This window comes from Lepus europaeus, chromosome 14, assembly GCF_033115175.1.
Source record: "Lepus europaeus isolate LE1 chromosome 14, mLepTim1.pri, whole genome shotgun sequence".
Classification (NCBI taxonomy): Eukaryota; Metazoa; Chordata; class Mammalia; order Lagomorpha; family Leporidae; genus Lepus; species Lepus europaeus.
Window position 1 is genome coordinate 75909833 of NC_084840.1, and position 70981 is coordinate 75980813.

Here is a 70981-nt window from a genome sequence, read left to right on the forward strand (position 1 = left end):
CAGATGATATGGACTAAGAATTCAGGCTCCAAAGTGAGATAGACATGCATTTAAATCTGCCCCATGTCTCTCTGATTTTCTGTTTCTGTCCCATTCTGACAATATCCTCTCTTCTGCCCATATTCTGGCTCTCCTAAATTGAACTCTCTCTGCTTCCAGAGTCATCTTCCCCACACACCAACTTACATCCCTCCCTTGCAAGCCTACCCAGTGCCTTAGGGGGAATCTTGCTTCCCATTAGAACGTGTAACAGACCATCATAGCCATCCACCACAAGAAAGGTGGAACTGCGGATTCAAGGAACTCCAGACAGAGTGAGGGGCCTTCCTAGGTGAAGGGAGTTGGGCATTGCTCTCTGGAGGCCTGGCTGAATCAGGACAGGTGTGGATGACTGGATCTTCATTGACAAAGAGAGACAGGTCCTCTTGAAATTAGATGAGATAAATATATAAATCCAATCAATGATTTCTTCCTATCGTATCCCTGCCTTCTGAACATCCAAGGTCTATTTGCATTGATTTCAACTTATGAAACCTTAATGGTAGATATTTTAGGTTATTCTAGTTTAGTGATTCTCAACCTAGGTTTTGTATTAGAACAACCTAGAGAACTTCTAAAAATAGCAATGGGGGGTGGGGGTGGATACAAATGGGGCATCTAGACCAATTGGAACAGAATCTCTGTGGTGAGGCCCTGAACATAGCACTTTAGAAAGGTCCCAAGGACTCTTTTCCCTGGCGCCTCCGAGGCGGTCAGCTGCTTCAAAATGAAGCTGAATATCTCCTTCCCAGCCACTGGCTGCCAGAAACTCATCGAAGTGGACGATGAATGTAAACTTCGTACTTTCTATGAGAAGCGTATGGCCACAGAAGTTGCTGCCTACGCTCTGGGTGAAGAATGGAAGGGTTATGTGATCCGGATCAGTGGTGGGAATGATAAACAAGGTTTTCCTATGAAGCAAGGTGTCCTGACCCATGGCCGGGTCCGCCTGCTGCTGAGTAAGGGGCATTCCTGTTACAGACCAAGGAGAACTGGAGAAAGCAAGCGCAAATCAGTTCGGGGCTGCATTGTCGATGCCAATTTGAGTGTTCTCAACTTGGTTATTGTAAAAAAAGGAGAGAAAGATATTCCCGGATTGACTGATACCACGGTGCCTCGTCGCCTGGGTCCTAAAAGAGCCAGCAGAATTCGTAAACTTTTCAACCTCTCTAAAGAAGGTGATGTACGCCAGTATGTTGTAAGAAAGCCCTTAAACAAAGAAGGTAAGAAACCTAGGACCAAAGCACCCAAGATTCAGCGTCTGGTGACTCCACGTGTCCTGCAACACAAACGCCGGCGAACTGCTCTGAAGAAACAGCGCATAAGAAGAACAAGGAGGAGGCTGCAGAATATGCTAAACTCTTGGCCAAGAGAATGAAGGAGGCCAAAGAAAAACGCCAGGAACAGATTGCCAAGAGACGTAGGCTGTCTTCTCTGAGAGCATCTACTTCTAAATCTGAGTCCAGTCAAAAATAAGGTTTAATAATAACAAATAAATAAGATTGTGTTTCTGATCTCAAAAAAAAAAAAAAAAAAAAAGAAGGTCCCAAGGAGAGTCTGATGTGCAGCGAAAGTCAAGAACCTCCTTGTGCCATCTCCTATACTTTATGTGTTAAACTACTTTTTCCAGGTCCTTTCTGTTCCTTAGGGCTCAGGCTACTTCTAGGTCAGACTGGTCTCTTCCAGAGCATCCAACACGTTGGTGAGGTGCTTGCTTAAATGCCCTTCGTGAGAGTAAGCCTTCGGGAACTCAAAGTCAAGCACAAAATGAATTTTTTTTTAATCATGAGTTTTAACACTTCAAAAAAAAGTAGAGAGAACGACAAACCAGAAAAATTAACACCTTACACTACTATATAGGCCCAGGAAAACCGGAAGTGAATACAGTGCCAGGGAAAACATATCAATAAAAATGGAAGGAAAGATCAGTTTCCAGTCTCAAAAACTCTTGGCTCCCATGGGATGGCAAAAATGGTAACTTCTTGATTTTTCTTTCTTTTTTTTCTTTAAACTGTGGTTTTATTTTTTGAATTTTAAGATTTAACAACTTTTAACATTTTGCCATATTCACTTCATATGTAGATATTATAGACATAAGATAATATTTTTCTTGAAAACAGGGATATTAACAACACTAAATATGGGATCCATGAAAATAACCATAAGGTAGAAAAAGAAGGGAGTGTATTGTCATGTACCTGGTATGATTAATTGAAGCAATATTTATAACTACATAACAAACAATACCTGACTTTCCTCTAAATTAAATCAAGCAAAACAACAAAGACATTGGTTTTGTGGTCACCTGGCAACCATAATTAACTAGTTTATTTCCTGCTCTGCCCTATGTGATCTGGGAAACTTTTTTTTTTTTTTTTAAGATTTATATATTTATTTGAAGGTCAGAGTTACAGAGAGAGAGGGAGAGACAGATCTTCCGTCCACTGGTGTATTCCCCAAATGGTCACAATGGCCAGTGCTGGGCCAAGCCGCAGCCAGGAGCCAGGAGCTTCTAGGTGCAGGGGCCCAAACACCTGGGCCATCTTCTGCTGTTTTTCCCAGTCCTTTAGCAGGGAGATGGACCAGAAGTGGAGCAGCCAGGACCCAAACCGGTACTCATATGGGAGGCTGGCATCCCAGGCAGCAGCTCTACACACCACGCCACAGGGGGTGTATTTTTTAAATGGCTAAATTCTCTAGCTTCTGAGACTGAGTTTTCCTATATATAAAATGGGGAGAAAAGACACCTGGCTCATAAAGTTGTAGGGAGCATTCCAGGCACTGCTGTAAGATCAAAACCCCTAGGAAGTGTTCACGTATTTCTCTTGCTTATTCTCTGGGATCTTTTCTTCAAACATTCTCTGGTGACAAAATCAAACCATGTCTGTGTGAGATGCACCTGTCAAGATTGGGAAGGGCTCTTTAGGAAGGATCTGGAAGACAAAACATCCCAGAAGTGGAATGGGAACAGAAGTCTGGACTGGCTGGGAAACGGAAGTGGGGATTTTCTCTTATAGAAGAAAGAGCTGAACTCTTGAACCAACTAGATGTGTTTTCCTTTGTTTTACCCTGGCCTGGACTAGCCAAAAAGCAGTGGGCAGATGGGTGTCACTGCCTATTTCCTCCCAATTGTTTTCACAGACCCACATTTTAGAGGGCTAATTGTTGGAGTCTTGTCTTTCTTCCCCACAAGAAGAGAGCTTTGTTCAGCAATTAAACCAGGCTGTCTGAGATGCAAAGCCTTTCCATTTCAGATCAAAGTTTGGCTCCAAAAACACAAAAAATATTCCCTCTTTTTCATTTCGCTGACGATGTTAACTCCCCTGGAGCCTGAACAAGTTTTCCACCCAACAAAAATACTGGTCCTATCAAGGCATCTACTAATGCCTAAATACCAGAAAATAAGATCCTGGCAACCAAAGCAGAGAATTAAGACAGTTGTTTAGACACTTTGTTTCAACCTCCGGGGACTGAATAAGGCCAAGGTCACCATAGGTGTCTTCCCACAATGGCATCAGCCCTCCCTCTTACTACGTATGGGGCTTGCTGCATTCCAGGACTTTGCAGCCAGACTCACAGGAAAAAGAAAACCACTCTAGCCTCTGGGTAGCATGTGCGTGCTGTTGATATCTCTAGTTGATGCTGTGGCACTGACTTATCAACCTGACATTTTTCTCTGATGTTCTAGAGCACTAGGATAAAGGATCGTGTTTTGTGGTCTCAATCAGAGTGCCAACTGCTGCAGTCCATTCTTTAGAAAAGAGCCAAGTGTCCTCATGCAGGCGACACTGCAACTTCACTACTTTCTTTTTTAAAGATTTTTTTTTATTTGAAGGCTGGCACCATGGCTCAACAGGCGCCGGCACACCGGGTTCTAGTCCCGGTAGGGGTGCCGGATTCTGTCCCGGTTGCCCTTCTTCCAGGCCAGCTCTCTGCTATGGCCCGGGAGTGCAGTGGAGGATGGCCCAGATGCTTGGGCCCTGCACCCCATGGGAGACCAGGATAAGCACCTGGCTCCTACCTTCGGATCAGTGTGGTGCGCCGGCCGCAGCGCACGGGCCGTGGCGGCCATTGGAGGGTGAACCAACGGCAAAAGGAAGACCTTTCTCTCTGTCTCTCTCTCTCACTGTCCACTCTGCCTGTTAAAAATTAAAAAAAATAATAAAAAAATAAATAAAATTAAAAAAATTTTTATTTGAAAGAGAGAGAGAGAGAGAGAGAGAGAGAGAGAAAGAGAATCTTCCATCTGCTAATTCACTTCCCCAGATAGCTGCAATGCCCAGTACTGGGCCAGGCTAAAGTCCAGAGCCAAGAGCTTCCTCCAGGTCTCCTATGTGGGTGCAGGGTTCCCAACACTTGGACCATATTTGGTTGCTTTCCCAGGCACATTAGCAGGGAGCTGGATTAAAAGTGAAGCAGCCAGGACTTGAACCGGTGCCCACACGGATGCCGGTATTGCAGGCACTGATTTCTCCCTCACTCTTGCTGGGGAAGTGATACTCACTGAAGAGAGAACTAAATCACCTGAAATCACTTCCTTCCCTCTGTGAGCCTGTTTCCTCACCAGCAATGGAGTACAGCAACCCAGCCTTCTAAGCCTGAGAAGCTCATGTTATGATGAATGTATGTCTCTCCTTGCTAAGAACTAAGGACTTTCCCCTCCATCACTTGTAAAAGTCCCCCCTAGTATTTAGCACAATCTTGGAGGAGAACAGGAACCCCTTCAGCTCTTCACACAGAGCCATCATCTCTGAGTGACAAAGGCAAGGCTAGCAGTCCAACATGCCTCTGTCCTTAGCTTCCCCTGCTGCTCCTTATCCACCCCCCACTCCAATCCTTTGCAAGCTGCAGAGTTTAAAGACCAAGAATAACTTGTCCACATGTAATCTGCTTGCAAAAGAATTAATACAACCTTGTGTGAAAAGGCCATGTTAACTAAGGTGAACTTTAGGGTCTGACTTGGCCCAGAGCACCTGCCGAACACAACTTTCCCTGGGCCTGTGCCCATGCTCTCGGACCTAGTCCTAACTGAAATATGCTTAGTGTTTAACTAGAGTTAGCAATCAAATTAATCCACAAAGACCACGGTGTCTTCAGAACTTCCTGTCTGCGTTGACCAGACTGGTATATCTAGGGTCTGCCATGGTCACGCAACCTTGGAGAATGGAGACTCTGGTCTTCACCAAACAACCCTCACTTACTGTGCCCTGGGGGAGGGGTGCATTCTCAGTCCTGGCAATTGAGCTCTTCATTCAACTTCTGAGACCTAGGAAGGCACAAACCACAGAGTCCTCTTGATGGAACTCTAAGGGAAGAAATAGCTAACATGTTTTTAACTTGCAAGCGCTGGAAATTATGGCAGAATAATTATTTTTCTCATACCTTCTTCTCTCCTCCATGTGAGATCTGCCAAGTGAATTAGAAAAACAGAACAGGCTTCAGGAGGAGATCATCTCGGCCTGTAGGGGACATCACAGGAAATGGTGGCCTCCAGTTGATGGGGCAGGGGCACAGCACCAGGGACACGATAGCGATGATTCTGCTGCACTCCAGAGGGAAAACAGAGCATGTCACAAAGGTTTACTTCTTTCTTCCTCCTCTCTCTCTATTTTCATTCCAGACTAATTTCATCTAATGATGCATTCTGGGATTCAATAAGAAAAAGAAAGCCTTGGGTTGAGTTTCCTTTGAAATTTTGGAGATATACAGAGGAGTCTACGTTTGTTGTCCCAGGATGAGCTGCCAGGAACCAGCAGCACCTCCATTTCCAGCCATTACAGTGATATTTTTAACTGGAACTCCTTGTACACCTTGCCTCCCACTATCCGGAACTTGGTATTTAATATTTCTGCCTGGAACAGAGTGACAGAGAGATGATAGAGATGAGATAGATAGAGATAGAGATAGAGATAGAGATAGAGATAGAGATAGAGATAGAGATAGAGATAGAGATGAGAGAGAGAGAGAGAGAGATCTCCCATCCATTGGTTCACTCCCCAAATAGCTGCAATGGCCAGGGTTGGGCCAGTCTAAAGTCAGGAGCCTGGAACTCTATCCTGGTATCCCATATGGGTAGCAAGGATCCAAGTGCCCAAGCCATCATCTGCCACCTTCCCAGGTGCACTAGTGGAGAGCTAAATCAGAAGCAGAGTAGCCAGCACTCAACCAAACACTCCAATGGGGGATGCCAGTGTTGTAACTGGTGGCTTCCTCATTGCACCACAACACCAGCCCCAACTTTTGCCCTTTGAAAGACACTGTTAAGAGAATTAAAACGCAAGCCACTGATAAGCAGAAAATGTTTGCCTAATATTCCAGACTGATAAGAAACTTCAGGGGCAAGCACTGTGGCATAGTGAGTAGGGCCACCGCCTGCACTGCTGGCATCCCATATAGGTACCAGTTCAAGTCCCGGCTGTTCCACTTCCAATCTAGCTCTCTGCTATGGCCTAGGAAAGCAGCAGAAGATGGACCAAGTCCTTGGGCCCCTGCACCTGCTTGGGAGGCCTGGAAGAAGCTCCTGGCTCCTGGCTTCGGATCAGCACAGCTCCTGCTGTTGCAGCCATTTGGGGAGTGAACCAGCGGATAGAAGACCTCTGTCTCTCTGTCTCTCTCTCTCTTTCTCTTTCTCTCTGTCTCTGCCTCTCTGTGACTCTGGCTTCCAAAATAATGAATAAGTAAATCTTTAAAAAAATTGTTGTAAAGAGCAAAAGCTTTTAATAGACTTTTTATCAAAATTAAAAAGATGGTTGACAGCCAGCGCCGCGGCTCACTAGGCTAATCCTCCGCCTAGTGGCGCCGGCACACCGGGTTCTAGTCCTGGTCGGGGCACCGATCCTGTCCCGGTTGCCCCTATTCCAGGCCAGCTCTCTGCTGTGGCCAGGGAGTGCAGTGGAGGATGGCCCAAGTGCTTGGGCCCTGTACCCCATGGGAGACCAGGATAAGTACCTGGCTCCTGCCACCGGATCAGCGTGGTGCGCCGGCCGCAGCACGCTACCGCGGCGGCCATTGGAGGGTGAACCAATGGCAAAAGGAAGACCTTTCTCTCTGTCTCTCTCTCACTGTCCACTCTGCCTGTCAAAAATTAAAAAAAAAAAAAAAAAGATGGTTGACAAATAAGCACATGCAAAGATACTTAGCACCATGACTCATCAGTGAAGTCCCAACTAAAACCACAAAGAGATGCCAACAGACACCTGCTAGAATGGACGGGGGGGGGGGGGGGGTTGCCGGCACTGTGGCAGAGCAGGTTAGCACCCTGGCCTGAAGGGCGGGCATCCCATATGGGCACCAGTTCTAGTCCCGGCTGCTCCTCTTCCGATCCAGCTCTCTGCTGTGGCCTGGGAAAGCAGTGGAAGATGGCCCAAGTCCTTGGGCCCTTGCACCCATGTGGGAGACCTGGAAGAAGCTCCTGGCTCCTGGCTTCGGATCGGTGCAGCTCCGGCCGTTGCGGTCATCTGGGGACTGAACCATCGGATGGAAGACCTCTCTCTCTCTCTCTCTGCCTCTCTTCTCTCTATGTAACTCTGCCTTTCAAATAAAATAAATAAATCTTTAAAAAGAAAAAAAAGAGTGGACTGGAGGAATTGGCAGTAGGAACTACACATTGTGAAGCATGTTAAAATATACCACATGAGACATATTATGGACTACATCATTTAAGACTACTAAAAGTGATCAATTTAAAAGAAAAATACCAACTTAATATAAATAATGTATCCAACTTGAAGTTATAAAACTAAGAGCAGACATTGTGATGCAGCAAGTTATGCGGCTGCTTGGGTTACCTGTATCCCATATGGCAGTGCCAGTTCTAGTCCCAGCTGTTCCACACTTTCGATCCAGCCCCTACTAATGTGTCTGGAAAGCAGCAAACGATCACCTGAGTACTTGGGCTCTTGCCACCCATGTGGGAGACCCAGATGGAGCTTTTGGCTCCTGGCTTCAGCCTGGACCAGACCTGGGTATTGTGAGCATTTGGGGAGTGAACCAGTGGATAGAAGATCTTTCTCCATCTCTCCTTTCTCATGCTTTCAAATAAATTTTAAAAAATATGGTAAGCTACTGTGTTGTTATTCGATATTTAATTTTGTAATCATTCAATGTAAAGTATATAAATCTCTAAGTTACTTATGGAGGGAAACATCTTATCAGAGACATTACATTCCCTCAGTGAATGTGAATTTGAATGAGCCAAGCTTGATTTTTAGCTTTAGGAAATGATTACATGAGCATAAAAATGAGAAGCAGCTTTATTCCTTTCTTTAAATGTCAAACGTGGATTTTCTGCCAGGCATATAAAAAAGAAAGGTTTGCACAGTTAAAATCTTATCTGGCTGCTAGCACAGCATTTTAATTTTTGTTCATAGTAAGTAGACATCACTACACATTTAAAAGATAAAATAAAAAGATGCAGCTTCCTCCTAATGCACCTGGGAGGCAGTGGGCAGCAGACGGCAGTTCAAGTCCTGGGATCCTGCCACCCCTGTGGGAGAACCAGACTGAGTTCCAGGATCCTGGCTCTTGGCCTGGGCCTGGCCCGGCCCTGGCTTAGTGGGAATTTGAGGAGTGAAACAGTGGATGAAATATTTCTCTGTGTGTGTGTGTGTCCCTGTCTGCCACTCTGCCTTTCAAATAATTTAAAAAAAAAAAAAAAAGAATTTTCTAGTGGGGTTGGAAGGATATTCAACAACATGTCTTTTTAAAGATTTATTTATTTATATGAAAGGCAGTTACAGAAAAAGAGAGAGAGAGAATTAATCCTTTATCCACTGGTTCACTCCTCAAATGGCCACAAACGGGTCTAGGCCAGGACAAAGCTAGGAGCCTGGAAATCTTTCTGGGTCTCCCATATAGGTGACAGGGACCCAAGTACTTGGGCCATGTTCCACTACCTTTCCTGGGGCATTAGCAGGGAGCTGGACCAGAAGCAGAGTAGCCAGGAACATCTCAAGTGACAGCTTTAACCACTGCACCACAACTCCAGTTCCCAACATGTTTTATAGTACGTTATGAATTATGTCAATATTTGGATGCTCTCCATAACTCAGTGATCCAATATTTTCCAAATGACCTATGCCAGGGGTTCAAAGAACAAGGTAAACCAACTGGATTTCAATGTAACAAGGCTCAAAAAGTTCATTAATATGCTCTTATAATTAACACCACAGGTAACCTTTAAGAAAGTAGAATTTGTGGGGCCGGCGCCATGGCGCACTAGGTTAATCTTCCACCTGCGGCGCCAGCATCCCATATGGGCACCAGGTTCTAGTCCCAGTTGCTCCTCTTCCACTCCAGCTCTCTGCTGTGGCCTGGGATGGCAATGGAGGATGGTCCAAGTGCTTGGGCCCCTGCACCTGCATTGGAGACCAGGAAGAAGCACCTGGCTCCTAGCTTCAGACTGACATAGCTCTGGCCGTTGCGGCCATTTATGGAGTGAACCAACGGAAGGAAGACCTTTCTCTCTGTCTCTCTCTTTCACTGCCTGTAACTACCTGTCAAATGAATCAATAAAAATCTTAAAAAAAAAAAAAAAAGTAGAATCTGTTCAGTTTGGGTCAAAGAAGAATATTTACAATTATTTGAAAAAGATATAAACATACTCCTTCCTTTTTTTCAACCACCAACCTGCATGAAGCTGGGTTTTCTTTTATTCTCCAATCCAAACAATGATAAATCACAATAGAGTAAATACAAAATTAAAGGCTAGACTGATAAAAATGTAAATGCATTCTCTTAGCATTTCCTGCTTTGAGAGTTAGTTATTTTGCATGAAGTACAAGTTATTGATAGCATATAATGAAGCTACTGCTATTTCAAAATAAATATTAGTTTTTAAATTTTACAATTTTAATTTCAAATATAATAAACAGAGCCCATATGAGCAAGAGCTCTTCGGCACTGTAAATAATTTTTGAGAAAGTACAGAAATCCTCAGGCCAAAAAGCCTGCGAGCTGCTGTACTGCCTTACACTGCCGGAGTTGTCCTAAATCCAAACCACTCCAATACCATCGAGTTTCATCCTAACCAAAGGTTAGGGTAGGACAGAAATCCCTGGGCGTCTAGAGCCTGGGTCTCCTTTGGGGCCTGGAGGGTTTCCCACTCTGGAGCTGTACTGGGTAGGTAAACGGAATACCTTTTGTTTGCCTAGCTGAGAAACAGAATGGGCTGTTTTAGAAAAGTGCGGATATGCAAGTTGAGGATCTGAAATCCTGTTCCCTGAAAACCATCTGTGCAGATGGAATCTTTGGAAAAATCTTCGTTTTCCCCAGAAGAGTAAGCTTGTCTGGAGGCCCTGTTTGAAAAGGCAGGAAGAAGAAAACACATCACCTTAGAGAAGGCACACATGCAGCCTGAGTTAAGACCCCTTCCAGAAAACCTGTTCTCCACAGCCCCAGGGACAGAGAAGCAGGCTTGCTAATTAATATGCATCTCCATTCCCATGCCTGTGGTCTGGTGAGTCATCCCACAGAGCGCCTGACTGGCTGTGCAGTCTTAGGCTGTGATTTGGCTAAAGGCATGGGTGGGCAGTCTAACAGACCTGGAATTCATTCCCAGCTGTGGCTGAGCAAAATGAAGCAGGCTTGGAGGCTGGAGCTGGAGGTGTATCTTAGCACTGGCTCAAGCCTAGACTGCTTCACTTCCAGTGCACCTGGGAAAGCAGCAGAAGATGGCCCAAGTGCTTGGGTCCCTGCTATCCATATGGAAGACCCAGGTGTAGTTTCCAGGATACTGGTTTTGTTACCGGAGAAATTGCAGGGTTCTTGTCTTCCCGCTAGAAGGAATTCAGCCGTGAGACAGAGAGTAGTGGGAGGTAAAAGTAGCAAAGTTTATTAGGGTAGGGACATCCGTAAGAACGGACGGGCACCTCTCCAGACAGGACCTGAGAGAGAGTGCCCAGTCTACATTTAGGCTGGGGTTTTTAAAGAAGTGGGTCTTTGTCTTCACATGCTTCCTCCTGGAAAGAAAGACTTAATGGATGTAAATGTTAAGAAGCTTCTTCCTGTGGAAGGTCTGAAACAAAGGACTTTATGGATGCAAATATTATCAGACAGGAGGAAGGCAGCAGGGTGTTTGAGATGCAGATACTGGGATGCACCTGGGAGATTGTGGAAGATTGTCAGGCAGGAGGCAGGAGGGGTGGGGGCCTCCACCTGGCAGGTTATCAGGTATGCTGGACATAGACATCTCTTTAGGCCTATCACACACACATAAGCTCATAACTGACTTCCTACCTAACAGTTTCAGCCTGGTTCAGTAATGATCATTGCAGCCCTTTGTGGAGTGAACCAGCCGATGGGAGATTCTCTCTCTCTCTCTCTCTCTCTTTCTCTCTCTCTCTCTCTGTGTCTGTTGCTCTGCCTTTACAATAAATAAGTCTTTCAAGATTAAAAATTCAAGCATGCTCCTTAAGTTCCTCAGCCTCAATTCTGTAAACTGGGGATAACAACATCTACCTGTGACAATTGGGTCAGTAAGTACCCTGGGGGATTCAGGGCTCATTCTGTGCCGGGAATCTTCCAGAGCCTTTTATTTATAAGACTTAGTCCTCACAACAAGCCTATGGACTTACTTCTAAGGGTACAGCTTGAAAACTTGCTATGAGATCTCAAATCCCCTTGAGCTATATGGTAAAAATAATATTTTAAGTGTTAAAGTGATCATATAGATCAGATTGTTTAGTAATAATAATAGATAGAATTACATGAGAAGCAGTCCATACAGCAGACTCATAGAATGGCAATCACTTTAAATAGCACTCTGATCTCAGAATCAGCTGTTAAGACATTCTGGTCTGACTGAGAAGCCCACGAGAGCATGTCAGGCATGGAAAGCCAGGACACTGGTGCAAAAAGTGTCCCTACATGAAGGACCTCTGTGGGTGAGACTTTGCTCATGGCCTTGTCTAAACACTGATGGAGTTTGTGGATTCAAAAGGCTTCCACAGCCTAGACAGTTCATGTCAAGAGCCTTGGGTGATCACTGATGTCACACCTAAGAGTGTTAATCATTAAATTAGCAACAGGAGTCACTGTGTACTGACTTCTTATGCAAGACCTCTGTCCTCAAAAAGCTGTATTATGAGAATTAATGGTAAAACTTGTCCTCAAAGAAGTAGAGGATATTCTTATGTCTCATAAGTTATAGTTATGTCTAAAGTACTCATAGAAGATTTATCATTCTTAAGTGCTTCTTTAAAGTTAAGTAAGTTTCTCAAACATGGACTCTTGTATGTTTTAAAGTCATAAAAAGAATACAAAATGGTTAAAGGCCTCAGGGCTATCAATGAGACAGTTGCTTCAATGCTTCTTATTGTGTGCTAAACCTTTGTCTAAGGGATAATTTCTTCTGCATCCCATTAAACCCAGAATCTGGGAAAGTAAGGATACAGAATTTCCCAAACAAAAGCTCAGGTTTCTAAACAAGAGAGAGATTACTTGGGATTCCACTGAGATTCTAACCCCCAAAAAAGTGTGCTCTTTCAGTCAAGAGAAAGGAAGCTATTCTCTGTAGAGGAACACCACAGACTAAAAGGCAACTAAAGACATTTCTGGGAATGGCAGGATTCTGTGAAAAATGGGTTAAAGAGCTTTTAACAGAAGCCCCAACATTAGGAATACCCGAGTGGGCCATTCACCTTGTTTATAAAAGGATCCCCTTCAAATCAATTGTAGCCTAAATGGAAGGGGCTTTACCAGGGCTACTGAGCATGCCTACCTCAGTGAAATTAGAATTAAATTTCTACCTCTTGAGTCTTCATAAGTACTCAAGACATGTCTGCTTATTCTTGTGATGTCTTCAAAAAACAAAAAGCAAAGCTTTTGCTTTCATCACATAAAGACTACTGCACCTTAAGGCAGACATGTTGATCCTCAGACATGTTTTGATTCTCTCTGGGAGCTGTTATTGACAAGAAAACTCCTTAATGGATTCTTCTATTAGAATCCTCTATGCTCAGGCTCAATGGTTTTATAATCTGTGTAAGGGTAGCCTATTGCAGGGAGCCTATAAGATATGTTATTCCACTTGCAATTGGTTTTGTTCCAGTTTTGCTTATGCTGGCTGATAAACTTACATATTTCAGAACTCAATAACTTATGAGAATAGCTGATCATGCAGAGGATATAGTCATTGAGGGTGACTAAGAGTACTCCAGCTCATGAAACGAATTCGTTAGATGAGACAGAAAGAGACTTCCAGACCGAGGACAGACAGGGCCTAGGCCCAGGTCAGCAGGAAGTCCCTACAGAAGATACGATTCTATGCCCTTCAGCATCCCTTAAGATTAAGGTCTGGAATCTCTGATGGGGGAATGATATAGGTAGGCAGATAGGATTAAATTAATTAGATTCATGAGCTGGAAAAACACAGCTCCCCACCCCCTATGTAATCTCATGCTCTCACCTGATCTTACCTGTGTACGCCCATTACACAACCACTCCCCTTTTGGAAGTGGATAAAAGATGTAGAGTGTGCTGGGCCCCTCCCTTGTCCCATGCCTCTGGGTGTGCAGCCCTCTGGCCACCCCTCACTCTGCCTTCCTGCCTATGCACTGCACTACCTGTGCTTACTCCCAACCTCATGCTTTGCTCCATGTGGTTCTGGCCTGTGGACCTCTCACACGTGGCTCCCGGTCTGCTCTCTGCCCAGTATGGACTCCTCAGCTCACACTTCTGGACTCTTTCTCCTTTAAATAAAGCCCTTACTTTCCTGTGCATTTCTCTCACTAAATAAATGCTAAACCTTACCATGTCACCTGTTTTATTAGAGCCGATACTCAGAATTCTTATCTGAATAGATGGCAAGGACCCTCAAGATACTAAAATTTAGGAGCCGGCACTATGGCATAGTGGGTAAAGCCGCTGCCTGCAGTGCCAGCATCCCTTATGGGTGCCAGTTCGAGTCCCAGCTGCTCCACTTCTGATTCAGCTCTCTACTATGGCCTGGGAAAGCAGTGGAACATGGGCCAAGTCCTTGGGCCCCTGCACCCACGTGGAAGACCTGGAGGAGGCTCCTGGTTCCTGGCTTCGGATCAGCCTAGCTCTGGCCATTGTGGCCATTTGGGAAGTGAACCAGTGGATGGAAGACCTCTCTCTCTCTCTCTCTGCCTCTACCTCTCTATAACTCTGCCTTTCAAATAAATAAATAAAATATTTAAAATGATTAAAAGTAATGATATTAACATCAAAATAATGAATAAAGGTAACCCATATCAACAAGCCTAAGAAGTTAATTATGGATTTCCTTACATTCTAAGAACTCTTGTCCCTATTTAACACATCTGAAGTTGGACTTTCTTTTGCATCAAATGTGCCTATGATTTATTACACTTTGCACATGAAGGTAATAAATTGATGAGACATCTTACCAATATGATACAAATTTCCTCAATTTATGAATGAGAGAACAAGCTAAAGCCACTGAGGTAACTCGTCCAACTCCACACATCTAGAATGAACCTGGAACACCACCTCCAGAGCATGGGGTGGCCCAGTGCCACTCTGCAGCAGGCTGGCCGCCTTCCCTCCTAGCACCTTTGAATCCCTCAGGTAGCCAGGACTTGAGTGAATGAACCAAGGCTCTATCAGCCAGGTCCAATGTCTCTCTGGCCCTTGTTCAACAAACGCAGCTGCAAAGCAAGATACCTTTACTCAGTGAATCCCAGACGACAACAGAGTCACTCTTGGCTGCTGCTTAAGTTTAGACCTCTGGGAACTCAAAATGGACAAATTACCTGTACCCACCTCCCCACCACCACACCCCAGGTCTAAGCATTGACTGACAATACTACGCCATGAAATTTTTACATATGGGGACCCTTCTCTGCTGTCCTACACCCATTAGATTTCAATTGTCCACTACCCCAACCTGCCCCTAATTTTCATCTTATCATGAAGACATTTAAAACGTGTGTGGAAAATACAATGAAAAGATAAATCTGTTTGGGTGCAAACAGATTTTGAAATATGTGCCAACACAAAGGCTCTTCTAGAAGTTCATGAAAAATGCACCATATGAAAAACTATGCATGGATTTCAAAAACTTTTGCACAAAAATGAGCTTGTCCTTTCATTTCATTTTCCCATGAACTTTTTTGAAGTACCCTCAGCATGGCCCATCTTGTTCAGCTGCTATCTCTCAAACTCAATAGGACACCACAAACTCCTCCCCCAAGTATAGATGCCTTGAATTATAAATCACCACCCCCTCACAGTGAGGCCAGGACACTAGGCATTTTGGAAAATCTCCCCAGGCAATTGTGATGTGCAACTCTGATTAAGAACCATTGAATTCAAACTGATGGGCTCTGACTTCTAACTGCTAATCCCATTTGGCTGGGGCCCCAGCTAGGAGGCCAAAAGGCTGATGGGCCAGGATTGGCATTAAACAGGGCTGCTCCCAAGCGAGGCTGGATCAGCTGTGGGTTCAGCAGAGTGTTCCAGAGGACAAAAGCTCATGAAGTTCAAACACTCTCCCAACACACAGGCAGTGGGCACCTTGTCACCAGCACTTTCAGCTTGGAAAGTTGAAAGAATGAGTTGTGAAGGCTCTGAAGAACCAGGTGGAGGAAGCAGTGAGACAGTAGTGAACAAGTTGGGAAGATTGGGGCAGATCCAAGGCAAAGATTGTGTCGGTCAAGGCCACTGCTCTTTCTCCTGCTCTAAACACAGAATGAGCAGTCACACATGGCTCAGATCCGCCAGGAGCCTGGCCTCATGTTTTATCAAAATGCTCAGCCCTGCCACACTGTTTCCAATTGTAATTCTAGAAATCATCTTCAAGTGGAGGTGCCAAGTCCCCGACACCCATTCGCTTCACTGCTAGGGGTGGAAAGACATGAAGGGATGAAGAAAGAGTAACCTGGGAGTCAGGACTATTTCTTGAGCTCTGGAGGGAAAATCAGGTCAAGTGAGAAGGCCACGGGTCTGTACTTCTTTTGTACTGAGTCTTGACTGATACGTGCAGGGTAACCGATTGGCTCACCTTGAGCAAGCAATGAATGGTGAAGTCGTCATAGAAGCTAGCTAAAGGTTATTTTCTTTGTTTTTTTCTCTGTGAAGCTTTGGAAGAGTCTAGAAAAGGGGTAGGGGAGGGTGAGAAAGGAAAGGAACCTAAAGTGATCCCTGCCTTCTGGTGATGTTTGCTTCCTGGGGCCTCTTATGTGATGCGACACTGATACTGTGGCTCAGCGAGTTAAGCCACTGCCTGCAAGGCTGGCGTCCCATACTTGTCCAGACTCCTGGTTCAGACCCTTGCTCGAGTCCTGGCTGCTGTGCTTCCAATCCAGATGCCTGCTAATGCACTTGGGAAAGCAGAGGAAGATGGTCTGAGTACTCGGATCCATGCCACCCACAGGGGAGACCAGGAGGGAGCTCCTGGCTATAGCATTAAACCTGCCCAGGCCCAGCCACTTGTGGCCATACGGGGAGTGAACCAGCAGATGAAAGATCTCTTTTTCTCTGACTCTGTGTCTCTCTCTCTGTCACTCTGCCCTTCAAATAAGCAAATACTTTTAAAAAATAAAAACTTGCTGTTTGGAAGGGTTGGGGAGGAAGAATGGAACAAAAGGCATAAAAATGGTTGCATCAATCTGCATGACACAGTAGTAGCAGACAAAGCATCACACCCAGAGCCCAGAGAAAAGCATGGGTCCTCATGTGAATAATGGACTCCATCAGGTGCCAACACTGGTTCACTCACTGCAACATTTATGCCACTCTGATGCCAGATGTTAATAATCCTGTGGGACCACAGGAACTCTCCCTACTCATTTCTCTTTTCCACCAACCTAAAACCACTCTAAAAAAAAAGTCTGTTATTAAAAAATGGAACCAGCTTCTTTCCCAAAGGTGGTCACTACACAATCTGCACTTGCCATGCCCTGTTTAAAGGCAGAAAATGTAGTGGCAGGCCAGAGCTGAGAGGTACGGTAACCATAAATGTCAACTAAAGACTTCTTCTAGGGCCAGTGCTGTGGCGTGGTGGGCAAAGCCGCTGCCTGCAGTGCCAGCATCCCATGTGGGTGCCAGTTGAGTCCCGGTTGCGCCTCTTCTGATCCAGCTCTCTGCTGTGGCCTGGGAAAGCAGTGGAAGATGGCCCAAGTCCTTGGGCCCCTGCAACTGCATGGTAGACCTAGAAGAAGCTCCTGGCTCCTGGCTTCAGAACAGCACAGCTCCAGCCATTGCAGCCAACTGGGGAGTGAACCAGTGGATGGAAGACCTCTCTCTCTCTCTCTCTTTCTCTCTCTCTCAACTGGGGAGTGAACCAGTGGATGGAAGACCTCTCTCTCTCTGTCCTCTCTCTGTGTGTAACTATGACTTTCAAGTAAATAAATAAATCTTAAAAAAATAAAGACTCCATTCCCTACCGCCACCAAAAAGAAAAGGATCAAGAGGTACACTTCATCAGTATATTTCAACCAGGTGTTTTATTGGTCTGGCAACTGCAAAATATACAAATTTCTGAAAGGCATTCCCTGTTTGAAAGTGAGCACAGCTTCCTCCCAGGTTATTAATTCAGTCAAATATACAGAGAACAGAGAAGTCATCAGTCACACATAAAAGGGCCCCAAACCCAATGAACAACTAAACCCAATCTATACAGCTTTCTATGTTTAGGCTCCCTTATACATATTAAATAAATAAATAGCACATCTGCTATCAAAATAATAAAAAAATAAATTTCAAGTATTACAAATGAAAGATAATCATTGGTGTGGTTCAAACAGTTTTTCTTCTCCCCAAAAATGAAGAGTTTTTTTTTTTTTTTTTTTGCCCATGGTTTCAGGACAGAATACAGAGAGGGAAACCCACCCAAAAACAAATATGCAAAGTTAAGAAAATTGGTCCCAGGAGATTTTTTGGGGGGGGGGGGTAGTGGGCGGGTAGAGTGAAGATTCAGTAGGAGCAGAGGTACCACAGCTGCGGCTCACGCTCACCCTGTCCACAGCCTCCTCCAAAGCCAGGTCACTGGCTTTCAAATTAAGCAGCATTCTACTTCCTCCAAGATGCCTCCAGCCTGTCCTTTATGTCTCTCTCTCTCCCCATCTAGGCCCTGGCACACCAAAGCCCCATGTTAGTTCAAGCATTCTTCATCTATGTCTTGATTTCGGGAAATAAGGCGAGATGGGAACTGCACCTGCACCACGCCCCAACCTAGGTTCAAAGCGTCAGCTCTGACAACTACAGGATGAGACCCGAAAGTGGCATTCTCAAGAGCAAATGGGCAGGCCCCTCCCTCCTGTCTCAAAGATGACTGGCCGGCGCACACACACACACACACACGTGTGCATGTGCACACAACCCTTCCGTCTGATGAGACCCAAGATGCTGGGAGAGAGGGAAAACTGCCCAAGTGTTAGGTCATCCAGCAAAGAGACTCAAGCAGACGGCCGATTAAACAAGGTAGGATGGGCAGGGGGGACTTGGACCAGTTGGTTTGAAAAACCCAACACTTCATCATATGGGATCTGAAGCCATGTTCTCCCCCACTTCCCACTTAATCTCAACCAGGGAAATGTGCATGCTCGAAACACTCCTCTCAAAACAAACAAGCAGACAAATAAAAAGAGCTCTCCACTTCCAGCTGCAGGGTATCTCATTTCCCCAGATCTCACCCCAGGGATCTGTCCCCTTACACAAGGAGAAGCAGGAGGAGCTCAAAGCTCAGTAGCAGAAGGCAGGAAAGAAAAAGTAACCTTTGCCACTTGGAAACTTTGAGACATCCTTAAAAGGGGTCATTTGGACGAGCTGTACTGCTGAGTTCCCAAAGTGTCACTTTTGGGCACAAGACACCCCTTCCTGCCCCAGCACGAGAGGCAAAACCCACAGGCAGAAACTACAGGTATTCAGAACTACATGTCCCGTGCACCGGCTTTCCACCCTGGCAAAAATCTTCCAGATGCCCTGAAGACGAGGCAAGGACAACATTCTACTCTTCTGAGTTCTCCAATGTCCCGGCACAGCCCCAGGCACATGGTGGATGCTCGACAAACACATGAAGACAGTCCCCTGGCTAGGGCCTTCGTCCTCAGCTGGGACAGGCGGGCGGTGACACAAGCCCCGAAGGAAGGGAAGTCCTGCAGGAGCTTCTCTGTGTCGTCTCACAGCGATTCCAATGCTCTGAGTGCCCCCATCTCATGGGCAGGCCCAAGTCCCCACATTCAGAGGCTCCAAGTCCCCAAGGACCTCTGACACCCAAACATCCACGTTCCCGAAGAGAAGGTGCGACTTGTGGGTCAGACTTCTGAGACCAACAGCAAAGTGCAAAAGCAAGCAGCTCTAGGAGACTGAGCCTCCTGGGTACTTCCGAGTCCAGAGAAGAGAGTAGAGGGAACTCAGGGTTCCCTAGGAGAGGGAGGCCCTGCGGAGCAGATCTTAGCTTTCACCTCTGCATCCAGTGAGTCCATCCTCCAAGTGAGGCCCGGGGAAGGCCTGTGGCTGTGCAGGAGAGCCAGGCTGTGTCACCACTCAGCAGACCGGCGAGTCCTAAGCCCGAGGAATTCTGCAGAGAAGAGACCCCGCTCCTCACAACCCAGCACGTGTCCTAGTCCATTCTTCCACCAGGCACCTGCCCAGGCTGAGATGTACCAAAGAGCCACGTGCAAGTCTCTAAGTGTCCCTTGACCTTCAGCAAGGAAGACATGGCCCTCCTGTAGCTGCAGGATCCTCTGCTAGTCTGTGTCCCCAGCCGTGAACACGACAAGGCAAGACCACTGCAATGAAACAGGACAGGGCCTCCCCTCACCTCTTCCATGCTCACCATCCTCGCCAAGCCTCAAGGGGGTCCTCTGAGGCCAGAGACCACAAAAACCCCAGGAGAACAGAGTGTGTGGCAGCCTGCATGCAGCTCGACGTGGGAAACCATGAATCCACGTGCCTTTCTGGGGTCTCTGCTGCCCCAGCTACAGGGGCATGGTGGCGTACGTAGCTTCTCTTCAGCCATCAGTCCCTTCCTCCCTCCACCCCACCCTGGTCCAGAGGAAGTCCATGGGATCGGTTTTTGGCCTCGGGTAGACGGAAGGACACAAGCTAAGCTGCAGGGATGGACATGGAATGGAACCGACGCGTCTGCTTCAGTGTTTCCTGGAGGGGTCGGTGCTGCTCCGGGAGCCTTTCATGTTCTGTTTCCAGGAGACAAGAGGGGCAGGGAAAGGAGTTATGAGGGGCTGCTGAGTGTGTGTTAAAGCAGAAGACTCACAGCCACGCCACTGAGCCCTCCCGCCCCTGCTCCCCGCACTCCAAAGAGCACAACCCAAGAACAGTGTCATCAACCAAAGTCCCAGCACTTGACGGGAGGTAGCCCCGGAGTCACAGAGACAAGGACCAGGCACAGGGGCCAGGGGGAACAGCACAGGGGAGGGGAGCCATGTGGCTGCAGCTCCTATGGGTGCAACCAAGCTGCTCTGGGAGGTTGGGGAGCTACAAAGCACCGGGCACCAGTGTCCACTGGAGTTGGGCTGCTGGCTGCCCTCACAGGGGACCCTCACTGGCTGCAGCGGTGGAGCGAGGCCTCCAGGGAAGCTCAGGCTCGCCTCCCGACTCCACTAAGGCAGAGCTGGCCACCCACCCAGCGCTCCGCCTCCAGATTCTGGGAACACAGCTTGACAAGAACACAGGTGATGAGTGGGATGGCTGGATGCGGCAGCAAGGCCCAGGCCGGGAGCCAGGCAGAGGAGGCTGTGTCGCTGCAGCCCCATCTCTGTCCAGATCAAAGTGACCCTAGCAGAAAGCCCCGGCCACACACGGCTGCTGCCATTGCACAGCGGGGGCCTCTTTCCTTACCCTCCTAAACCTACTCCTCGGAGAAACAAACACCCGAGGCTTGCAAGTATTCTGACTCCGAAGGTCCCCACCAAGACTTCTGAAGGGAGCAAGTGCAGAGCATGGAGCCCCTCGAGGTCCACTGACACCCCCATGCTGGAACCCAGGGTCCAGGGCTAGAGAGACTTGCAGGGCTACGCAGCAACAGAGCCAGTACCCAGATCTGGGCAGCACTCAGGAATCCTGTGGCTGGGACCCTCTGCAGGAGGCTGGGCCTCCCGTGCATGACCTGGACTCCTGTCTAGGGAGACAGCCCCAGCTGAGCTGTGGGAATGGAGAGCAAGGGGCTGCTGCTTCCCTCCCACCATTGCTACTGGCTCCAACCTGCCCTCTGAGACCACAAGCCCATGGCTTTGAGCACCCACACAGGATGGAGATGCAATAGTGACATTGGCAGACTACAAGGCAGGTTATGTCCACAGCATTCACGCATGGGCCCCCGGGTCAGGGCACAAGGAATGGGGATGAAAGACACATTGGAAAGGACCTCAGGACGATGGCACTGCTTGTAAAACCCTGGGCACTGTCACACACACAAAGGCACATACTCCATGATGGCCAGTCTGCACACAGACCAAGAGGCCCTAGGGCTGAGATACATGACTCTGAGAGATGCAAAGGGGACAGAGCGACATGCACCCGGTCATTTACCTGTCCAAGGTTAGTAAGGAGAAAACTTTGAGAAAATGTGACAGACAGTTCGTCTTTCACGCACAGTGGGGAAGAGGAAGAAACGGGTTGGAAAAGGGAAAAAAAAAAAAAAAACATCTTTAGCAGCAGTTTCTTTTTCATGTTCATTTGTAAAACTGATGGATGTACAGGGCCAGCATAGTGGCACAGCCAGTAAAGCCACCGCCTGCAATGCCGCCATCCCATGTGGGCGCTGGTTTTGTGTCCCGGCTGCACAATTGCTGATCCAGCTCCCTGCTAAGGCATCTGGGAAAGCAGCAGCAGATGGCCCAAGTGCTTAGGCCCCTGCCACCCACATATGGGAAACCCAAATGAAGCTCGTGGCTCCAGGCTTCCGCCTGGCCAAGCCCTGGCCATTGCAGCAATTTGGGAGAATGAACCAGTGGATGAAAGATCTCTCCCTGTGTCTCTTCCTAACTTTGCCTTTCAAATAAAAAAATAAATCTTAAAAAAAAAAAGAAGAAGAAGAAGAAAAAGTATGTACTGTGGATGCCAGGCGGCCTCTCGATCCCAAACAGCTAACCCGGGCCCCAGGAAGGCCCTGCAGTGCACAGGACCTGGGTTGTCATTCCTGGTTTATGGTCATAGGCATCAGGCCCCAAGGCCTAACCCCTCTCCCGAGTCTGAGTGCTCCAGAGAGCCCTGGCAGTGTACACCGAGGCCCTCCCTGCTGGTTAAGAGCTGCCATCCTTCAGGCTTATACCAGGTGCCAAGTGCTGTATCTATATTCTTGTGCTCGAAGTCCCCAAGGAAGCTCTCTCTAGCTTACAGGGGAGTTTGCTAGTTGAGGTCCTAGAATGCTTTAACTTGCCCAGAGTTCCAAAGACAGTGGCCAGGAGCACCACCAAGGTACAAATCCAGCCCAGCCTCAACTTGAATCATAGATTTTGGTCCCACGGAATCCCCATTAACAAAGGCGCAGACTCCCCAGCTGGGCTGGCGCGCACACCACACTCAATGTGCTTCTGTTGAACTGGACAGAGTCTAGCCAAGGACATTATGACACTGGTCTTAGAGACGAGCAAGTTCAACTTCAGCATGTCCCTTCCTTGTAGGAGTCCCCTGGCAGCCTCAGGCAATGGGTCAGAAGAAAGGGGCTATGCCCACATGCCACACCATCAAGGGTCCAAACCTAAGGGCCGGTTTCCAGACAAAGAGAACCCTGATCCAGGTGTAGGCTAGGCACTGGAAAGCCAGTTCCAAAGACACTGAGCTGTGGGAGTGGCTTGTCTTTGAAGACTAAGTTAACAGGCTCACCGCTGGGTAAACAAAACTTAACCACAGGAAGCAGCTGAAAGGCGAGGCTGCAGGAGGTAAACCGGAGCAAACAGCTGCCAGCCATGCCCCCATGCATTGTGAGGATCAGGGGTTTGTGGGGAGGAGCAGGGAGGGAAGAGAAGACGCCAGCCCTTAGAAACAGAGACCCATTCAAGGGCTGGCGCTGCTGCTGCCTGCCAGGCAGATGGCCACAGGTGCGTCACTGACCTCAGCCTCACCTGCCCCCCTCCCAGGGTTATTCCAGGACCAGGGATGTGCCATCATGCTTCTCCCGAGCTCCAAAGCCCTACACAGTACAACCTTCTCTACGACACCAAACCACTCCTGCTTTCCAAAACTGAGCGGTGCTTTGCAGCTCAACTCCTCAAACCCTCGAGTCCCTGCACAGATGCTCATGAGCACAGAACGAGTAGCAGGGGAGGTGTGACTGGAGGAGGAGGGAGGCTAGGATTTTATAGTGGCTGCTATGAAAATTCTACCGTGTGAAGGCCTTGGCTCCTTCTCTGGCTGGGGATCGTGACAGCCACAGGGATGCCAAGTTATCTACTCAGCGGCTGCCAGCGCTGACGCTGACCCAGAAATCTGCTGCAGAGGACTCAGGCAGAAGGGGCTGGTGGGGCAGCTGCACCCAATCCTGAGCACGATGCTTCCGGCTGGGCAGGCATCACTGCAAAGCCACCTAGGAATGGCTTCCACACAGGACTCCCCAGGGTCCGGGGGGTCCAGCCCCACCACCTGCCCCCCAGGGGACAGCCTCATAGATTCCTTCTGCAGATTAGGCTCTGGGTCCATTTTCCCTCCAAACACTAAAGGATGCCCCTTGGGGAGGCCAAGGGTAGCAGGCCCAGATTCAGCTCACCACCAAAACCTGACTCTAGGATGGAAAACGTGGGTATGCCAAACCCCAGACCAGGGCCAGGGCCATTACGAACAACACCTAGGGCCCAGAGAGGGACTGTGGAGAAGCAGCCTATGGCCACAGCAATATCAAGCCACACCGATGGCCACCTGGGACACAGCTGCCTCTTGCACCCTTTTCTTAAAAAAAAAAAAAAAATCAATTTCCAGCTCTTCCCTCAACACACCCATCTTCTCCTTCTCCCACGGAAGACCTCGGACTTCAGAAAAACTGTCCTTATCTTCACTATTTTAACAGGCAGGAGGCCCAATTGGCAAGCAGGAAGAGAGAGGTGCAAGCAGTAGAATTATGCAGAGAGAAATACTTACAGACAGGCTTTCCCTAGCAAAGGCTGCAGGGAGAAAAAGTGGAGAGAGAGGTCAGTCAGAAGGTAGGACCTCATGGGGTAGGGCAAAGCCCTGGCAAACCCTGCCTTTCCCCCCCACAACACACACACACACACACACACACACACACTTGGATCAGCCAATGGTTTCCAGAAGTCCCTGGGGACCTGGCAACTCTGCAGGAGCACCTGCCTCGGTATCTTGCTTGACCGACGTCAGTGCAGCCCCAGATGTTAACCACGCCCCCGCCCAGCACCCAAGCACCTTCAACAGCTGCCTCTTAACGTAAATACAATCCTTAAAGTCCTCAGATCTGAAACCTGAGGAGTCTTTTCAGGTGAAGTACCTGGCGATTAAAATCCTACACTCATGCTTATTGGCAGAGTTGCAACCCAAGCCAGGTCTCCAGGATACACCTGCTGCCATCTCACCTAGTCCAGTCCTTACCAGGTTAGATGTGTGGCCCAAATCACCTTATCTGATTTGCCTTCTGCAGTAGATATTACTCCCCCATTCCACAGATAAGAAAACTGAGGCCTGCAGAGGTAAAATGCCCTCAGGGGCCACAGCGCCTACCTCAAGACACATTCCAGACATTCCAGGGTTTAAGGAAGCCCAAAGATAAGCCAGGAAGTTAGTGAGCTGAAGCCTCCCATACTGATCTCAGAAACAAAGCCCATGTGACCCTCAGCCTATAGAGCTGGGAGTGGAGATGGGAGAGACCTGTGGCTGATACCTATATATTTGAACCCAGAGATCTCTACATCTGACACATTTGCAAAAACTCTTGGCTGTCTCTGAAGAAAAGACTGATTTTTTTAGAAAACCCATCTTAATACTCAAAAGTGACAACCTTCCTACCTCTAACAGCCACAGCCAATTAAATGAAGTGAAATCTGGTTGCGTTCAGCTTTGGTTCTTTTTTTTTTTTTTGACAGGCAGAGTGGATAGTAAGAGAGAGAGAGACAGAGAGAAAGGTCTTCCTTTTTGCCGTTGGTTCACCCTCCAATGGCCGCCGCGGCCAGCGCATCTCGCTGATCCGAAGCCAGGAGCCAGGTGCTTCTCCTGGTCTCCCATGCGGGTGCAGGGCCCAAGCACTTGGGCCATCCTCCACTGCCTTCCCGGGCCATAGCAGAGAGCTGGCCTGGAAGAGGGGCAACCGGGATAGAATCCGGTGCCCCAACCGGGACTAGAACCCGGTGTGCCGGCACCACAAGGCAGAGGATTAGCCTGTTGAGCCACGGCGCCAGCCAGCTTTGATTCTTACCCCCTGCTAAGACAACTATGTTAGGTGACAAAGTGGCTCTCTCCTTTGTATCCGGCCTCAGGGCCATGCTGGCACCAGGGTCCAGGGCCCAGCCATGCTGTAGCAAAGGGACAAGAGTGAGGGACAGAAAAGATGTGCGGGCCCAGAGCTGGAGGGAGAGACCTCGAGATTGGGGCTTGGTGCAGATGGCTCTAGAAATGATGGTTCATGAATGCCAAGGGACTCAGACACTTGACTCTTCCATCTGCTCTGCCCGGTGCTGCCCGGTGCAGTCCACACACTCAGGAAGGAGGCGAATGTGGTCATCACAAAGGAAGAAGCCCTCCCCCTCTTCCCCAGCAGAGTCTCAACTTCCAGGAGGGCTTCTTGTACACGCACACATGCACACACACACATACACATGCGTGCACACATGGGTGCGCATGTGCACACACACGCGCGCACGCACAGTCCCAGGTCTGAGGCCACTGCCACTCCCCCCCAGGGAAGGAAGGGAAGGGGGAAGTAAGTCACTGACTTGTCCGGGTAGCTGCGTGGGCACCTCCGGGGGCAGGCAGCTGGGCAGGGCAGCAGAAGTGGAAGCCACATGCTCCTCAAAGCTGTTGATGCGAGGCTTTTTGGTGGGCTCGGGGCTGGCTAGTGGGGTGACACTATTGCGTCTCATGAGCGGGTTAGGTCCCTTCTTTGCATCCTAAGCAAGACAAAGACAAAAGAGAGAAGGCGATAGTTACAAGGAAGGGGAAGGTAAATAAGCCACACACACACACACACACACAAAATAAAGGTCCCCCTGCTCCTGGATTTTAGGGATACAACAAGATTGACCCAGAAAGGGAATGGCCCTGGGACCAGGTCGGGGGCAGGGGCGGGGGCGGGGACTCCCTCCATGCTCCTTCTGTTTCCTGGATGGTTCCAAAAGACACCCACATAGATAAACACCACCACGATGTCTGCCTGCCAAGCAGGGAGGGAAATACAATCGCCACAGGGAACGAGATCAGAGAGAAGAGCCCTGCTCCCAGCCCCCAGGACAGAGAGCCCGCGACAGGACGGGTAGGAAAAGGTGTCAGCGCTGTTTCCTTTCTGACGACTGCCAAGCCTGGACTTGCAGTGCACGCACAAACAGTTCTCACACAAACTACCACCCTGGCTGAGGAAGGGACACAGAGGCCAAAGAGGCAGAACACCTGCGGGAGGCAGAGCCTGCCAGCCAGGACCAGACCACAGCTCTCCAATCCAGGGACAACATGACGGGAGGGGGTCCCAGGAGTTCCCGGGCACAGGAGCCTCAGAGCAAGTCTGCTGTCTGCAGCAACCTGGGTGGCCACGTACAAGTCTCTGAATGCCAAAGTCTGCTGGCCAAACTCCTCAGAAAGGCGGAAGTCACCTGTTCCATCCATCTGGGGAACTCTGCAGAGAGAAAGCCCTGCGTGGTGACAGAGGATGGTCTGCAGAGTCCTGGCCAGGCACTGGGGGAAGTAAATTCAAACTCAGGCACAGAATCTATCTGCTCAGAGTCAATGTGACAAAGCACCCAAATTTCAGACCTGCTCGAGGTGGAAAATAGCTCTGAGTGGGCACTGGGTCTCCCACTGGCCGTCGCTCAGGGTGCTCATCCCCTGCCCCACTTCCATGCCCCCCACAGTGTCCAGTTCTTGGAAATTCTGCACCTGAACCCGTGCAGTTGGCCAAGGCCAATGGCTGGTCCAGCTTGAACCAGTGTCTCTTGACCTCAAAAGCACGGTTTTAGCTGCCCAAAAGGAAAAGGAAATAGTAACTGCTACCCTTATGTTTAAAGGAAGACTGCACCTTCCTCTCTATCGTTCGTTTCATGGGTTAAGGAGAAATGGGGAAGAGATCATGGAGAGAAAGTAGAGGAAGAAGATCTGGAGGAGCTATAAAAGGAAGCCAGGGCAACAACACAGGGGTGCTACGGGAGGCAGCCGGCCAGGCCAAATACAGAGAAGCAACTCCAGGGAGATCCCACTGGAAGGCAGGGGCCAGGCAGCACAGGCAGACTTCCTGTGGGTCCCACTACTCCACAAGAGCCCTCTGAGTGACGAAGGCCAGGAGGGGATCTCCAGGGGTCTCCACTCACCTCCGACCTCTCCCGGTGTGTGCTCACCGACTCCACGTTCAAGTAGATGGATTCCACACGGCAGCCTTCAAGAGAAATAACTAATGAGAAGCTGGCTCTCGAGAAGGGGGGTGATCCTGCCTGTAGTGTCACAGCCACCAGAAGCCACCACCCTGGGGGCCAGGGCCCACTCACCATAAGCGACAGGTGTCAGTTTCAGAACAGTGTGAAGGGGGCATTTCAGGTAAGGCATCTCCTCTGAAAGAGAGAGATAACGGACCCACAATGAGCTAGCAGACTCAGGCAGGTGGAGACACGAAGAACAGCCACTGCGAGACAAGGAACCTCAGAAACCATGCCTGGGGGAGGGTGTCTCCTCCCATCAATTATACAGGCCCATCCTGTACAAGGGAGGAGGCCCTGGAAAGCGACACATTCCCAAAAGAACACAACCAAAGCAAAGCAGTAGACCCATCTTCACACAACATGTCAGGGCATTTTGCTTTTTAAAAAAAGACATTCCCCAAACCATTTGTATTTGTCTAGGGATTCAGCCGAACCCTGGACAGACACAAGATTTTTTTATTTGTTTTTTGTTTTTAATTTATTTGAAAGGCAGACCAACAGAGAGAGCTTCAATCTGTTGGCTTACTCCTCAAACTCTCACAACAGCCAGGTCTGGGCCAGGCTGAAGCCAAGAGCTCCATCCAGGTCTCCCCACATGGGTGTCAAGGACACAAGTACTTGAGCCATCCCTGCTGGCTCCCAGGGCGTGTGTTAGCAGGCAGCTGGAGTGGAGGCACAGGCAGGACTCAAACCAGGCAGTCTGATTTGGGATGTGGGCACCCCAAGTGGCAGCTTATACCCCTGCACCACAACACCCACCCCAGAACTTAAGTTCCTAGTGGTACTGTTAGTGTTTTCTAGGCTGTTTGTTACTTAGAGGTGAACTGAAAAGAAGCGCTGCCCCCCAGCCTGACACCCAACCCAAAGACCCTTAGATGTGTGGGGACCAAGGGGCTTTCAGCAGGCTGTTTTTAGAAGTGAAGTCCAGTGGGCATCAAATTGCCCCCCAACAGCCTTTCCTAAAGGCTGGCTTGGAGGCACTGGGTTCTGAGGACCCTGCAGCAGGTGTCCTGCCTTCCCTCTCATTCAGCAGAGTGGCAGATGTATGTGAGAACAACGGGTCTGTGGTCACATGCACTCAAGAGAGTCTCCTTTCTCCTTCCTCCCTCCCTCCCGAGGCCACGACCTGCCCAATGGTACCTGCACTCTTGTCTAGGAAGTACGCCAGCAAGCAGCGCAGGACAGCCTGGTGGCAAATGACCAGCACGTTCTCCTGCCGCTCCAGCTCCATGATCACCGGCTCCAGGCGCTGGACCAGGTCCTGGTAGGACTGAAGGCAGAGGGACAGGACATGGTGTTAGAGCAAAGAGCCTTGACCGTATGCTATGGTCTTCTGTCATTATTAGCCAGAGAGCTTGTCACTCCTCCATCCCTCCATCCATTCTCTCACCTATCTATCATCCTTCTATATCCATCTACCCATCTACCCACCCACCCATCCAACTATCCATCTGCCCATCTACCCACCCACCCATCCAACTACCCATCTGCCCATCTACCCTTCCATCTATCCATCCACCCATCTATCCAGCCAGCAACCCACTCACCCACCCACCCACCCATTCACCCATCTACAAACTCACCCACTCAAGCCCATACCCATCCATCCATCCATCCATCCATCCACTCATACACTCACTCACCCACCCATCCACCCCTTCTTTCCCTGGTGTTTAACCTTTCATTTGGCAAAGCGGTTCTTGTAAGGTACATAAACCTGCTGTCCTCTGTCTCAGTTCCTTCTTCTTCCTACTCCTCTCTCTACGCATTGAGGGACAGCAGTGGCTAAGATGGGGCAGGTGTTACAATGGAATTTTTTTTAGAAAGACTGATTTATTTATTTGAAAGGCAGAATGACAGAAAGAGAGAGAGAGAGAGAGAGAGAGAGAGAGACTATCTTCCATTTGCTGGTTCACCCCCCAAACAGCCACAAGAGCCAGGTCTGCATGAGGCTGAAGCCAGGAACTCTTGCCTTGTCTCCCATATGAGGGGCAGGGGCCCAAGCACTTGAGTCCCTGCCACTAGCTTGGGAGACCTGAATGAAGTTCCTGACTCCTGGCTTTGACCTGGCCAAGCCCTGGCTGTTGTGTACATTTGAGGAGAGAAACAGCAGATGAAAGATAGATCGATCGATCAATCAATATCTCTCTCTCTCTCTCTCTCTCTTTCTGCCTCTCCATTTGCATTTCAAATAAATATGGGGCAGGTGCTGTGGCACAGTGGGTAAAGCACCACTTGCCAACACCAGCATCCCATATGGGCACCGGTTTGAGTCCAGCTGCCCTACTTCCGATCCAGCTCCCTAGTTATGTGCCTGGGAAAGCAGCAGAGGATGGCCCAAGTGCTTGGGCCCCTGCACCCATTAGGGAGACCAGGATGGATTACCAGGCTCCTGGCTTCAACCTGGCCCAGCCCTAGCCACTGCAACCATTTACAGAGTGAACCAGCAGATGGAAGATCTCTTGATCTCTCTCTGTCTCCTCCTCTCTCTGTAAGTCTGCCCTTCAAGTAAATGAATAAATCTTTTTAAAAATATGAAAACAAATAAACAGACTTTTTAAAAAAATTTTAAAATTTAAAATGGGCCACCAAGGCTCCTACCCCCTCTGCCCCCTCCTTTTTTCTCCCCCAAACCAGAGTTCCAGTGACAAGGGCCAGTATGAGACGAGAGGACAGCAGGCTGGCCCACGGGGGACAAGGGGGTGACAAATGCCCAGAAGGCCACAGGCAGGAGTCAACACATCAGCCTGCCCAGAGCAGAGCCTCTGCACAAGCCATCCCTGTCTGCGTGCAGCAGCTACTTGCTGGGCAACAGGGAGTGAGAGGCTGCATGTGGGGCCACGCCTCTACCAGTATCAACCAGGCCATCAGCAAACATTAACTGGAGACCCTCGCCTGTCTTCCTTCTGTAGCCCAGTGAAAAACCCTGATCATCACCCACCATCGTTTTCCTTTCTCTTATCACTGAATTTGTCGCTAGAGAAACACAACTCCCACTTCTGCCCATGAGAAGACAGAACCGCACTTCTCCTGGGCCTATGCAAGACTCAAGTCCAAGGGCAAAGCAGCAGGGACAAGACTGCATAATGGGTGGGGGGCTAGGGGGATGGAGAATCTTCTCTGGACAGCTGTTGATCACACGGTCCTCTGGGGTCCCCACCGCCCTCTCTTGGCCAGCACCACACTCAGCACCTACCCCCAACGCTGGCCAACGTCTGCAGAATGAACAGGACAGCAGGGAAAGAGCAAGCACGCAGGATGGGAGGTGACCCCAACACTCACCTCGCCCGTCGGGTAGCGGTAATAGTACTTGTCTTGCTCACGCAGGGCGTACTCCTCAGGGTAGGTGTCCTTGATCTCCTCGTAGGTCAGCTCCTCACACACACCCTGGGCAGAACACCGAGTGGTCACCAGAGGCAATGTGTCCAAGAGAGCCACTACACGCGGGGGGCCCCCAAGATGCCAGAGTGGGATTCCGCTGGATTCCCGCGAGAGCTCCCCACCCCGCACCATACCCTCTGCTTGGGACTCACAGCATCAATCTCGTTGAGCGCCTTCCACTGTTCGTAAGGGAGCTTCAGGGCCTCTGCCGTCTGGATGGTGCTCTTCAGCTGGCTGGTCCACACCCGGAGGTCCTTCAGGTTCTGCTCCTCCACAAACTTACTCAGGGCATTGGCAAACTAAGAGGGTGTGGACGAGAGGGCATGCTGACCTCTCAGAGCAGAGGCAGGGTTCTCTGGTGCTCTGTCGGCTGGGCAGCATAAGGGGCCCAAGAATAGTTGCACTCTCCCCCACCACGATGGATACCCCAGGACATTCAGCTCTGCCCATGCCCTCCCAGGTCATGCTCTCCTGCACACAGATATACACACCCTGTGAGCACACGAAGGCAAATGGCGGCAAAAATGCATACCCCACACACCCAGGGGACCCCAGAACTGCCGCCTCCTGCTGCCCTTTGGTTCCTACCTTCTTGCCCCTGCTGGACAGGCCTGAGTCACCCCCAATCTTGCCTTGGAGGTTGTACTCGTTCTCGCCGTGCCGACACAGGTAGATGGTGCGCGGCTGCACGTGGATGTTCATCAGGTAGTACACGATGCGGCTCTGGATGTGGTCCTGGACTCTGTTCACCAAGAACCTCCGGCCAACATCGATCACCTTGATGAGTGACAAGTCCCTGCAGAGAAACACCATGGAAGACCACCCGTGAGACTCCCCCCCACCACTTCCCCACCCCCAACCAGCACAGCACACCCAGCCCTGGGGCCAGGAGGCACTTCTCCAGGACACACAGACTTCGCACAAATGTGGCAACAACACCTACAGAGCATCTCATCACAACAGGCTGGGGGCCTCCCAGAGGAGGGAGAAAGAAAAACAGGAGGATGGAAATCTGAAGACGGTAGCAAAATAGGGCTCCAATGCATGTTTACTGTCTGTACTTCTACAGGGTGCCAGAAATATGTGCACCAGGGGCTGGCATTGCGGCACAGTACATTAATCATATGATGCTGGTATCCTGTATCAGAGTACTGGTTCAGGTCCCAGGTGCTCCACTTCTGATCTAGCTCCCTGTTGATGTGCCTGGGAAAGCAGCACAGAATGGACCCAGGTGCTTAGGCCGTTGCCACTGTGGGAGACCGGGATAGAGTTCCTGGCTCCTGGCCTCAGCCTGGCCCAGCCCTGGCTCTGGTGGCCACTTGTGGAATGAACTAGTGGATAGAAGATCGCTCTCTTTCTGTCTCTTGCTCCCTCTCCGGCTCTGTCACTCTGTCTTTTCAAATCAATCTTTTTTAAAAATCTTTAAAAAAATTTGCACTCCATGTGAATTTGTGATCAAAGATTTTTTTAAAGACATCTTAAAAGAGAGTTTATGGAACTCTCCAGAATGCTTTGTGGGAAGTTGAAGACAACCCTGAAAACCCTAATGCAGAGGATTCCGAGGAGGTCGCCGCGGGGGAGGTACCTGTCACATTTATCAGGGTCGAGGGGCTGATAGCTGGCTTCATAGCAACTGATCCTCTTCATGAAGTCGTCCATGGCCTCTGCTGAATTGCAATCTTTGTAATCCGGGCTGGAGATTTTAACTTCCTGCAATGCCACAAAGAGGCAGCTGATGAGTCACACTGCAAGCCTTTCTGTTGTAGATTAAGCAGGATTTGGGGCTTTCAAAAGGGGAAAGCACAGAAAGGTTCAGAATGAAGATTATCCGACCCAGCATTTAAGAGAAAAAAGAAAAAACTGGGGGGTGGGGGTGTCAGCCTGATGATTACATGGGGAGGGCCCGCAGCCCAGACCGAGAATTGCTGGTTGGAAGAGCAGAAACAGGGAGCCCACAAGGATGCCGTCACGAACACCTCTGCACAGACCACCCCGAGTCAGGACCAGGCCAACAACCGCATGACCACCACACAGGCTGGCCCTCAATTCAGCCGAATTCCACAGGAGCACCTGCAGGGCTCTGCACACCGAGCTGGTGACAGAAGGGGCACCCGGCTGCTCCTACAGATGCACCCAGCCCTGTGTGGATCCTTCTCCATCTGTCCCCACAAAGGCAGCACCCACCTGTGATTGGGCTGCAATGAACTGCTTCTCTAACTAGACCCCAGGCCCACTGCTTTGCCAGGGCTTTGATCCCGAGAGTAGCTGGAGCAAACACACACACACACACACACAGGCTCAGCCACCTCCTGTAACTGAACACTAGGCCTGGGAGACCTAGTAGGTTTTAGGGAAACTCAGAACTTGTTAATGCCAGTGCTCTTTTTCCCCTCAACGACTGCCCTAACTACAGAGCAGCCACTCTTCCAAGATCCAACTCAGAGGGAAGCTAGCAGGGCTGGGGTTGTGGCATGGCAGGTTAAGCTACTGACTTCAACGCCAACATCCCATAGGGGAGGCACAAGGTTCAACTCCTGGCTGCTCTGCCCCTCATCCAGCTCCCTGCTAACATGCCTGGGAAAGCAGCAAATGATGGCCCAAGTGCTTCAGCCCTGCCCTTGACATGGGATAACTAGATGGACTTCCAGGCTCCTGGCTCCAGCCTGGCCCAACCCCAACTGTTCTTCCATTTACTGGTTCACTCCCAAATGGCCAGACCTCTTTCTCTCTGTGTCTCTCCCTCTCTCTGTCACTCTGCCTTTCAAATAAATAAAATAAATCTATAAAACAAACTGGGGGTGGACATGGGGGATGAGGCTAGCCTTAAGCTCAGCAGGTCAAGCCACTGCCTATGACACTGGCCTCCAATCTGAGCACCAGTTTGAGTCTTGGCTGCCCTGCTTCCAAACCAGCTCCCTGCTCATATGTCTGGGAAGGCAGCAGAAGATGGCCCAAGTACTTGGGTCCTTGTCATCCATGTGGGGGACCCGGATGGAGTTCCTGGTTCCTGGATTCAGCTTGACCCAGCCACAGCCATTGCAGCAGACAGAAGATCCCTTTCTGTCTGTCTCTCTCACTCTGCCTTTTTTTTTGGACAGGCAGAGTGGACAGTGAGAGAGAGAGAGAGAGAGAGAGAGAGAAAGGTCTTCCTTTACCGTTGGTTCACCCTCCAATGGCCGCTGTGGCCAGAGCGCTGTGGCCAGCGCACCACGATGATCCGAAGCCAGGAGCCAGGTGCTTCTCCTGGTCTCCCATGCAGGTGCAGGGCCCAAGCACTTGGGCCATCCTCCACTGCCTTCCCGGGCCACAGCAGAGAGCTGGCCTGGAAGAGGGGCAACTGGGACAGAATCTGGCACCCCGACCGGGACTAGAACCCAGTGTGCCGGCGCCGCAAGGTGGAGGATTAGCCTGTTGAGCCACGGCACCGGCCTCTGCCTTTCAAATAAATAAATATTTTTGAAAAAATCTAGAAATGGGGAGCTAATGTTTTATAGGGACAGGGTTTCAGATAGGGAAGATGAAGACAGTCTAGGGGCCAGTGCTAGTGGTAAAGCAGTGGGTAAAGCAGCTGCCTGCAGCGCCCGCATCCCACATGGGCACCGGTTTGAGTCTCTGCAGCTCCACTTCCAATCCAGCTCTCTGCTGTGGCCTGGGAAAGCAGTGCAAGATGGCCCAAGTCCTTGGGCCCCTGCACCTGCGTGGGAGACCTGGAAGACGCTCCTGGCTCCTGGCTTCAGATCAGCACAGCTCTGGCCACTGTGGCCAACTGGGGAGTGCACCAGAAGATGGAAGACCTCTCTCTCTCTGCCTCTCCTTCTCTCTCTGTGTAACTCTTTCAAATAAATAAAATAAAATACATCTTTTTTTAAAAAAAGAAAGAGAAGTCTGGAGATGAGGAGTGGTGACGGCTTCCCCACAACGTGAATGTAATGAAAGCTGCTGACATTTACACTAAAAAATGGTTCAGCCACAAAGGGCGTGCTGTGATATTTTACTACAATTTCATACATACAGCTTACAAGATCCTGGGCCTAACTTGCCGAGATGCTCTGAGGTTGCACCAGAGTAAGAGGTTTCTGGACACAGAGGGTGAGGGGTGAGGCTGTCTGTGTTAGTGGACTACAAGATCAAGGATGAACTCCTCCCCAGGCACACTGGTGACTGCTCCCTGGGGAGAAGGATCACACAGCCGCACTGTGCTCCACCACCAAGTGGAACAAGCAGAGCCAAAGGAACTAGCACAACGCTTGGCTTAGATTATTGCAACTTCTGTTTCCTTGTACTTTGGGTCTCTACCGTTGGCCCCACAGGAACTCATTTGATCCTATTTTCCACAATTCAGATAGCTCTGCCTGAAATATGAACTACTTTCTCAGACAAGGCTTGCAAACGACTGCACTGCCTTGGAGACAAAGCCCAGGAAGCCAGTGTGTGTTCAGCATCTCCTTCAAGATGCACATCCACATGCAGCAATAGCATGGCGTTCCCTGCTTATCAGGAAAACTTTGCTTTATATTCTGAGCTGCTGAGGCTGGAGAGGTGACCTGGAGTGAAGTCTTCACAGAGATCACTTCTGTTCCTGACACACTGGTGTCAGCACCATCTACCCTCAGCACATCGAGGCAAGCTCTCATCGGGGTAGTGGAGACAGAGCAGGCTCCGCGGCACGAGCATTAGATGCATCCTCTAGGAAGACACTTTCCCCTGCACCCCTTCCTCTCAAACTTGGGACCTCTGCCTTCAGGTTACTGAGCCCTGTAGGCTGTTGTTTACACAGAACCATTCTTACCTACCAGTGACCTTCATAGCAAAAACTACCAGCCCCGCTGCCTCCCACCCCTCCTGGAGGAGTAACTGCTCCTTGTCCCCAGCAGCCCCATCACCACTCGGCTGCCAAGCTGCAGCTGTCTGCAGAAACTGATCCCAACTCCTCTGCTGTATCTCTCATGTCCCAGCCAACCCTGTGCACTGCCGGCTATCCTCAAAGACCCCCGTGGGGCCAGCTCAGGTCTTGGGACAGGCTGCTCCATTCAACTGCTCTCTGCCCTTCTCACCTCTCAGACAACAACAGAAGCAGGCGGGGCAGCTCATCCTGAGGGTTTAGTGACTCTGCAGGACCTGACCTGGGGCCCCCAACTTTTCTTGGATTGAAGATGTGTTTGTGGTTTAGGTGCAAACACAAAGAGTGAGGGTGGCTGGTTGTCTTACCATGATGTTGGAGGCTACAACTGAAGGGTCATCACACACGGACTCAATGAAAAACACCTGTTGGGAGTCAGCCAGACAGAAAGGTTAGAGAACCACATCTATGGGCAGGCACTTGGCTTAGCAGTCAGGACACCAGCTGGGATACCCACAGCCCCTACTGCAGTGCCCAGGTTGGAGTCCCAGCTCTGCTTCCAATCCCAGCTTCCTGCTACTGCAGACCCTAGGAGACAGCAGGTGATGGCTCAGTAGTTGGGTCTCTGCCACCCCAATGGGAGACCAAGACCAAGAGTTCCTGGCCTCTGGTTTGAGCCTAAGTCCTGGTTATTGTGGGCATTCAGGGAGTGAACCAAAGGATGGGAGGTCTCTCTGCCTGTCTGTTGCCCTCTGCCTTTCAAATAAAAAAAAAGAAAGTTGACAATAAAAGGAAAACACACCACAATGGGCCAACCTAGATATCATTGTGGGGCTAGCATCACATACAAGGAGGAAAGAGACCACTTATCAATCCCCAAAGACACAAAAAGACACGGACCTACTGCCCCATCCCGGGTGGGAGGTCTTCTCCACCCTTGAGAGCTCTGCCACAAGGAAGGCCCTGCTTTTAGACAGCAAAGCTCAGGCAGTGGCAGACGAAGGAACAAAACGGAATCAGGGAGTCACTTGGTCCCCGAGAACCTCCCCTCTCTTCTGAGCTCCCTGGAGCAAGACAAGGAGTCTGGCTCACCTTGAAATCATTTTCTTTGGCAAAATGAAGGATCATGTGTCTCCTCTCTCTAGTAGTGTTGGTGGCATCAAAAACCTGATAGGGAGGGAGAAAGGCAGGGAAGAAGAATCTGAGCTTGAGTTGAACAGTATTTACCAACACCAGGAATATGCCATTTCCAGGAACAAGTCCAGAAAGGCACTTCCAGCAGAGACGGTGCTCTGCCCATCTCCAGGGCTGTGCCTGTAGGCAGCCCTCCCTCTCCCACTGCCTCCAGCACTCAGAGACAGCAGGGGAGGGGTGGGAATGGCCGCGGGAAGCAACCAGTAACACCCAGCGGGAGGGAACACACAGAAGGGCCAATGGCTCCTGGGCACTGTGGTATCCCAGATTCTGCCCTCCCTCAAGGTGGTGACCAGCTGCCCATAAGGCTGGGGTTGGGCATATGTGTGACAGCACTCACTGTGGCTGTGTCCTTAAGTCCCTACCAAGTCCCCAGGCTCTTCTAGCCACCTGCTTCCCTCATCTCTCCGGGCCAGAGGCCCTGCCTGTCCCTGTCTGCAATGTCCCCACAGTGTCTCCCAGCACCGCGCAGGCCACTGAGAACATCTTCCTGCTGTGGCGTTGCAGAGTGAGCCAGCTGTATGCCTCGGACTTACTGCAATTTGACCTCCTTCCTTTGTCAGGTAACTTTTGACATCTCTCAGGGCAGCTAAGGCACATTGCCTGCAATGCACAAGAAAGAGAAGCTGCAATCAGAGCCGGCCCATCCACCAGCGTAGCCCAAGGAAGCTCCCTCACTGGCCCCAGCCAACAGCACCTGGCAATTCTGTTCCTAAACTGCTCAGTGCTAGCCAGGCCCTCCAATCAGGTCCAGCGCAGATGGCCTGGGCGCGCTCGGGCCTGGCTGCACACTGGAACCATCCCTCTGGAGGGCTGTTACAAAACAGATGTCCAGAGCCCACCCACAGATGCTCCCGGGTGGGGCCTGGCACTGGGACCTTGACAAGCTTCCCAGGTGGCTTCTAAAGTGCAGTCAGGGTTGAGCACGTTGCACTGGGGCTCCCAATCGCCTCCTGCTTCAAAAGAAATCCTTTCCAAACGTACCCAGATGATTCTCAATGAAAAGGACTTTGTGTGCTCTCAAGAGCTGGGGCTGCTGCTGTTGATCTGTCTCCGTTAGCCTGGGCAGACCATCTGGGAACAGATCAAAGCTGCCCAGTCTCGGACAGGCCGAGAGGCTTGACCTAACACCTGACAGATCTGATGGCCACCAGCAGAGCCACTCTGCAGCCCAGCCTTTCCCTTCCTCCTATGGAGCCCGGCCTAAGAGACAAGGCGAACCCAAACCCGCAGCCCACCGGGGCAGCTCGTCGTGGCTTACTTGCGAACTTTCATTGCCTCTTCATTGTCGGGGCGGAAGAAGTTGTAGGAGCTGTACTGCTTCACAGCCTCCCGGCGGTATTCCCCCACATTGAACACTGAGGATGGGAAAAGACAAGGACAGCCCTGGGTGACCAAGCAGGAGGAAGGGGCCGACTTCCAGCTGGGAGCACAGTCCCAATCAAAGGGGAAAAAAAAAGAACAAACACCAGCCTGAATGAGATGATGATCCAGTATGGAAACTAAGAGTGTGACATCCCAGTCCAGCATTGCCACCTGCTCCCTAGAAGCAACGGGCTGGGAAGCAGCCCGGCTTCCTCCAGAAACACAGAGCCCACTGCTGCCTGCACGATATGTGAGGCTGCAGCACAAGGCCCGAGGCTCCCTAGGCTGTAGACCAGAGACTGGGGTTGTAAGAACAGAGGCTAAGAGGCTCAGGCAGGCAGCCAGCAGGGGGACACACTAATAGCTCCTGGGATCTCTCGGCAGGTGGCAGCGAGAGATCTTTCATTCTTTCATCCCCCATCCCCTCCAAAAACAAACAAACAAAAAAAAAAAACCCACAGTCCCCATATTTAAGATACTTCCAGCCGGGAGGACCAGGCAGGTTCACCGACAGAGCACTGGAGGAGGTTAGCAGAGGAGCTTTCAACCAAGTGCAAGGGCACTGATCTGCAGGGACTGGGGTGGCCAGAGAAGGCTCCAGGAAGGAGATGAAATCAGCCAGGCAGTGGCGGGTGGGGAATCAGCAACCACGGGCAGCCCTGAAGGTGAGGACCAGGAGCAGGCAGGATCGTAGCCCACGGCTTGACTCCTCTAGTCTCGGGACCCGGCCTCACCTTTTGTTGGGACACCAATCCAGTTGAGGTAGCGCGTCAGCTTCTTGGAGATGTACGTCTTCCCCCGGGCTGGGAGGCCCACCATGACAATCACTGTGGGGGAGTTGGTCAGCTTCGGCCCACAGGCTGGAAAGGACAGCCAGGAGAGAGGTAAGATCAAGTGTTCTACAGCACAACGGGGTGACTACAATTTATCATCATTTATTATCTACTTTATATAGATCTATGAGACGAGTCGGGAGGCTCCAAATATTTCTAGCTGGGTTCCTAGAAATAAGGAGATGGAAATATTAATTACCCCAATTTACACATTGTATACATGTGCTGAGTTAGTACACTGTAGTCCATATATACATACAACTATCATGTGTTAATTGGAAATAAATTTGGGGGGGGGGGGCAGTTAGGATGCCTGTATCCCACAGCAGTGTACCCAAGTTCAATACCCAGTTCTGGCTCCCAATTCCAGCTCCTGCTAATATGGACCCTGGAAATCGGCAATGATGGCTCAAGTCGTTGGGTTCCTGCCACTCATTCCCGTCTCCCAGCACTGCACCTGCTCCCAGGCCTTTCCAGGCTTTTGGGAGTGAACCGCCCTTTGGGAGCCTGTGCACACTCTCTTTCCCTCTTTCTCCAAATAAATAATAAACGTAGATGAGAGCTAAAGAAATAACATTTTCACAAGGGGATCACCAGTCACGTGGCAGAAGTTATTGAGCACAGACCTCCCTCCAACAATAAACTTCAAAGAATTTCATCAGAATTCTTTCATTCCCCATCCCAAGCCCCCTCCTCCACCACCCACAACATTTTATAATCCAATGGGCCCTCGGCCCCCTAGTGGCCAGAGCCCCACAATGACCCCTTGCAGCTCAACCTCACTTTAGGCTATCCTTGGCAAGTGCAGTCTGGAAGCCAAATTCCTGACCCAACACAGAAAACCCTACACCCAGTAGGCGACCCACAGTAGAAATGCTCCTCTCCTGGGGGTGTAACGAAGGGACCCCAACGCCAGGGAAGATGATGGCAACAGGAGAGCGGGGTAGGTTCCAATCACAGTACACAAACCGAGGCAGCAGGCAGCAGAGGGCCATGGGAGTTGGGCCCTGGACCTGCCAGGATTCAGAGCGAACCCAAGCACCAGCTTCCTAGCCTCCATACAGGAGGTCTCCATGGCCTTCCTCAAAGAGATTTTTATAAAGAAGGCAATTGGTTTTCCCAGATCAAAGCAGGCCGGAGGATGCAGAATACTGGTTCTCCCCAGGGGACGGGTAAATCCCGGTATCCCTGAGAGTCTCAGCCTCTTCCCCGACTGCCACCTTCTGCTGCCAGGCTGATGGATGCCAGGGAGCCAGCCGTGCCAGGCACTAAGCCCCAGGCAGAGGTTGGCACCACCAGAGATGCTGTGGCCTCTGAGTACCCTCCTGGCGTCCACCACTCAACCACGATCCCATGTTCCTCAGAGGTTTCTGTAAGATACCACCAGGGACCGGGATCTCCCCCGGAGTCTCAGAAAGCAGCCACAAGCAGCCTGTTCAGGAAGCAGAAGGCCTGAGACTCTGGCGACTCCTGCATCCTGGTGACAAGCACGCTCACAGGCCAAGGGCCGCGTGCCAAGTCCAGCCCGGGCGGTGCTGCCCCACGCTCTCAGGCTGTCTCGGTCAGCCCAGCTGTGCTCATCACGTCCCAGGCACAGGCTGCACGGCTTGCAGGGGAAGCTTTGGAAGCCATAACACCCGATCTAGGCCAATGTCAGATTTGGACAGAGGCTCTGACGCACAGATGAGCCTCCGCAGGCAAGCGCCAGGGTGCAGAGGAAGCAGAGCTGCTATCCCATGCACAGCGCAGGGGAAGAGGCCCCTGCCTAAGGCTGGACCCCCAGCAGAGGTCCCCAACTGAGGTCCATTGCCAAACACCACCATAATTCTATGCTTGCCCCCAAACCTGCAGGCTCAGGGGGTTCTGGCTCCTTGCTAGTATCTGTGCACCACTTGTAACCTGGGTGACAGGGGGAGGAAACAAGGCCATCAGGGATCAGGGAACGCTCTGGGGGCTGCCCTCCTCGGCTCCCAGCAACAAATGCGTTCCTAGAAAACAGCAGCTCGCACTGCCCGCAGGGAGGCAGCAGCGATCATCATCGCCTTAGTGAAGCAAACAAGCACCAAGGGCTCTCATGTCCCAGGGACAAGCAGACAGACAGCTGGCTCCTCGGAGCCACCTAGACACGCACAGAGACCATCAGAAACATGCACAGCTGCACTCACACATGGGACCAGGCCAAGGCAGCCGAGACAGAAGACAGAGCCGCCTGGTGTCCCAAATCCGAGATTACGATCCACCCACTAATCACAAGGACAAATCTTCTGCCAGTAACACTTCGGGAACAAAAAATAATACAATAAAATAATACTAACAAATCCAAAAAGACACAACGGAGTGAATGCTACAAGGCAGAAGTTTAGGCTGAATTTCAAGCTCTGTTAAACCATCACTCCTTATTCCTTAGCTCCATGCCTAAGATTCAAAGACGTGGCAAGAGCCTGCCGAGGGTGGCTGCCACCGTCCCTCCTCCCAGGCACCCCCGGCTCTCAGGAGGCAACCACAAGTCCTTCTGACTAAATCTTTTAAGTCTCATTCTCCCTCAACCCTCCCTGCTTTTTTTTTTTTTTAAACTCACAGCACAACTCAACTCAATGGCCCTGTCGCTGCCTGAAGGGAGACCTTGGGTTTCTTCCTGCCTTCTCTCTCGATACTTCTGCCATCAAAAGAGATACAGCTGCGGACCACTCTCATCCTCCTTCTTGTCTCCCTCAAGAGCGCAGTGATGGCGGAATAAACACCGTGCTTCACACAAGCTGTTCGGAGGAGCTCCTGCATATGTCATTCCACACAGCTGTCCAACTTCTGACAAAACAAGTTTTTCAAGTGTAGCTATGCTGAGATGTCAGTGTTAGACGTCAATTTGAGGATGCCTGTGGGAGCACACAGATGTTCACTACGCTACAGGGGAAGGAAGCCATCGTTTAAAAACCATTGGCTGGTGGCCGGCGCCGTGGCTCAACAGGCTAATCCTCCGCCTTGCGGCGCCGGCACACCGGGTTCTAGTCCCGGTCGGGGCACCGGATTCTGTCCCGGTTGCCCCTCTTCCAGGCCAGCTCTCTGCTGTGGCCTGGGAGTGCAGTGGAGGACGGCCCAAGTGCTTGGGCCCTGCACATGGGAGACCAGGAGAAGTACCTGGCTCCTGCCTTTGGATTACCGCGGTGTGCCGGCCACAGCGCACCTGCCGCGGTGGCCATTGGAGGGTGAACCAATGGCAAGGGAAGACCTTTCTCTCTGTCTGTCTCACTGTCCACTCTGCCTGTCAAAAATTAAAAAACAAACAAACAAAAAAAAAAAAAACAAAACATTGGCTGGGTTAACAGAATGCACACTCTGATTTGCCATCAGGGTGGGGCAGGCCCCGGGCTCAGGCTGTAAGGTTGCTGCATGGTTAAGGCTCTGACCACTGGAAGTCACCAACTACTAGGAGCGAACCCTCAACTTTAAGAAGTCATCGTGTTCATTGACTTGGCCATTTGTCACAATTGCTGGGTGCCGGGTAAGCTGGGGGAATGGATGGATGAATCGGGGTCAGCATCGGAGTACCTTGGAGCTAAGACTGGGCATCGGAGTACCTTGGAGCTAAGACTGGGCTGTCCACAAGCCAGTCGTGCCATTTTACTGCTACTGAACACAAACTGGCTACTTGTTCCAGTTCCCCTGCAGGTCATCAAACCAAACCAGGTTAGCTGGTGAGCACGTGAGCTGCAGGCAATGTTGACTGAGGTTGCCGATTAGGGAAAGAATCAGCCAGACGGACGAGTTAAACCCCACCATCTGGACAGGGCTGGTCTGTGTCACAGCTGGGCTGGGAGGCTGGCACCCAGGGTTCCAACTCCAGTTCTCCTGCCTAGATTAAGTGACTGCTCTCTCTGATAAGGACATCTGCCCTCATCCACCCCACGGATGCCCTGAACTTATTCTTAAAAGAGACAGTGGTTGGGAAGACCCTTGGCTCTGGCTCCTGTACCTCCTGCGAGCTTCCTTCTACTCAGAGGCTCCGTGAGATGCTAGCCTCAAAACACAAGATGCAAATTCACGTCTTCTTTTCTACAAGTCGGTGAGCTGGGCTTCATTCACAGAAAGATGAGTCTCCAGAAGGGATCCATCCCCATAGCTGCCGAAGGGAACCAAGGTTGTGCTGGTCTACAGTAACCACCTCAAAGCACCACCACCAGATGAGGACAAACTCTGCAGCCACATGAGCACCCTATGGGTTTAACATGCCGGAGACCAGAAGGCAGGCAACATGAGCACACAGAGAGATATGGGACAACTGGCTGTGGGCAACCAGATATCAACCACTCTCCCGGCATCAGTGGTGTCCTCAAGTTGACCTAACATGAAGGCTCGCATCTCAATGAGTTAGCCTCGATGGAGGATTTCCAACAGTGGGAGAATGCATCTAATTGACGCTTCTTTCCATAGCTCTTCTGCACTGTTTGATAGTTACCATGCACAGGCATTACTTTGCATGCATATTTTAACATCAAACCAATCTCAGGCCTAATGAATGGCCTTTGTAGCCGCATAGTTTTAACTGGCAACACGTAGTGGTACGGGGGATATTTTAATGATCACTGACAAATTTAGGAGGCAATACAACAGCACAGTGTGATGCAGAGCAGGGAGAGGTCACACCGCAAAAGCAGCACGTGGTGGATCAGGACTCAGCTGAGGTCTTCCTCGCCTGGAACCCTTCAAGCGCTCTCTCCTAAATGAGGGGCTCTCCACCAGCAGCCAAACCCAAGGCGCTTCTAAAATGTAAGATGCATATGCGCATAGTGACCAGGCTTGAGGCTCCAGTAGGAGTTCTTTTTCACTATGCCCCTCCCCTAGTCCCTCCCAATTGATTCTAACGTGCAACCCAGGCTGAGAATCACCAGCTATGAACTTCAGGGGCAAGACAGGCATCTCCTAGGGCATCCAAGCATCTCCTTAAAGCAGAACACCATGCATGTGGCCCATTTCCAAGATGAGAATCTTTCTGTCTTTATCTGAGTACCACATGGACCTCTGATCCCACTATTCTAGATCCTGAGCAAAGATAAATTAGCAGCTTGTCTCATTCCTCTGTAGGTACGAAAAACCTTTGGTACCTTAAGGTGCTGTCTCTGCTCCCTGTTGAAGACAGCCCTGTAACGACCGGGATGAATATCCACTTTGCTGCGTTGATGATGGCAACGTTTTAGTTAAGGCTTACTAAGTGCCAGGCACTGTCTCTCAGGCCCCACCACGCTACATGGGACTCCTCACAGCCCCATTAGATAAACAGTAATGCAACCCACACGACAGACAAGGATGCTGAAGTTCTCGGTGCATAAATAATTCACCCCAAGTAGGGACCCACACACAGAGCCGCATGATTTCTTTGCGATGATAAAGGACAATCAGAAGGAAGGGCCGGTCCGTCCCCCTGCCAGTCAAGAGCTTAACGTCCCTCCAGGTAAGCTGATTCACAAATTCAGTTAGTCTCCCCTCCGTTCTGGTTTGTGTCTGACGGGAGGTGCAGGCTTTGCAGCTGGACAAGAAACTTAATCCATTGGCTGTAGACATAACTCTCCCCTCAACCCCACCCCCCCAGGTCTGAAGGGTTCCGACAGGGATTCTTAGGCAAATGTCTCATCCGAGTGTGCAACGTGCAGTCTGATGGAGTCTAATGGATGGGTTTTTCTCAGCCCTGGAGGAAGGATGCATGGCCACACCCTGGCTTCTCTGAGAAATCACTAGGAGCTAAGGCGGTGCAAACAGCAACCTCGGGGGAAAAACAAGCCAGTGTGTGTAAGGGCACACATACCATCCCAAGTATTTACAGACATAAAAATCCAGTCCTTGCTTTGTGCCACCCACTGCGGTTTACCAAGCGCCCAACGGATAACACTTGTTTTATTCAAAACTGAAGGGGGGGAGGGCGTTGTTCCCCGTCTGGCCTTGGCCTCATCTCCCCCTGGAGCCCTGGAGTGGGGTGCGTCCCCCACCACCGACAGGTTACATGGGAAGACCCTGGGCAGCTCCGGTTTAGCGAGCACGCTTCGAAGGCCAGATCCGCGGCAGACCTGCCAAGCCCCAGCCCTCGGCTTCTGTGCCAAGAAGGCTGAGAAGCAGAGGTCTCCTGCGCACTTGCCCTCCAACCTCCGGGTCCAGCAGGACCTCGGCCCAGCGTGCACCCCAGGCAGGCGCAGGGCTCGCTTCCCCTGCACCGGTCCTGGCATGGGGAGGGCGGTGATTCAGGCTGGCAGAAGCCCAGGACGGGCTGTCACGGTCCGCGGTGGCGCTCCTGGAAAACGTGGCAGTGGAGACGCCCAGCCAGCACCTGGAGCTCAGGTGCCCTCAGATGACCGGAAGGTGTCTCCAGGGTTTGCACCTGGGTTCGGCAGTCCCCTCTCGGGCTACAACCCCGGCCCGGGCAAAATGCCCACCTGCTCACTGGCCCTCGGCCACACGATGGTACTCTGGGCGCCTCCTGGCCAGTCCAACCGTCCTTTCCGGAGGCTGCAGGCTGCAGCTGGCGGTGGAGAACCAGGGAGCCCTCTCGAGAGCGCATCGGGGTGACAGGAGCGGCGGCGGGAGGCGCCCGCACATTCCGAGCCCCGAGGGACGCGTGCACGCGTGACCTCCCACCAACCCGCGGTCACCGCCGCGCGCCCGCCCCTCAACCAAGCGCCACGGAGACCCCAGGGATTGTGATGTCGTCCCCTAACCCCGCCGCTTAGGGCGCCCCGCAGACGCCGGAGCACAGAGGGAATAGATGGACATCGACAGGGAAAAGAGGAGTGAAAAGAGAGAATATCGAGACATATACTCGCACAGGGGCGCACGGAGAAAGACAGGGTTAAGGGGGAGAAATGCGAGCACGAAGAAAAAGCAGACAGGAGACACGTTTAGAAAGGGGCAGATGGAAATCGGAGGGAGGCAGGAGAGGCGGACGCCGGACACCCAGAGAGGCGGAGGCGCAGACGGCCGCGCCCCTTGGCCGCAGTCGCGCCGCCGGTGCCCGGGGCGGGGCGCGCGGCCCGGCCTCCCCGGAGGCGCACGCTTTCCGCCGCGGCGGCGCTCGCAGCCCAGGCTCGGCGAGCTCGCCGGTTCCGGGGCCCTAGCGCCCCCGCCGCCGGACCCGGGAGCCGCGGGCAGCCGCCGCCCCCGCGCCGCCGCCCCGGCCGGCACGAGCGCGCCTCCCGCAGCGGGGCATCGGCACAAAGCGGCCCCACACAATGGCCCAGCCCTGCACGCGGCGGCGCGGACTTGCAACTCCTGCTCCCGCGCGATCGCACTCACATCTGGGCAACGAGGGCCGGTGGTCGATGGGCACCCAGATCTTCTGCACCCGGCTCTGCGTCAACTCCAAGGGCATCTTCGCAGCTGAGCCCGGCGGCCCACCACCCCCAGGAGGAGAATCCGACGTGGGGACGAGACGGCCGCCGACCCCCGGAACAAAGAAGAGGGGGATGCGTGCGCCGGCGTGCGGCCAGCCGCTCGCTGAGCTGCTGCTGCTGCTGCTGCCTGGGGAAGCGTGCTTTGTGCTCGAGTCCGGGCGCTGGCCCGCCACGAGTGCTCCGCTGATGGCGGCGAAGGGCGCGGGCTGCGGGCTGCTCGCACGGCCGCTGCGTCCGCGCCGGAAACCCCGGGATGCTCGGGCGCAGTGACAGCCACGCCGCCGCTCGCCTGCTCTCCTGCTCTGCCGGGGAGCCCCACTCACTGCCCGGCCTTTTAAGAGTCGCGGCGCACGTCAGCCTCGGGGCGGGCCGCATTCCTCGCGTCCCAGCCCCTTTTCACGTGGGGAGGAGGCTGCGCTGGCCAGAGGGCGGCTTGTGGGTGCCCCCTGCGGGCGGGAGACGACAGCGCGCACTGCTTCTTCTGCAACCCAGCCCCGGCGCTGGAGAACGCCCAGCCCTGCCTGGCCTCGCTCCTGTTACCCCATCCTGAGGACAGCTTCCTCCATTCATTCTGACCCCTCATCTCTGCTGTGCTAGGGGAGAGCAGCGGCGCGGCGCCATCCAGTGTAGTCTGTGGACCCTCGCGGCCCAATCCCCTGGGATGCTGGTTAACACGCATCCCACTGATGCGGCCTTTTTGTACCTGTGGGGTCTCAGTACTCCGCATTCCTACTGCGCGCTCCGGGGCAGCCAGAGCTGCTTCCTGATCGTACTTGCGAGTCCTCACACACTACGATCCGTGCCATCCGTGCCCTGAATCCCTCAGACACCTGAGCTTCTGCTGGGTGCCCACTGCTCCCCCTTTACCTAATTCCAAAGACCGGGAACCCTGCGAGGCCTGCGGTGCTGGGCATGAGGGCAGGAAGGAAAAGCCCAAACAGCAGCACTGGAAGGGACCTTTGCAGGGGCTCAGCTGGCATCTTGATTTTCATGTATAGTATTCGATGAATGTTTCTCTCAGAGTGGAAGAGTAAATAAAACTAGACACCCCCCCCGTTTCCACCTGCAACTCATTACTGGACTATAAGCCCCCAGACCATGCAAACTCCTACTGGGGTTCAGGCCTGTCTTCTGCACACCCTATAGCGTGCCCTCGCTACTTTGTCGGTGTGTACTACTACTCTCTCCCCTTTTCCTCGCGATCTGCGGGCCGGTCGCGGAGGCAGGTGGGAGGCCCTGTGGCGAAGACCTGGGGCGCTCTGGGCGAGGCCCGCCGGTCGCGCAGGGGCACCACAGGGGATGTGACTTCAGCAAACCGAGCCTCAGCGCGGAGGCGCGGCGCTGCCCTGTCTTGCAGAGAGGCGCGCACTTCTCGCCGAGGCCAAGCTCTGATTGGCGGGGAGAAGGCGGCGCCCGCTGAAACCACTCTGCAGTGGAAAAGTCTGCGCAGAGGCTGCCACACGTCGCTCACGTCCCGCATGCTCTCAGCTGGGAGGGCCCAGCTCCCTGGCGGCCGGCGCAGCTGCTCCTGCCGGGTGCGCCCGCCCTACCGGTGCCTCCGCCCCGCCCCCCTCGCAGTCTGGCCGCTCCAGGGGCCGCCGGTGCGCCAAGCATCACCCACCTGGCCGCTGGCCCCAGAGGCCTCCCTGCCCTAACCCCTACCCCCCCCAACACCCCGCCCAACTGCGCCGCCCTGCCTGGAGCCCCTGCTCCCCCCACCGCCGACAGCTTTGCTGACACGGGCTGGTTTCCGCGCTCGGGCAGCTGTTCAGAAACCCGATGCATTGCATTTGGACTTGTTTTTCTGCAGCGGGAGCAAATGCCAGAGGTGACACCCTAGAACGCCCAAGGGAGAGCCCCATGCCACTCCTGAAATAAGAGTGGGCTGACCTGAAGAGGAAACAGCAACCAGGGAGCGCCCGAGCCACCGGGAAGAGTTCCTATCCCGGGAAACGCAGGGGTCTTGCAAGGAACTCCTGCCCCCCAGCTCCTCGGGCATGACACCTGTGTATCCAGCTTTCTGCCCACCTGGGGTTCTGCACACACCGACTGGCTGGGCCAGCCCACCGAGAGCCAGAATTCTTCCACCTTTCCTCTGAACTTCCAGAGACATTGTTGGCTTCAACTTAAGGGAGGAAGCAGGCACCGGGTCTGCCCCATCTTAATTTCTTGTCCAAGGTCAGCTCTCAGGACACCAGGCAGCTGATGTTCCCAAGAGATCCCAGCTGAGCTTTATTCGCACACCAGGCGCCTTCCCTGCCTGCACGTCAATAGCCCTGGGTGTCCAAGGCAAAGAGAGGGTTCTTCCCCAGTCACCTCCTGCCCCAGATAAGCAGTAGGCAAAGGGAAGTTAAGGTTAAGCCCCCTCCCTGGGGATATCTAACCAGGGGAGGGGGATGAATTCACATTTGTTTTGTTTGTGATAGCCGGCTAGAAACCCTTGCAGCCTTTGCAGCCCCGGGGGGTAAATGAAGGTAGCAACCTCATGGAAGGCATAATCTCTTCACTCCGAAACCCTTGTCGATGACGGGGATGCGGCTACAATCCAGGAATGTACTGGTTTAGCCTTCCTCCCGACTTTCTCCTCCTCGGGTAAATGGCCCCATCTTCACCCCAGACCGTCCCTCTGCCCTGTCCACCCACAGTGATTTATGTACAGCCGGAACTACCTGTGCAGATGGAGGACTTTTAGATACAGTCAGGCACCTGGGCCTTATCAAAGCTAAAAATACCTTCAAGACCCTGGTGAACCCCTTTGTTTTCTGTGAAGGAGTGAGGGGAGGGCTGGAGATTACAGAGGTCAAGGAAGCATTTCAGGGGTAAAGGAAGAAGGCCAGTTAGGGTTGTCTGTGGGTGTCTTTCCCCTCCCCCACCCAGTCCCCAGTTTCCCTTATACTTCACACAGACCACAGACAGCTCTCCAGGGGACTCCCTGTGGACCTGCAGTAACCCAGGATTAAGGCAGGGCAAGATCAAACTGCCACTCAGCCCATCTCACCCAGAACAATGGAGCTGTTTGGAAGGCAAGAGCAACAGAAAGGCTTTCATTGTTGACTGAGACAGTAGCAGGGCAATTACTTAAAACGAGCCTCTGACATTTAGGAAGAACCCACCAAGTGCCTGGCGAGGTGCTTACAGAGGTGAAATCATTGGGCTCGGCCCAGCCCTAGAGAAAGGACCTCGGAGGTGGTTTTTCTCCACGACGGCTGGCCAGTGTCCCCGAACCCTTTACCCGTGGATCCCAAATGCAGCTGGAAGAGCAGCCACACTCACGATGCCGTGCCAACTAGGAGCACTGAAACACTGAAACCGCGCTAGTGCCAACCTCCTCCCGGGAGAGAGGATGAGCATGGTAACAAGCTGTGGCAGGCTGCAAGCAGTCCAAAGTTGCTAATTAGACACAGTGTCATTATTCGTTCCTGTGAAAAATCCCACGTGTGAGAGTGAACGGAGACACCAAACAGTGAAACCAAACCCTCCACACCCACCCACCGAACAGGGGGAGGGGAGGAGTGACTTTTTAAAAATATAAAATATTGTAATTCACGTTGCCCAGTGTCACATAAGGAGATTGAAAATCCAATTCATAATGTGCACACAGATGTTGATAGCAGTTTTATTCATAATTATCAAAACAGAAGCATGGGGCCGGCTCAATGGCGCAGCAGGTTAAGCCACTGACTGTAACGTTGCTCTCTGTTCATGTCCCGGCTGCTTCAGTTCCAATCTAGGCTCACTGTGCTTGGGAAAGCAGTGGAAGATGGTCCCAGTGCTTGGGGCCCTGCACCCATGTGGGAAACCTGGAAGAAATTTCTGGCTCCTGGCTTCAGATGGGCCCAGCTCCAGCCTCTGCAGCCATTTGGGAAGTGAACCACTGAACAGAAGATATCTCTCTCTCTCTTTCTCTCTCTCTCCTTTCTTTGTAATTCTTTCAAATAAATAAATCTTCTTTTAAAAGATTTACTTATTTATTTATTTGAGAGGCAGAGAAACCAGAGAGTGGCTAAAAAGAAATTAACTAGCAAGGCATGAAAAGACATGAAGGATCTTTAAATGCATACTACTAACTCTGAAAAGGCTACATACTGTCTGATTACAACTACATGACACTCTGGGAGATTGGTGATTGTGGGAGGAAGGGAAGGATGAACAGGCAACGCACAGAGGATTTTTAAGGCAGTGAAACAATTTTGTATGATGCTATGATGGTGTATACAGGTCACGATGTATTTGTGCAAAACCCAGAATGCACAACACCAAAAATTACGGTGATGATGACGAAGTACTGAGGTGGGTTCACTGAGTGTTAAATGCACCCATCTGGTGGGGAATGCTGACAGCAGGGGAGGCTGTGTTTGTGGCATGGGAGGGGGCAGGAGGTATATGGAGCCCTGTACTTTCTTTTCCTGTAATTTTGCTATGAACCTAAAACTGCTCTAAAAAGTAGAGTCTATATTTAAAACATGTAAGTGGTGTCATGTCACAGTGGGTTAAGCTCCACTTAGGCCGGCATCATATATAATGCTCATTCAAGTCCTAGCTGCTGCTCCATTTCCAATCCAAGTTCCTGCTATTCCACCTAGGAAGGCAGTAGAAGATGGCCCAGGTGCTTGGGCCCCTGCTGCCCATGTGGAAGACCCAGATGGAGTTCCTGGTTCCTGACCTCAGCCTGGCCCAGCCCCAACAGTTGTGGCTATTTGGGGAGTGAACTAGCCAGCAGATGGATGATATCTCTTACTCTCTCTCTCTCTCTCTCTCTCTCTCAAATAAATCTTCTTTTAAAACTCATTGTTGTTGAACAGATGTCATACATATTTTCTCCAATCAAGTGGACTTTAAATGTCTCATTATGGAGGGTATGAGGAGGGGCCACTGTGCCACAGTCTGGCTCCTGGTGAATCCACTCAAACTGTGCAACCTAAGTGCCACCAAACCCTCCAGGAAATTTCCATTTCCCTCTGCCCAGTCCCTGTTACTCACCACCTGCATGCCTTTCCTTCCTGAGCTTGTACACACACTTCTAAAGTTGTTGATGTGTGGGACCAGCATCACACCTGGCCACTGCTTTGAAAGAGCTTTGTACTCTTTGTCAGCCTCCTCATCTGATTTGCATTCAAAGACACATTTGCCTTCAAAAGCACTATATTACATATTCAAAATACATGAGCTTTGTAAACACCAGGTCCACTGTAGTCTAGTTCACAGTATTGTAGCAAAGTCAATTTCCTGGTCTAGATTTTTTTTTTTTTTTTGCTATAGTCACTTAAGATGTCACCATTAATTTCCTGGTCTAGATTTTTTTTTTTTTTTTTTTTTTGCTATAGTCACTTAAGATGTCACCATTGGCGGAAGCTGGGTGAAAGGTTCCTGGGACCCCATGTACTCTTTTGCAACTTCTTGTAAGTGTGCAGTCATTTCAAAATAACAAGTTAAATTTTTTTTTAAAAAGTATCAGTGACAGTTCAGTTTGCTCAAATTCTGAAAAAAAAAAAAAAAAAAAAAGAAGGAACAGAAACAATGCATGGATTGTGTAGATTCTGGCTTTGAGTGAGGAAGGACCTGGAAAAAGACAGTCACGAATTCTGTGATGATTTGCCTCTGCTGACAACACCTTTGCTTCTTGCAAATGACACACACACAACACATGGATTCCGCATAACCCCTACACCTGGAGGAAAACAGAATCAAGCTGTGGTTTTGCTTTGTTTTGTTTTGTTTTTTTGACAGGTAGAGTTATAGACAGTGAGAGAGACAGAGAGAAAGGTCTTCCTTCCGTTGGTTCACCCCCCAAATGGCCGCCACGGCTGGTGCTGCACCAATTTGAAGCCAGAAGCCAGGTGCTTCTTCCTGGTCTCCCATGTGGGTGCAGGGGCCCAAGCACCTGGGCCATCTTCCACTGCCCTCCCAGGCCACAGCAGAGAGCTGGACTGGAAGAGGAGCAGCCGGGACTAGAACCCGGCATCCATATGGGATGCCAGCACCGCAGGTGGAGGATTAACCTAGTGAGCCATGGCGCCAGCCCCTCAAGCTGTGTTTTAATTTGCAGGGTGATTCTGTTTGTTGGTTTTGTAGGGCTCTCTGGAGGATATAAATGGGTCTGTAGTCTTTGTCACCAGTGTGCACACTTGATGTCAAAATAAAGAAGCCGAAGCCTTCGCACAGGGCTCGGTCCGAGAGGTTCAAGCTGGACCTGCTTTTCCCCAAGGTGACAGGTGGCCAGAGATGGGCAACCACTCAAGAAGTGCATGGACCTGGTTACACACAGGGTTCTCCTTGTGGTACCCAGAGTTCAGGAAATGCTCACCAACAGTAGCTGTGTCTCAGACACCGCGAGGAAGAGGCTGCAGAAGCAATCTCAGTTATCTTGGGTTCAACCAGAGCCACGCCTGGAGACTATTACAGAGCAATAGCTCTCATGCCCATGAAGGGGGAAAACCCATCCATTGGAATAGAGGAGGGAACAAAGACAGACCTAGTGTTTGGTAAGAATACACCAGATGCAGGCCAAGGGTAAGTTCACATTGGGAAGCCAAGTTCACATATAGTTGTGAACTTCGCGTCCATCTCATCGCTCTTCAGTTTCACTGAAAGACAAGCTCTCCCATTGCTTTCTACATGCAACAAGTACTTGCTGGGAACTGGCTGTACCGTGCAGCTATAAACTCCAGCAAGATCTGATCTTTGTCAAAACTAAGAACTCGGGGCCTAGCACTGTGGTGTAGTGGGTAAAGCCACCGCCTGCAGTGCCGGCATCTCACGTGGGCACCAGTTCAGGTTCCAGCTGCTCTACTTCTGATCCAGCTCTCTTTTATGGCCTGGGAAAGCAGTGCAAGATGGTCCAAGTCCTTGGGCCTCTGCACCCACGTGCGAGACCTGGAATAAGCTCCTGACTCCTGGCTTCAGATCAGCACAGCTCTGGCCATCGCAGCCATCTGGGGAGTGAACCAGCGGATGGAAGACCTCTCTCTCTCTCTCTCTCTGTAACTCCACCTTTCAAATAAAATAAATAGATCTTAAAAAAAAAAAACAACTAAGAACTCACTTCTGAATTCCATCAGGTCTCTACAATACACACACACACATACACACACACACGCCCCTTACTTTTCTCCTAATAGTTAATGAAACTGAAGCCCAGCAATATTAAATTAATTATCTGTGATCACATAGCTGATAAGCCTAGGAATAAAAAAGACCTTCACTAGTTTGGTACTCTCTGGAATTTCTCTCAGTTAAATCACTTTGCAACTAGAATGTTCAATGTCTCTTTAAAGATGTATTTATTTGAAAGAGCAACACAGAGAAGAAGAGACAGAAAGAGACAGAGAGAGGAGAAAGATCTTCCATTCATGAGGTTACTCCCCAAATGGCTGCAATAGCCAGGTGTGGGCCAGGTTGAAACCAGGAGCCAGGAACTCCATCTGGGTCTCCCACATGGGTGGCAGGGCCCAAGCACTGGACCATTCTCTGCTGCCTTCCAAGGGCATTAGCAGGGAGTGAAATCAGAAATCAAGCAGCGAGGACTCAAACTGGTACTCCCCTATGGGATGCTGGCATTGCAAACAGTGACAACCACACCACAATGGCGGCCTCTTGGTTTTTTCTAATACAATGCTGACAACAAAATTTCAGATCCGAGTGTTTTAGATGTGGTCTGTATAATGTGCAAATAAGAATCATCTTCAGAAACTATTACGAAGATTAGTAACTCAAAACCTACAAACGGCCCTGCAGTGTAAAATGCTTAACATGTGACAACAATGAGCTAGACCCTCAAAGACTTACACACTTGCGTGTTTCAGCAAAGTCACAGCAAAAGAGGCGCACGCTCAATTACTGCAGTTAAAGTTAATTTAACAAGATATGGCGACTTTATGAAATTAATCAGCATTTAAAAAAGAAAAAGATGTGGAGGAGGTCCTCGTCTTCTTATGTACAGCAGTTCTTCCTTATTGGTAGGGTACACGTTCCAAGACCCCCAGGGGATGCCTAAAGCCATGGCTAGAACAGAACCCTATCCAATGCATTATGTTTTCCTATACATACACATAGAGGATAAAATTCAATTGATAAATTAGGGATTAACAATAATAAATAAAACTGGACAATTATAACAAAATACTGCAATACAAGTTACATGAATGTGGTCCTTGTCTCAAAAAAAAATCTTATTTAATTTCACCTTCACACTTTAAGAAAGTACTTTATGGCTTCTCTTTAGCATGTCCAGTTGCTAGCATCACTACTCTTATACTTTACAGCCATTATTCAGTAAATAAGGGTTATTTGAACACAAGCACTGCAATACTGCAATAACAGAGAGTATTCTGAAAGGTTCTTGGAAAAATGAAATTAGAATATAAGTGTATACTGGTGCAAAAAGTTTGAAATCGATGTGCAGTTTTTCATAATACATATTTTCCACAAACTCTTTTGAAGAGCCCTCTACATATGAATTTCAAATTTTTTGCATGAAAATAAACTTATCTTTTAACTCCACTTTCCAAGAACATTTTAAAGTTTACAGTAGATCTGATACCAAGATGACTCCTAAGTGAATAATGGCAGGTAGCTTGTAAAGCATGGAGATGCTGGACAAAGTAATGATTCATGTCCCAGGCGGGACGGAGCAGGATGGCGAGAGACTGCCTCACGCTTCTCAGAACAGTGCACAACTTAAAGCTTTGTTTCCAGAATGTTCTATTTAATTCTTTCGGACCATGGTTGAGCATGGATAAATGAAACTACAGGTAGGGACCAGAGCTGTGGCACAGCAGGTTAATGCCCTGGCCTGAGGCTCCTCCGGCATCCCATATGGGCGCCAGTTCAAGTCCTAGCTGCTCCACTTCTGATCCAGCTCTCTGTAAAGCAATAGAGGATGGCCCAAGTCCTTGGGCCCCTGCACCCACGTGGGAGACCCAGAAGAAGCTCCTGGCTCCTGGCTTCGGATCAGCACAGCTCTGGCCAGTGTGGCCAATTGGGGAATGAAGCATTGGATGAAAGACTTCTCTCTCTCTCTCTCTCTCTCTCTCTCTCTCTCTCTCTGTGTGTGTGTGTGTGTGTGTGCGTGTGTAATTCTGACTTTCAAATAAATAAATCTTAAGAAAAAAAAAAAGGAAAGCACAGGTAAGAGAGGGCTACTATAGTTAAAAGTTTTAAGATGTCCTTACTGGTCAATGAAAAAACAAAACAATCCTGCATCTCTATAAAAGCTTCACTAAAATCACTAGACAGGGGCTGGGGTTAATGGTGCAGCTGGTAGAGGTGCCGCTCACAACACCGATGTCTCCTATCAGAGCTCCAGTTTGAGTCCTGGCTGCTCCACTTCCAATCCAGCTCCCTGTTGATGCACCTGGGAGGACAGTGGAGGACAGCCGGAGGACAGTGGAGGACAGCCCGAGGACGTGAGCCCCTGCCACCGACGTGGGATACCTGGATGGAGTTCCAGGCTCCTGGCTTCAGCCTAGCCCAGTTCTAGCTGTGGCAGCCACTTAGGGAATGAACCAGCAAATTAAGCAAATTAAAGATATTTTTCCTCTGTGTCCCTCCCTCTCTCAGTCACTCTGCCTTTCAAATAAGTGAAATAAAACTTATTAGATAAACCTCATGTTTTTATTATTAAGAAACACAGTGTTACAGAAGAGCTGCCTCCCAGAGGGTTTAGAAATTGTAACATTTCCATGACCTGTCCCATAGGAAACAGAACTTAAAACTTCCTAGCGATTAAAACAAACAGGTGAAACTCATTCTGACAATAAATTTTATTTGACCCAATATTATCCAAAATAGTATCATTTCAACATGTTATGACATTTAAAAAATCTTTGAGAGGGCTTGCATTCCGTTTTCTATACTAAATCTCTGAAGAAGGGAGGGAGCTGGACTTCCAGATACCTGCAATAAGAGCCATCCAGGGCCAGCGCCGCGGGTCAATAGGCTAATCCTCCACCTTGCGGCACCGGCACACCGGGTTCTAGTCCCGGTCGGGGCACCAGATTCTGTCCTGGTTGCCCCTCTTCCAGGCCAGCTCTCTGTTATGGCCCGGGAGTGCAGTGGAGGATGGCCCAAATGCTTGGGCCCTGCACCCGCATGGGAGACCAGGAGAAGCACCTGGCTCCTACCTTCGGATCAGTGCGGTGCCGCGGCCATTGGAGGGTGAACCAATGGCAAAGGAAGACCTTTCTCTCTGTCTCTCTCTCTCACTGTCCACTCTGCCTGTCAAAAAAAAAAAAAAAAAAAAAAAGAGCCATCCAGGTATAGGACACGAGCGAAGGCCCCCGGGTGGCACCTGGTTCACAGACCTAGCTGTTGCAGCCATTTGGGGAGTCAGCCAGCAGATGGAAGGTCTCTGTTTCTCTCTCTCTGGTTCACACAAGTCGGGGTTGGAGAATGGAGGAGGCAGGGAAGGGGCTAAATCAGTTGGCACCTCCTCCCGCTAGAGTGCCTGCCCACACTGAGAAAAGACAGAAGCCATTGGAGGGCACAGAGAAGAATGAGCAGCAGAGTGTAGGATTCAGTGGGCCAGGGAGAGGCGGGCTTATGTTCACTCAGGCCTCCATCCCAAGTACCCAGGACCATGACACGCCAGGTGCTCCGTCAGTACTGGCCGACTGCGTGAGAATTTGTTTACAGGCAGTGGCCTCTGTTGCTGCTCAGAACAGGCTGTCCGCAGCGGGTCCTGCGTCTGGGACCCTGAAGCAAGCAGGAAGTCAACAACCACTGGTCTGGGTCGTAAGAAAGAGAAGCCGAGGGAGAACGCGTGAGGCTGGACGCTGCCTCTGAGATCGGTCTCGACGACCCAACTCTCAACTTCTCACCCTCTCCCCACTGACAGCCTCCCTCCTTACCACATGGAAAGAGGAGGGTGAGCCAGAAAGCTTTATTCTGGAAAGTTCCTCCCAAAAGCTTGAAAACAAAGAGAAAAAGAGCAGGATGCTGAGAGCTGTAACCACACTGTTTAAGTAAGGAGTGAGGGGCCCTCAAGACACGAAGCAGCATCGCCATAGGTAGTGGGAATGAGTGAAAGATCAATCTACTGAGACACCGATGCCCAGGCTTCCTTGGCTCTGCCAGCGTAGCTGCTACAGGGACCCTGACTCCCCATTCTCTGACTTCCCATGCACAGATCCTCCTAACTACAGAGAGAGTCCACCGCCTTCTAATTACCATGCGTTCTTACAGAGCGAATTAGCTGTGAGCCGTCCGGAATATCCTACTCCAACTGGCATTTCTGAGCTCCCTGGAAATGTTGTCAAGTTTATTTACCATTCTCTCACCGGTCTGGTTTGTGACTCAGACTCCCAGCGCTTTATCTCTGGGTGCATTGCCAAAATCCAGCTTCCAAGGAGGAAAATCAGAGGCCCAGACACTGGGCTTCAGTGACCCCTCACAGAGATGGCCAGCTATCTAGGGAGCTGTGGCTGAGGGTCCAGCTGCGTCCCTCTCTGAAGCTCAATCTTGCTTTTCCACAGTAACCACAGTAAAGAGGCCCAGAGGAGCCAGTGCTGTGGCACAGTGACTTAAGCTGCCACTGTGACACCCGGATTCCGTATCTGAGTATCAGTTTGAGACCTGGCTGCTCTGCTTCTGGCCCAGCTCCCTGCTAAAGCGCTTGGGAAGGCAGCAGATGATAGCTCAAGTTACTGGGTCCCTGCCACCCACGCGGGAGACCCAGGTGGAGCTCCTGGCTGCTGGCTTCAGCCTGGCCCAGACCTAGCTGTTGTAGCCATTTGGAGAGTGAGTCAGCAGACAGAAGATTTCTGTCTCTCTCTCTCAACTCTGCCTTTCAAGTAAATAAAACAAATATTAAAAAAATAAATAAACCATGGACAAACCCTGCGAACACTTCTGCTGTGGACTGAAATGGGTCATCTCTGAGTGGGGACACTGAGGCCCCAGTATCTGGTCCTCTGATTTTCCTCTTTGGAAGTTGGGTTTTGGCAGTGTACCCCAATCCACACTCATACACTGAATCCCTGAACCCTGATGCATCGCAGTGTGACTGTGTTGGAGACAGGGCCTTTAGAGAAGTGAGGCCGTGAAGATGAGTTCACTGGAGTGGGGGCAGTCAGACCAGTGTCCTCAGAAGAAGAGGAAGTTTGGGTACAGAGACACCAGGGCTGGGCACCCAGAGAGAGCAAACCACGCGAGGACATGGAGAGCAGGTGGCCATCTGCAAGCCTAGGAGAGGCCTCGGGAAAAACCAAACCTGCTGGTACCTTGATCTTGTACTTCCAGTCCCCAGAGCTGGAAGAAAATAAAGCTCTGTGGTTTACGCCTCAGTCTGTGGCATTTTGTCATGTCAGCCCTAGTTATGTAACAGGTTAATAGAGTTTGGGTCAGTGAAAGAAGCCGGACACAAAAGATCATGTATTTTACCATTCCACTCATATGAACGCTCTAGAATTGGTAAACCCATAGAGATGGGAAGCAGACTAGAGACTGCCAAGAACAAGGGCAGTGGAGGAATATGGAGTGGCAGCGTGGCAGCTTAATGGGTACTGGATTTCCTTTAGAGGCCATGGACGTTTGGTACAGAAGTTAAGATGCCACTTGGGACACCTCCATCCAGAATCAGTGCCTGGGTCCAAATCTCAAGGCTTCTGACTGCAGTTCCTGCTAACGCACACCCTGGGAGGCAGCAGCTACTGGCTCCAGTACTCAGGTCCCTGCCACCCACAAGGGAGACCTGGAGATTGAGTTCCCAGCTCTGGTTTCAGCCTGGCTCAGGCTGCTGTGGACATCTGGGGAGTGAACCAATGGATGGGAGATCTGTGTGTGTGTGTGTCTGTCTGTCTCTCTCTCTCTTTCAAGTAGATAAATAAACTCTCAAATGACTAATCTTGTGTGGGTTTCATGCCCTCCCCAAAATAACAGTGGATAGAAAGAAAAAAAAAGATATTTGAAAAATGAAGATATTACACCTGCTACAGTCAGCACAGAACAGCTTACTGGATAAGGTGTAGAAGATGCTAGAAAGAGTAAGAGAAAGCAAACCCACAATCCTTGAGATAACTGGTACAGCCCTCTCTCTTTCTCTCCACAGCCTGGCTCTGGCATCAGCTCTCAGTTTTTCCCATTGGGAACTCGCTCAGCATCCAACAGCATGGAACACAGGGAAGAAGGAGAAACCAAGAGCATTAGGACGTGACAACTCATTTCACATCAAGCAGGTGGACCCACCACCATACGATATTGAGTTTCCTCAGCTAGGAAATGGGGCCAAGAGCTACCTAATAGAGTGAGTACATGGTACACAGCAGACTCAATATTGGCTAGCCAGGAGCTATGGCCAAACCAAGCCATCATCTCTCTACAGAATCCGGGTTTCTTCCTGAAGTCTCTGGACCCTGGTGGCACCCAGACTGGAAGATGGGGAGCTCTCCGATTCCTGTCCTCCCTGTTCCCACCCGATCCCGTCCACCTCAGCTGGATCAATCACATCTGGAAGGCTCCTCCTGAGTCACTGCACAGCAGCCATTCTCCCTGCTTTGCTTCACAGCACAAACCCCGTTTTAGCTGCCGGCCTACATGGACCAACTTTTCAGACTTGTGAGTCAGACATGGATGAGAGGCTAACCTGGCCATTGAGAAGAGGGTTCCAAGTTCCAAATGGCCCCACCTGTGATGGCCCTGGGTGCCTTCCTCTGTGACTGGAAGAGCTTCTGAACAAGGTACAGGAATGGGGGAGCACCTGTGACAACAACGAACCTCTCACAATCCTTCTAAACCACATCCTCTCCAGGGCTCTTGGGTGCCTTCTCTGCCAGCTCGGCCCTGAACCAACAACTATTCTGCTTCTCCCAGGTGACCTCAGATTGAACTTCTGGCTCCAGGCTGTTTGCTCCATTATTAACCAGTGTTACTGGCTAGAAAGCTGTTTCTTAAGCTGAGCCAAATCTGACTTCCTGCTATTTCCCTTCTTGGTTCTCATTCTGTTGCTGGATACAGAATACGCCTGTGCCCCCTTCCAACAACAGATGCGCTCACCTTTGAACATCTGTAAGGAGTTCTCCTGTTCCCATTGTAACATTCCAGGAGCCCACTCCTGGCTTCCAGATCAGCAAAAATGTAATTTTCACATGGCTCACAGCAAAGAGGCTACACTCCTAGAGGAAGGGTGAATTCATCTCTTGGTGTCAAAAGAGCCAGGTTCCAGGCAGAGGTCAAGGTCGAGTGACACTATTACACCTGTGGAAAATGCCCAGCTAAGCCAGCACTCAAAATAGCTACAACAAAAGGCAATTCTAGGGAACTTCTGGATCACCTAGGTCTGGATACTCAATCACTGTTCATCAGGCTTGTCTCAACTCGTTATCTTATCCAGTGGGGATGTAAAAACAGGAAACAGAGAGTGGTGAGGGGATGCGGACATGGCCTGAGTTTGAAGCCCAGACCCTGGTTCCAACCCCATACACCCAGGCTGGACACATTCGTATGTCTGTTGGTGAGTCAGCCAGGTGTCTGAACATCTCTTCCACTTCCTCAGTGGCAAAGACCAGTGGTTTCCATTGTTCTCCATGAAATACAAATAGAAACTTGAGAGCTAATTACTAAGCTGTCAGCAACTTACACACAGGGTCAGCTGTCCATCTCTGAATCACCAAAGCCTACCGTTGTGTGCTACACAGGAAGAGTTCAGTATAGGCTTGTTTGATGAAGGGACATTCATAGCTGCCAGGATTCAACTAATCAGCAAAATAACCTTGAAGAGGAACAAGTGCTGGCTCACATCATGGTCTGGAAGTAGCTTCCCGAAATCCTCAAGAACCGCAGGGCTCTGAGTCAGCCATGCACCGTGGCTCTCATCTGTAAACGGAGGCTAACAGTGGCCCTGTCAACCTCAAAAGGTTATCAGGAGAATCCAATTAGATAGGAATAAAAGTGTCTCGGAAAAACTGTCCTCAAACCAATCAGCACATAAATTCTGAATTGTCCGACAGGTGCAGTCTGAACAGATTCCTTTTCATCTTGGATATCTGTCATTTGGTATCCACCTTCTAGGTGCCACAGCAATTCAATGATATCCCCCTAACACACACACACACACGGAGGCAAAGGCGAAGAGTCAAGATCAAAACAACTGAGGCTCGGGGCCAGCGCTGTGGCGTAGCAGGTAGGGCCACCGCCTGCAGTACCAGCATCCCATATGGGCACCAGTTCGAGTCCCAACTGTTCCACTTCCCATCCATCTCTCTGCTATGGCCTGGGAAAGCAGTGGAAGATGGCCCAGGTCCTTGGACCACTGTGCCCACATGGGAAGACCCCTGCACCCACAGGGGAGACCTGGAAGAAGCTTCTGGCTTCTGGCTTCAGATCGGCTCAGCTCCGGCCATTGCCCCCAATTGGGGAGTGAACCAGTGGATGGAAGACCTCTCTGTCTCTCCTTCTCTCTGTGTGTAACTGACTTTCAAATAAATAAAATCTTAAAAAAAAAAAATCTAAAAAAAAAAAAAACACACAAAAAACAAAAAAACTACTGAGGCTCTTAACCCAGGAAGAACAGAAACCAGAACCAGCCAGACCTCTGTCTACTGAGTATGGTAAAATGGGTCCTGGTGACATGCAGACTGCATTGAGAAAGAAGGGGATGGACGCTCTGTCGAAAGGCCTGCGCATGCCTGCGGTACACACGTGCAGTGAAGCAACTCTGGGCTGGCAAACCACAGCTGCTCTCCTTCTCCTGCTCTGTGCCCCTTGTACCTCTTCTTTTTCCCAGTGGAAAAACATCCTAAAAATAGAGCTGAATGAAACCCCTCAAGAAATGCAGATTTCAGAAAGCAATGCTAACTAGGTGCTTTAAGCCTACCCCAGCTGGGCCATCTGAATGTTCACATTAGAAAAGGGCAGCTCTGTAATCACTGGTGGGAAAAAATCATATTCGGTTCTAAAAGACCACTTCTAAGGGGGAATCCCAGCAGATCCATACATCTCCACAGAAAGGTGATGGATATGTCTGAACCACCCAGAAACCATCCATGTGCAGAACAAGAACTGGACATGAGGTAAAGATCATGCGCTACAATGACAGCTCCTTCAAGGACAGTTGTCTTGCACTGTGCTGCTCCCGTGAACAGAAACTGGACACTTTGTTCGAAGGTACAAGGAGATGCTGTCCAGTGCAACAGAAGCAATGGGCCAGAGGGAAGGTGAGCACCTGCCCCTTGAGGACTCCCAACAGCAGTCAGATGCCTAAAGGTCGGAAACCTTATGGAAGGGTTCCCATGCAGTGGTAAATCAAATTAGCTGGCCTCTGCTAGCCTTGCAAATGGGGGATCCTGTGATTCAGTGAGGGCCTGGGCCCCCATCTCAACTCTCCCTCCCCTACCCTCCCCAGCTCTGTGACTTTGCACAAAACACTTCTCTCTACTTCCAGTCTGGAGGATCTCACAGATTCTTTTCTGCTTTAATGTCTTTGAGCCTAGAACTGCAACATGAAGTGAATCTGGGTGTAAAACTGCTGATCTAGCACTTGGTCATACATCTGACCAAGCTGGGCAGTCAAGAGACACAGAGCCAGCAGAGGAGACATTCCTTTGGCAGGTCCCTTGGAAAATACAATGCTCTCGAGCAGCCTCTGCAGCCAGGGGTTTCCAAAGTGTGACATGGTTTTCACACCACAGGTAGAAGCAGATCTGTTTCAGTTGCTAATTGTTTTAAGCAATAAATATATTTGAACAAATGTATTTATTTTGTCTGTGACAACTGCCACATTGCACTCTACGCTGTCATAACAAAATACCCGAGGCTGGGGAACTTTATAAAGAACAGAGGTGATTATTTAGCTGTCAGCAAGGACATGCATTTGGGGAGGCTGTCCTGCTGGCAGAGTCCTGAGGCGGCCCCAGGACATCACATATATGCCACGAGACAGGGAGCACCCACGTGTGTGTGCGTATGTTTTCTGGTCTCCCCCCTCTTACGAAGTCACCAGTCTTCAATCACAGGGGCTTCACCCTAATGAACTTTCCAATCCTAATCACCTCCCAAAGCCTTACCTCTGAACACTTTAGTCATACCAACTTCCCACCCTCTTCAAATACCCTACAATGGGGATTGAATTTCAACATGTTACCCCCAGGGGACACACTCACACCATAGCCAAACCACAGTAGCAGGCTTCAGCATTGGGCCATTATAGAGTCTGATCACTATTTAAGACTGGAAGCACAGGAAACAATCATGTTGAAATACAAGTTAATGAGACGATGACAGAGACACATTAATGAAGAAAAGGCTTTAAGAAGGTACTTTAAGGGGTTTTCCATTGGCCAAATCTGCTGAAATCTGAGGAATGAAATAAATAACAGCAGTAACAGTTCATAATCCAGAGAAAAATAAGAACTTAAGACATCATGAATCCATTTAAATGTAAATAAAATAATGAATGAATGAATGAATGAATGCAGGGTATGGGAAAGTTCTTCTTTAGAATAGAATGCCAACATGATGGAATGATCGAATTTCTAAGTCACCGTTTAGTAATCGCTACTGAATGATTGTTTCACACCAGAATCATCAAGTGCATGCAACAAGATAATTTGCCAAGCCCCAAAGCATCTCTCCACAAAATGCTTGTTAATCACAGAGAGAACAGCAGTGACCTTGCAGGAGAGAAACCTGGCAGATACCATCCTTAAGGAAGCGACCACAGTTAACCCCACCAATCTGAGAAGGGCACATCACTACTTCTTGGGTGTTCCTGCCATCTTAGTCCATTTCTGTGGCTATGACAACAAACTATTTCAGCCTGGGTAGTCTATGAGGAACAGATGTTTGTTTGGTTTACGAGTCTGGAGCTGAGAAGTCTGAGAACATGAAGCCAGCACCTGCCCATCTTGAAATGAGGGTCTTCCTGCTGAGTCATCAATTACACTGCACTGGGCACCACATGGGTGAGACAGAGCAAGCAAGCCCGAGGGAGCTCACCTTTCTAACAAAGCCATCCCACTGAAACCCACTAATCCTACAAACCACCTCCCAAAAGCCCCACTTCTCATGAACATGTGACTTTGGGGAGTGAGCTTCCAACACATGAACTTTGAGGGGGAACCCAAATCTAACTGCAAAGCAGCAACAGACAGACCTAAATTCAGAGATATGCTAGAAAACAAGTGACAGGAATCTCAAAGAGATATTTGCATACCTATGTTCACACCAGCATTGTTTTCAAGAGCGAAGAGGTGGAAGCAACTCAAGTGTCCATGGACGGATGAAGAGATAAATAAAATGTAGGACACACAAACAATGGAAGAGCATTCCACCTGAAAAAGGAGTGAAATCCTGTCACTTGCTACAACATGGATGAACCCTAGGACATGCTAAGTGAAATAAGCCAGTCACAAAAAGGCAAGTGCTGTATTATTCCCCTTCGATGAAGTTCCTGAGTCATCGGATTTATAGACGGAAAGTAGAGCCATGATTTCCAGGGTCAGGGAGGAGAGGAGCTGTTGTTTAATGGGTACAGAGTTTCAATTTTGCAAGATGGAAAAAGTTCTGGAGATAGGTTGCACAATAATTGTGAATATAGTTGACAACTACTAAATTTTACCCTTACCATGGCTAAGATGGTAACTTATGTTACGTGATTTTACCAGCATTGAAACTTTTTAAATTGCTTTAAAAACAAACAAACAACGAGTGCCTACAATCTTTACAAATGCCAAGGTCAGGAGAGGCAGCAAAGAATGAGAACTGTTCTAGAAGAAGGGGATTCTAGAAGAAGGGGACTCCAGAAACAGGGTAACTCATTGCAACTTGTGAGAGCCTGGGTTAAACCCTGAATCCATCAGAACATTTTTGGCTATAAATAAACAGCGCTAGTGAAGAAACTGGCGACTGGCGAGAAGGTTTGAAGAATAGACAACAGAACTGTATCAATATTGATTTCCAGATTTTGGTCACTGTGCTTTCTCTGCAGTATTTCAGGCCAAAATAACATCAGGTCTGCCACCAACTTTCAAATGCCTCAGAAGAAAAATGAGTACTTTTCTGTTTCTCTCTCTCTCTGTGTCTCTCCATACAAGCATACATTTACATAAACAGGTGCATCGACATATACATACTCTCTCTCCATCTCTCTATGCAGGTGAGAAAAAGATGTAGATATATGAATGGTGGATGAATGGATAGACACACAAGCAGACAGACAGGGAGTGAGGGAAAGGGGAAAGGAGAGAGATGATAAAGCAAATAGGGCAAAATGTTAACATTTGCAGGATTCTGGGTGAATGCTATCTGGGAAGGCTTTGCACTATTGTTGCAACTTTTCTGCAAGTCTGAAATTATTTCAAAACAAAAAGTTGAAACTTGAGAATGCTAAAGTTCACGAGGAGCATAAAATGGTATTTCTGCACATTCACCACCAAAGGGCCTTCCCTGGATGTGGAAGTTTGCAGAAACCTCAAGGACTTTGAATGAACAATTACCAGAGACATAGCAGATATTTCAAAAACCAATGCTGAAAGACAATGACAAAGGCACTGAACCCAAGTTTCCATGTACTGACAACACATGTGAAATGGGTGATTTGTGGAGAAGCAGCCTGGAAAAGCTGCCTAAAGCTTGTCTCATCTCATCATGTACTGCACAGTGTAACCTGTGTGGCTCATGGAACCCTACCTGCCTACCAGATGCTACTGGCAGCAAGAGGAAGTAGGGAGAACAAAGGGGCACCTGCATTTTCACTTTGATGACAACTTTCCCAAAGTGTCAGAAACACTTCCAATTCGCTTCCTTGGCCAGACTGAGTCAGGGCAGGCAAACGGAGCCTCTTAGCTGGGCCAGCTGTCCGTATTCTGCCGCTAAGGATGACGGGGGAAGGGGATCTGTCTTGCAGTCTCTGCCATGGCATCCTTTTCCTACAGCACAATCTTTGGGGGTAGGCAATTGGCGCAGTGGTTAAAACATCACTTGGGTTGCCCACATCCCATAGTGGAGTGTCTGGTTTCAGGGCCTGGCTCTGCTTTGCATTTCAGCTTCCTGGTCATGTGAACCCTGGGAGGCAGAAGGTGATGGCTGGACTACATGGGTCCCTGCCACTCATGTACGTGGGATACTCAGAAGGACTTCTGGGCTCCTGGTTTCAATCTGGCCCAGCCTTAGTGAATCAGTGGACTGGAGATCTGTCTCTCTCTTTCAAATAAATAAAAATACATAAAGTTAATTTTTTTTCTCTTTTTGAAGCTAAAATTTTCTGTTTGTTTGGAAAGTGTTGATTTTGATCAACAGGAAGTTAAGACAGATTGTATTACACTAACTTGCAGAATTTTAAAGGGGAAGGATATTAAATAAGCACAATATTGGATTCTATTAACAATTCTTTTTGGGGGTATGGCTTTTTTAAAATTTAAGTTACACAAGTTTCATATATTTCATATATACAGATTTAGGAACAAAGTGGGGCTTCCCCTCCCTCCCACCCACTTTCCAAACCTTCCTCCCCGCCCTTCCCCCTAATTCCCATTCTTAATTTTTACAATTACCTATTATCAGTTTACTTAGTGATCTTAGAGTTAGCCCTACTCTAAGTAGAAGGAGTTCAGCAAATAGTATGAAGAGAAAAAAAATAAAGCAAAACTAAGCAAAAGATTGTTCCTCAATGGAAGAGACAAGAGCTATAAAGTTAAAATTTTAAAAAGACAATTTTTGACACTGTTCAAAAAGGTAAAGATTGAGAAAAAATACTGTTTGCATTCAAATAAGACAATAATGTTTGCTCATTCGATCTCCAATCCACATGTACAGTATCATACTTGAATTTACCTGTCAAAAACTCACATTTCTTTATAACACTCAAGTAAATTAAACAGCATTTATTAATGACAAAGTACAGAAAGGTGAAGGCACATGTCAATTTATGTGGAGACACTGTTTACTGTATACTCAGCAGCCACCTCACAGTTCTCAATGGATTGAAAGTTGATTTGGTTAACAGGGGAGGCAGAGACCCCTTTATTCAGGGAAAGTTATTTTCCATCCCATCCATAAGGATGAGTCGTGACTGGGTAATCTACTCCCCTCTGTCTGGGACTCATCAGGATGTGATCAATTCTGGTTGCTTAAGCCACTGCTGGACAATATTCTGTTACAGTCAAAAGCATCCCTTATAAATATATCATGGATAGCATTAAAGTTCTACTAATATTAATATATCAAAAAATAAAACAAGGGGTGTAGTAAAATAAGCCTCTGCCTACAGCACCGGCATCCAATATGGACACCAGTTCATGTCCCAGATGCTCCACTTCTGATCCAGCTCTCTATTTATGGCCTAGGAAAGCAGTAGAAGATGGCCCAAGAGCTTGGGCCTCTGCACCCATGTGGGAGACCAGGAAGAAGCTTTTGGCTCTTGGCTTCAAATCAGCCCAGCTCTGGCCATTGCTGGCATTTGGAGACTGAACTAGCAGATGGAAGGCCTTTCCCTCTGTCTCTCCCTCTCTCTGTCTGTAACTCTGCCTCTCAAATAAATCTTTTTTTTAAATAAAGTTTTACTACAAATCATTTCTCTATCATTTACCACCAAAACACACCATCCAACAACTCTATTTTGGCCTCACTGCACCCCTGAAAGCAAGATGGGTCACCAGTTGTTCAACTTGAACCACTCAAGAAAACCGGGCCACAGTCAAGCTCTTCCAAATCAACCTTCAGACTCCTGCAAGAGGAATTCCAGGGTTGTTTTACACTGGGCCGGGCAGGAAATGCTGATCTAGTTCCCCTGGGTGAGGCTCTGAGCCTCACGGAGTGACCTGGTGGAGCTTCTGGATCAACTCTTGGTCCAACAACACCAGATGGAAGACTGGCAAGACCAGAGGGGAGCCAATTGGAGACCGTAGACTTCCTCCTCTACTTCCCTTCCTTCCTCCTCACCCCTTCATCAGCCAGGGTGTTTATGGTCTATTTCTCCATCCTGGTCAAAACTTGGTCTCAGAGAAGAATCAGCTCCTCACTCACTATTCGATGAGTGACTACGGATGGCGTAGCGTGCAATCCCTGACTACGGATGGCGTAGCGTGCAATCCCTCTGTGGCACCTCACACAGCACGTGAGCTAAGCCTCCTGCAGAAAGCCCATCTGGAGAAGCCTCGGAAGTGGGTTATGCTGAAGCTCACGGTTGTGTCTGTATTCTCCCCCAAACAACGGGGGATCAAAGGAGGAGAAATACAGAAGCCACGGCAGGCCTTGCGGGCTGAGCTCACTGGGAAACCCTCTGGCCCCTCTTTGGTCCCCTGAATATTTTTTCTATCAGAACCCTCACGAAGAGCAAGAATCTGACCTCCTGGCTACGTGTAAATCTGGGTTCTACAAATTAAGATCCATGCTGATTTGCTGAATAATCTGGGGGGAGGACAGGGAGAGTGATTAGGTAAAGCTGATTATCAAACCCGAACATGATGCAGAGTGATGGCTTCCAACACCTGCAGCACGTAAGAATCATTTAGGGTACTTGAAAAAACATCCTATGTGAAAAGCCCATCGTGGAAAACTTAACTCGTTATTGCCAAGATGAGGCTCAGACTTTGCCATTTCTTACAAGGCTTCCCAAGTGATCCTAGTGCCCAGCCTTGTAACGCTGGAGTTTTCCCCACCCTCCCACGCTGCCAGCATTCCATGGGGCTTCAGGCTAGGGCTGTGGGGATACAGTACTGACTGCAAGGATTTTACTGCTTGTTGAAGGGACAAGTGACAGGCATGAGGGAAGCAAGTCGTAAATGAAATCGCAGTGGCGCCTGGAGGTGCTCTGACGAAATTTATGAGTAAAAAGAGTCCAGAATAAGTGGGATCTTGCCGTGGGTGTTTTTGCTGTCCATAGCCTTTTATACTACACAGCTAATGCACTGCCACTTGGCACTGAAAGGCTTCTTTGTTTGGCTGGTTGGTTTTGAGAATAAAGAATTGAGTTGACCTTCTGAACGAAGGCTGATAAATTCTTAGGATATTAAACTGCTAGGTAATTTCCAGAGAAAATTCCCTGTGTCTGGACCCCCTGGAAGTCCCCAGGGAGTACCACAGGTGTGGCACAAAGTCTAAACCTTCTAAGGATTGGGTTGGGTGCGTGTGCATGTGTGTGTGTGTCTGCGCAGGGTGCTCTGGAACTTCAGCTCATGCTCAGCTCACCCATGGCCACTTTTTGAACCTAGGGCAACAAGATGGGTCCCTGGGGACTGAAAGCAGCTCTGGCTGCCCCTGCTGTGAAGCAAGCGGGGACCCTGGGAATTGGGAAAGGCATTGCACTGTCTGGCAGAGACTCCGCCCTCTGCCCTCCTGACCTTGGCCCCAGTCCCAGAACTGGATGGCAAACTTCACCCACATTTGGGCATCATCCAAGCTGAGTCAGTGAAAGCACAGGATGATCCTGCTGCTCTCCTCCACTGGCTCCCCCTGGCCCCACAACCACAGCTTCAGATCTACTGCCTGGTGGGGCAGAAGCCTGGAGGAGGAACAAGGCTGGGGTCATGGGAGGGAAAGCCAAACGGTGCATCCTGTGCTGCACAACCAAGGCAGTATGGCTAGCCCAGCAACACCAGCTGCTCTGCTGGTCATTCTGCACTTGTGAGCCTGACACAAAGTGATGGCATGGCCCATGAGAATGTGGGGAAGGGGACAGGTTGTCACTTAGGAGGCCCCGGACTCTCCCCAACATGGCACTAGGATGGAGGGGCTGCCTCTGCAACATGGACTCCCATCCCCCCACAGCTCTCTTCCCTCTTCTGGTCCAGCATTAGCTATAAGGCAACAAGTTCATGATCACAGACTAGTCTTGCTCTCCTCTCCCCTCTGAACCCAAGCCTCACCCCCTCATGTACCTGCTGCTACTGAGACATAGTTTCCCCAGCCTCAGGCCCTGCACTCGGATCCCTAATCTTGGCTTTCAGAATAGGAGCGTGTGTGTGTGTGTGTATGTGTGTCGGGGTGTGTGTGTATGTGTGTCGGGGTGTGTGTGTGTGTGTACATCTGTGTGTCAGTGTATATATGAGTGTGTAAGCACATGAGTGCCCGTGGATGCAGAAGCAAGGCAGACAGGAGTAGTGAGAAACTGGCTGGTGTCCACAAGGAGAAGCTGGGTAAGGGGTTAGAGAAAAATCTCTGGGGAGGAGAGGAAGGAAGAATTAGAGTTCAGACATGATAAACCCAGAAATCAGGGACCATAGCTCCAACTCTTCTCTTTTGGATTTTTTGTTTTACAGCATGAAAATATATAATAACATTTACCCATGTTTAGCCATGTGGAAGTGTACCGTTGAGTGGCATTATCTACATTTGAATTGCTGTGCAGTCATCACCACCATTCACCTCCGGACTCTTCTCCTCTTGCAAATCTGAAACTCTGCCCACTGAATAACTCCTCATTCCCTCCCCCAACTCCCGCCACCACCATTCTTTCCATCTCTATAAATCCGACTACTCTAAGAATCTCCTACAGGAAGATCACACAGTTTTAGTCCTCTC

At 50.0% G+C, this 70981-nt stretch overlaps 1 protein-coding gene and 1 pseudogene across 3 annotated transcripts; one reads left to right on the forward strand and one right to left on the reverse strand.

Annotated features, from left to right (window-relative positions):
• Positions 1-728: 728 nt before the first annotated feature.
• Positions 729-1519, forward strand: LOC133773883 (small ribosomal subunit protein eS6-like; annotated as a pseudogene).
• A 15930-nt stretch (positions 1520-17449) lies between these two features.
• Positions 17450-46816, reverse strand: PFKFB3 (6-phosphofructo-2-kinase/fructose-2,6-biphosphatase 3). 3 transcript variants are annotated; one of them, XM_062210983.1, is made up of 16 exons: positions 46434-46816; positions 39060-39185; positions 38222-38318; positions 37497-37563; positions 36859-36933; positions 36135-36191; positions 32512-32636; positions 31515-31722; positions 31079-31225; positions 30828-30932; positions 28686-28815; positions 27615-27677; positions 27441-27505; positions 25860-26033; positions 24058-24080; positions 17450-20162 (listed from the first exon to the last, which is right to left on the reverse strand). In XM_062210983.1, exons 1-16 carry the CDS (start codon positions 46507-46509, stop codon positions 20156-20158), a joined length of 1545 nt encoding a protein of 514 aa, XP_062066967.1. In that variant the 5' UTR covers positions 46510-46816; the 3' UTR covers positions 17450-20155. The 3 variants fall into 3 exon arrangements, with proteins under 3 accessions (XP_062066967.1, XP_062066966.1, XP_062066968.1); XM_062210982.1 differs by lacking the exon at positions 24058-24080; XM_062210984.1 differs by lacking the exons at positions 24058-24080; positions 25860-26033.
• Positions 46817-70981: the final 24165 nt, after the last annotated feature.

Bases quoted from the DNA above. Each gene is read 5' to 3' on its own strand.
- PFKFB3 (XM_062210982.1), bottom strand. From the start codon at position 46,509: ATGCCCTTGGAGTTGACGCAGAGCCGGGTGCAGAAGATCTGGGTGCCC. The intron at 30,933-31,078 runs GTGAGTCCCAAG...TGTTCTGCCCAG, and splicing joins CGCTCAACGAGATTGATGCT to GGTGTGTGTGAGGAGCTGAC. The intron at 27,506-27,614 runs GTGAGTGGGCCC...TTTCTCTTGAAG, and splicing joins ACTGACACCTGTCGCTTATG to GCTGCCGTGTGGAATCCATC.